We start from the raw sequence: 72,089 nt of genomic DNA, 5'->3' as shown, positions 1-72,089 counted from the left end.
TGGCCAGAATTAAGGAAGAAGCTGCCAAACTCCTAGCAATAAGGAGATACAATACAAAGGTTCAACCATGAGCCTTTCAACCTAGTGACCTCGTATGGCGAGTTCGAGGTGAGGTCAGACAAGATCCCCAAGTGGGAAAGCTTGTCCCAATTGGGAAGGCCCATTCAGGGTCACAGCAAGCCTAGACAACATAACATACATACTACAAGAACTGGATGGCAAAGCAATTCCAAGGACATGGAATGCCACCCACCTGAAGTTCTACTTTAGTTGACCTAATGCAGGTTCTACTTCAATTGTCAGGGGAAAATTCTACACCCCTTCATTTTTATAATTTTCTTGTCAGGACAGGTACATCCATGGTCGTAGCTCCATAGGCTCTTCAAACCCAAGGAGGACCACCCTTGGTGAGCCCTCCTTCTAGCACCAAGTCTTCAGTGCATGCCACCTCACAAGTGACTTGTATGCAAGAACACCACATCTCCAGTACGTGTCACATCACGAGTGTCATGTAAGCAAGAGCACCAAGTCTCTAGTACGTGTCACTTCACAACTGCCATGTATGCAAGAGCATCAAGTCTTCAATGCATGCCACCTCATGAGTGACACATATGCAAGAGCACACCACCATGTCTCCAGTATGTACCACTCCATGAATTACACGTATGCAAGAGCATGCCACCATGTCTCTAGTATGTACCACTCTATGAGTCACACATATGCAAGAGCACACCACCATGTCTCCAGTATGTTCCACTCCATAAGTGACATGTATGCAAAAGCACACCACCATGTCTCTAGTACATACCACTCCATGGTGACATGTATGCAAGAACACGCCACCACGTTTCCAGTATGTGCCATTCCACAAGTGACACGTATGCAAGAGCATGGCACTACGACTCCAGTACATGTCTCTCCACCAGCGACATGTATGCAAGAGTACGACCCGAGCACTACACACACCAGGCTCATTAAACCCAAGGTCCTCCCTTGGTGAGTCTTGGCAAAATCCAAGATGGACGACTCTCTAGTCGATTCTCCAAAGGCTCACCAAACCCAATGTCTACCCTTAGTGAGTTTCACAAGTTCACAAAACCCAAGGTCCTGTCCTTAGTAAGCCTCAATACAGCTTTACAGCCTGTCAAAACCCTGGGCAAACACGTCCCCAGTCCAATGCTTGTTAAACCCAAGGTTCACCCTTGTTAAGTCCTCTTTTTGCTAAGTTCCATCTCTACAAGAACTTAAGGTACACAAGGTTTACCCTTGACAATCTTTCATATTCTTAACTCTTACCTATGCAGGGAAATTAGTCTTCCTATGTATCAGAAACCCAAGGTTTGCCCTTGGTACAAGAACCCAAGGTCTACCCTTAGCACATCAAAAACCCAAGGTCCACCCTTGGTACACACTCTTGTGAAACCCAAGGTCCACCCTTGGTAAGCACTCGTTCAAAACCCAAGGCACCCACCTTGGTCTACTAACTCGCAACAACTACGACGACCAAAGTCAAAGGTCCAGGTTCCACAAGATGAACTACCACCAAACTGGTTGGCAATGTAGAAGCAAAGACTTTGACTTTGATTTTTTGATGATGCCATATGATCATGATGTTTTGATGCCTTATGAAAATGCGCTTCTCAAGTTTAATTCAAGACAAAAATCCAAGAATACAAGATACAACATCAAGAACATCTCTAGTGATTTAGGATGGGAATTCCAAATTGAAACAGCAAAAGGTTTGGCCAAGAAATTTAAACTAAAATGTCTTTTTCAAGAGATTTACTCTCTGGTAATCGATTACCAGAGGATGTAATCGATTACCAGTGGCCAAAATGATTTATAACAGCTATTAGAAATTTGAATTCAAATTTTACACTGTGTAATCGATTACACATGGATGGTAATCGATTACCAGCAGTTATTGAACGTTTTGATTCAAATTTTAAAGCCTGTAATCGATTACACAAGTCTTGTAATCAATTACTAGAGGAGATTTTCAGAAAATTATTTCCAAGGGTCACATCTGTTCAAATGGTTTTTACATGGCCATCAAAGGTCTATTTATATGTGACTTGGAACACGTATTTGCTTAGAGTTTTTCAGAACAAAAAAAAGGTTTTATCCTCTCAAAAAGCAAAATCATCTTATCCTCTTAAAAATTCCTTGGCCAATACACTTGCAATTCAATAAGGAATTATTTGAGTGCTCAATTGTTCAATCTATCTCTTTCAAGAGAGATTTCTTCTTCTCTTCATTCTATTTCTCAAAAGGGATTAAGAGACCGAGGGTCTCTTGTAGTAAAGAAATCTAAACACAAAGGAAGGGTTGTCCTTGTGTGGTTCAGAACTTGTAAAGGGATTTTGCAAGATAGTGGAACTCTCAAGCAGATTGCTTGGGGACTGGATGTAGGCACAAGGGTGTGGCCGAACCAGTATAAATTTGAGTTTGCAATCTTTCTTCCCTTAAACTCTTTTATTGTTTATTGCTTATTGCTTATTGTGTCTATTTAGTAAGATTAATTTGCATAATTATTTAGGAGTTCATTTTTTGAAAGAAATCTTGGGATTTGGGTTAAAATCAAAATAGAATTTTAATTTAGAAAAGATTGTGATATCTTAATTCAACCCCCCTTTCTTAAGATATCTGAGGCCAGTTGTCTAACAAGTGGTATCAGAGCTTCATTCTTGTATAAAGTTTAGAAGCTTCAAGAATAATGGCCTTAGTAAACTTCTTATTCCCAGAAGGAAACTCAATAAATAGGCCTCCTATTTTTAATGGAGAGGGTTACCACTACTGGAAAACCCGAATGCAAATTTTCAGTGAGGCAATAGACTTAAACATTTGGGAAGCCATAGAAGTTGGACCTTATGTACCCACCATGGTGGCTGGAAATACAGGAATAGAGAAATCTAGAGAAGAGTGGTCTAAAGATGAAAGAAGATTAGTGCAATACAATTTAAAGGCTAAAAACATCATTACTTCGGCCCTAGGAATGGATGAATATTTTAGGGTTTCAAATTGTAAGAGTGCTAAGGATATGTAAGACACTCTACAAGTTACACATGAGGGAACAACTGATGTTAAACGATCTAGGATAAATACTTTAACTCATGAGTATAAATTATTTAGGATGAAGACAAATGAAAGTATACAAGACATGCAGAAAAGATTCACACATATAGTTAATCATCTTGCATCATTAGGAAGAATTTTTCCAAACGAGGATCTCATAAATAAAGTGTTAAGATGTCTAAGTAGAGAGTGGCAACCAAAGGTAACAACCATCACAGAATCTAGAGATTTGTTTATAATGTCTCTTGCTACACTATTTGGAAAATTACAGGAACATGAGATGGAGTTGCAAAGACTAAATCAATATGAAGAAAATGATAAGAAGAAGAAGAAGGGAATTTCTCTTAAAGCCTCATCTTCAATCCAAGAGGAAAGTGACATAGAAGATTCAATTGACTTAGATGAAGATGAAGATCTTAGTCTCTTTGTCAAAAGATTCAACAAATTTATTAGAATGAGAGGAAGTCAAAGAAGACAAAACTTCAAACCTAAAAGAAGGACTGAAGAGTCATCTCAAATCCCAAAATGCTTTGAGTGCAATCAACCCGGACATATGAGGGCTGATTGTCCAATCTTTAAGAGAAAGATAGAGAAGTCTGAAAAGAAGACTATTGGAGATAAGAAGGCAAAGAAGGCCTATATCACATGGGATGATAACGACTTAGAATCGTTTGATGATTCTGAAAAAGAAATGGTTAATCTATGTCCAATGGGAAAAAATTATGAAAGCAATGAAGAGGTAACATCTTCTAACAAATCTATTTCTTTTGATGAGTTACAAGATGCATTTGCTGAATTACATAGTGAATCAATTAAACTAGCAAAACTTGTCTCTTCATCTAAGAAAATAATTTCAGATTTAGAGAAAGAAATTTCAAAATTAAACAAAGAAATAGATATTCTTAAAATTGAAGTTTCAATCTCTAAATCTAGTGATAAAGTTCATGTTTCTACTATGACTAATGAAAAAGTAAATTCTTGTAAATGTTGTAGCAAATATGTAGAAGAAATTAAAAATTTGAAAAACTCACTTGCAAAATTTTCTATTGGCAAGAATAACCTAAATGTTATATTAGGAAATCAAAGATGTATTTTTGATAAAGCAAGAATTAGATACAAACAAGAAAAACAAGAAAACTTTCTTTTCTTTCTCACAAAAATACAATTCTCCTTTCATTACATGTTTTTATTGTGGAAGAAAAGGGCATGGCACATCTACATGTTATTTTAAGAAAAATTGCAACAATATCAAAATGATATGGGTCCCAAAAGGATCTTTAGTCAATACTAACACACAAGGACCCAATAAAGTTTGGGTACCTAAGTCATAAACTTGATCATGTAGGTATCTTTGAAGAAGAAATGGTACATAGATAGCGGTTTTTCAAAGCATATGATGGGAGATTCATCAAAGTTCACACATATCTCTCCCAAGAAAAGTGGGCATGTTACTTATGGTGATAACAACAAAGGTAGAATTCTTGGAGTTGGAAAAATAGGTACGAATTCTTCAAACTCCATTGAAAATGTTCTACTTGTTGAAGGCCTTAAGCACAGCTTGCTTAGTGTTAGTCAATTATGTGATAAGGGCTATCTAGTATCATTTGATTCTCAAAAATGTCTTATTGAACATAAACATGATACAAATATAAAGCATATAGGGTATAGAGTTAACAATGTTTATATGATAGATTTAAGCCAAAAACTAGATAATAATAAATGTTTTCTTAGCAAAGATGATCCATGGCTATGGCATAAACATATTGCTCACATAAACATGGAACACTTAAATAAATTGATTTCAAAGGATTTAGTTGTTGATTTGCCAAAACTAAAATTTGAAAAATATAGACTATGTGATGCATGTCAAAAAGGAAAACAAACTAGAGTTTCATTCAAATCCAAAAACATTGTTTCAACTACTCAACCTTTACAATTACTACACATGGATTTGTTTAGCCCTTCTAGAATCATGAGTCTCGGAGGAAGTTACTATGCCCTTGTTATAGTTGATGACTATTCTAGATACACTTGGACACTATTTATCACTCATAAGAATGATTCATTTCAAGCATTTAAGAAACTTACAAAAGTTATTCAAAATAAGAAAAATCTCAAAATTATATCTATTAGGAGTGATCATGGGGGTGTGTTTGAAAATAAAGAATTTGATTTGTTTTGTGAAAAGCATGGCATTGAACATAATTTTTCTGCACCTAGAACCCCTCAACAAAATGGAGTTGTTGAAAGGAAAAATAGGTTTTTGGAAGAAATTGCTAGAACCTTATTGAATGATACTCCTCTTCCAAAATATTTTTGGGCTGAAGCCGTTAATACTGCATGTTATATCATGAATAAGGCTTTAATAAGACCCATCTTAAAGAAAACTCCATATGAACTGTTCAATGGTAGGAAACCAAACATCTCACATCTTCATGTCTTTGGTTGCAAGTGTTTTGTATTAAACAATGGAAAAGAAAACTTAGGAAAATTTGATGCTAAGTCAGATGAAGGAATTTTCCTTGGTTATTCTTTGCATAGTAAAGCTTATAGAATTTATAATAAGAGAACAATGACAATTGAAGAATCAATTCATGTTTCCTTTGATGAGTCTAATGTTATTTCTCCAAGAAAGGATATTTTAGATGATATTACAGAATCTTTAGAACAAATGCACATTCATGGAAAAGATTCTAAAGGAAAAGGAAAAGGAAGCAATAAAGATCCTCCAGTAGAAGTCAAAGCAAATAATGATCTTCCAAAAGAGTGGAAAGCTTCAAGAGATCATCCCCTTGACAACATTCTTGGTGACATCTCAAAAGGGGTAACAACTAGACATTCTCTTAAAGATTTATGCAATAATATGGCTTTTGTGTCTATGGTTGAACCTAAAAATATAAATGAAGCCATAATAGATTATCATTGGATAGTTTCTATGCAAGAAGAACCAAATCAGTTTGAAAGAAACAATGTGTGGGAACTAGTAGAGAAACCTAAAAACTACCCCATCATAGGAACAAAATAGGCATTTAGGAATAAGTTAGATGAACATGGCATAATCATTAGGAATAAGGCTAGATTAGTTGCAAAAGGATACAATCAAGAAGAAGGTATAGATTATGAAGAAACATATGCTCCAGTTGCAAGATTAGAAGCCATTAAAATGCTTTTAGCTTATGCATCCATAATGAATTTTAAGCTTTATCAAATGGATGTTAAAAGTGCTTTTCTAAATGGCTTAATTCAAGAAGAAGTATATGTTGAACAACCCCCAGGTTTTGAAATGTCAGATAAGCCAAATCATGTTTATAAATTGAAAAAGGCTTTATATGGTTTGAAACAAGCCCCTAGGGCTTGGTATGAGCGTCTGTGTAAGTTCCTTTTAGAAAAGAACTTCTCTAGAGAAAAAGTAGATACTACTCTTTTTATAAAGAGAAAATCACATGATATTTTATTGGTTCAAATTTATGTTGATGATATTATTTTTGGATCTACTAATGAATTATTGTGCAAAGAATTCTCTCATGACATGCAAAGTGAGTTTGAAATGTCAATGATGGGAGAACTCAATTTCTTTCTTGAATTACAAATTAAACAAACCAAGGATGGTATCTTTGTAAATTAATCCAAGTACTACAAAGAGTTAATCCACAAATTCAACATGGAAAATGCTAAGCACATGGCTACACCAATGAGCACTGCTTGCTATTTAGATAAAGATGAAACCGTCCAGTCAATAGATGTTAAGCAATATCAAGGTATGATCGGATCCTTTCTTTATTTATCTGCTAGCAGACCTGATATAATGTTTAGTGTGTGTATGTGTGCTAGATTTCAATCAAATCCCAAACAATCACATCTTAGTGCTGTTAAAAGAATCATAAGATATTTAGTAGGCACTATGAATATAGGTTTATCGTATCCTAGAAATTCCACATGCACCTTAATAGGATACTCTGATTCAAACTTTTCCGGTTCTAAAACAGATAGAAAGAGCACAAGTGGAACTTGTCAGTTCATTGGATCTACTCTAGTCTCTTGGCATAGTAAGAAACAAAATAGTGTTGCTTTATCCACTGCAGAAGCGAAATATATTTCTGCTGGCAGTTGTTGGGCACAAATTTTATGGATGAAGCAACAACTGTCTAATTATGGAATTCTTCTTGACCATATACCTATTAGGTGTGATAATACAAGCGCAATCAATCTTTCCAAAAATACAGTTCAACATTCTAAAACCAAACATATAGAAATTAGGCACCATTTTCTAAGAGATCATGTTCTGAAGGGAGATTGCGTGTTAGAGTTTGTTGATACAAAGAATCAGCTTGCTGATATTTCCACAAAACCTCTCCCCAAAGAAACATTCTTTTCCGTTAGAAGAGAATTAGGTCTCTTAGATATTAGTGATTTGGATAATTAAGGATTGATTGGTTGATTGAAATATTAATATTTCATGATTGATTGATTTGTTATTCTAAGATGTTGATTATGTTTGATTGGTGTGTTAATAGTGTGATTAATACTTGTTTGATTGAAATAAATGAGTATTAGTATTGATAATTGATAGATAGATGTTTTTAGCATAAAAATAGATATTCTTTGATGAAATAGCCTAGATATTGTTCTGGTAATCGATTACCATTACGTGTAATCGATTACATAAGAACAAATAGCCTGTAATCGATTACCAGAAGGCTAAATGCTCCTGTAATCGATTACCAAACCTTGTAATCGATTACATAACGCCATCTTCTATAAATACTCACGTAAACCAGAAGCATTGCGCAGCCACACTCCCCTCGACGTGCCTCTTCTTCCCTAATCTTCAAACCTTCATATCTCCCTCAATTCTTAACCAAATCACATCCCACAAAGCCCAATCTTCATCATTTTCACTCCTTTTTCGATTCCACCGATTGAAATTCGTTAAAACTTCATTAAATGGTAGAATCATCGAAGAAGCAAAAGGGAATGTCCTCCACCACCGCTGCTGCTAGCCATTGCCGCCACGGACCATCTGAAGCACCCACAGCACCAATTCATCCTCCCTTATCATCTCCATGATCATCTACTCTATTTTCTTCAGATGATCAATGTCTACGGTACAATTCTCAATTCTCTTCTAGGATCATTCTAGACCCTAAGTACCTAGACACAAATTTCTTTAATGATGAGACATTTGACTATTATCAAGTGTTTCAAAACTCTATATTAGTTGATTTTATGTCCTTAAAATTGCCTTACTATCCTGAACTCATTAAAGTCTTTTACAGTAATTTAAAAATTCAGGATGGTATCATTCACTCTGAGGTGCATGGCATTTTTATGATCATTGATCAATCTCTGCTCTTTTCATTAACTAAATTACCCAGTCAAGGTGCACCTTTTGAGGGCACCATTGTTGATGACGGGAAATTCGACTATTCTAGCCATTATGCTCACCGTATGGTTTGTAATGACCAGGCTGAAATGACCGGTAGATTGCTGGCCGGATCATTAACCTTTGATTGTCGCATCATGCACTATATTATCATTAGAATTTTGCTTCCCCGTTCTTCTAATTTGGCTCAAGCCTCTGAGGAGGACTTGATTTTGATGTGTGCTTTCCTTACCGGTCGTCAGATCGACTGAGCTCACTTGGTTAGGTACTGAATGCATAAGGCATTATGGGCCAATGCACCTCTTCCATATCATCAATTGATCACCCTTTTTCTCCGTCATTTACAAATTCCTCTTAATGATGAACCTTTTGTTCAAGTAAAGAGATCCTTTGCTATAGGTGTTGGTGCAGCAACTTCATTTGGTTACCGTAAGGATCGTGATGGACAATGGCTGAAGAAGGACGCGCTACCTCCACAAGACGAGCGTACTCCCTCTCCTCCTCCTCAACGAGATGATTCCTCAGCCCTTATGAATGAAGTTCTTTTAGAGTTACGGGGCCTCCGCACCTATGTTGGTGAACGATTCGATTCCTTGGATGGTCGCTTTGAAGGCATGGATACCCGCATCACCCAGCTTGAAGAGGATGTGACTTATCTTCGTCGGTGCTTCGACCTTCCACCACCTTCTTAGTTTTAGATTATTATTATTGTTTATTATAAGTCGTGTATTTGGCTATGTTTTCTAAGTTATCATTTTCTGAACTTTCATTATCTTTCGGTATTTGGCACTTGGTATTTTATGATTGGATTATATTTGGTTGGATTATATTTGGTTTTGACTTATGAATGATTCTATGAAATTTAATTATATTGGATTATATGAATGCTCTTGTGTTGTTTACCACGTACTTTGGCTTTTTAATGTTGCCAATGGGGGAGAGAAACGGGGTGGTTTAGAAGCATTTAGAAGCTTAGAAATCAAGTGATCAAGTGATCATTAATTCCAAAACATAGGGGGAGTATGAAATGAGTGAACGTAACATTATATCTTGCATATACTTTGCTTGTATCTTGATTTCAGGAATTAAATTGTCATCATCAAAAAGGGAGAGATTGTAGAAGCAAAGACTTTGACTTTGATGTTTTGATGATGCCATATGATCATGATGTTTTGATGCCTTATGAAAATGCGCTTCTCAAGTTTAATTCAAGACAAAAATCCAAGAATACAAGATACAACATCAAGAACATCTCTAGTGATTTAGGAAGGGAATTCCAAATTGAAACAGCAAAAGGTTTGGCCAAGAAATTTAAACTAAAATGTCTTTTTCAAGAGATTTACTCTCTGGTAACCGATTACTAGAGGATGTAATCGATTACCAGTGGCCAAAATGATTTATAACAGCTATTAGAAATTTGAATTCAAATTTTATACTGTGTAATCGATTACACATGGATGGTAATTGATTACCAGCAGTTATTGAACGTTTTGATTCAAATTTTAAAGCCTGTAATCAATTACACAAGTCTTGTAATCGATTATCAGAGGAGATTTTCAAAAAATTATTTCCAAGGGTCACATCTGTTCAAATGGTTTTTACATGGCCATCAAAGGTCTATTTATATGTGACTTGGAACACGAATTTGCTTAGAGTTTTTTAGAATAATAAAAAAAGTCTTATCCTCTCAAAAAGAAAAATCATCTTATCCTCTTAAAAATTCCTTGGCCAATACACTTGCAATTCAATAAGGAATTATTTGAGTGCTCAATTGTTCAATCTATCTCTTTCAAGAGAGATTTCTTCTTCTCTGTGGCGTCCCTAAATTAATGACTGGTTTAATAGAAATAATTTAAATAACAAAAACCATGGTGAATTTTTTTTTTCTTTTTTTTTTCTTTTTCATTTCTTTCTCTTTTCACCATAACTAGGTTTAGAAGGAAAATCCTCACTATAAAGTCCTGAATGGCCAGTTCACAACTCTATTCGGAGTCATTTCTTTCTTACCGCTCATAATTCTCTAAATTATTTTGTTGTTTCAAGAGGAAGAATGTACCAGCCATTATTTTAGGTCGTCACATGAAAATAAAAGAATAAAATACGGTCGATAAACTCTTTTACAAATAAAGTTGCTAATGCTTTCTTTTCAAATAACAAGATCGATTATAAATGCATTCATCGTTTTAAAGCTGTCCAAAATATGGGAGTTTTACAAAATACATAGTGTCATCCAGAGCAAAGGTGTCCATAGTGGTGGCTTCAGCCACATGTATACAATCATCAAGTGCCTATACATCAGGTCTACCCATACAAAAACAAAAGAGTAAACCTAACAGTTAGTCCTAGATACACCCACCCTAAAAAAGCATACAAAACTAATCCAAAAAAAAAGCTGTCCACTAGGATGAAGAGCCTCCGCTGATCGCCATCTCCCTCGGGCCACTATCCTCCGTAGAGTCTGCCTCAGATGCCGACATGACTTCCTCGGGAGAATCCACCTCAAGAAGTGGATCCTCATCACCCTCTAGAAAGTCAAGGGCATCCACAGCAGGCTCAGGAGGTAGCTCCTCCAGGTCCTCCTCAGGGTCTTCCTCGGATGACGTTACCTCGATCACTTGAACGGGCTCCACTAGACGATATGGTGTAGGCGTGGGTAGTATCCACTCCACAGTGCGCTGAAGCGTCCATGCACGTTCATCTGGATGCACCAAAGAAGTAGCCGTGAATTGAATGGTGCCCCGAAATCGGCACCTCGTGTTGCCTTCGAGGGTCTCCCAAGCTCCCTCTAGGCACTCCATCTCTACTCGATCACGGATTAGCTGCGCCGCCATCACGATCTACAAGAAAGAAGAGAAAGGGGTAGACTCTTTCACAAGAATCTAACTGTGCTGCACACGATGCGTCTCATAAACACTACATGCAATAAAAAGGGGTATTTTAAGGCTTTCCATCTCTGGTAATCGATTACACAGCCTTGGTAATCGATTACCAGAGGCTAAACTTGAATTACACAGCCTCAGAACATGAAATATGCCATAAAGCACTGTGTAATCGATTACACATGCCTGGTAATCGATTACCAGTGACCCATCCCTCTGTGTAATCGATTACACAGGCTGGTAATCGATTACCAGAGGCTCCCTTAGCTTCCTGACTTCGTTTTCAAGCCTGGTAATCGATTACACCCCTTGGTAATCGATTACCAGAGACCATCTTAGCCTCCTGTCTTCATTTTTAAGCCTTGTAATCGATTACCCACCCTTGGTAATCGATTACCAGAGACCATATCTCACATATCAGTCAAGTTTCACAGCTGGCCAGCTACCACAAGCCTCCTTGCTTTGTGGTCTTTGTTCCTTTTATCTGTTGACTGCCAGGAGCTCGCCTGCTTAGGTACATCACAGGTTCTCACTGACCGACTATGCCCGGGTTGGGTCGGGATTGGTCAAGCTTGGTTTTGGGCAATAGCACCCCACCTGACGTCCCCAAGGTCTCCTGACCCCCGCGACATATCTCCAGGTACCACTCTGTGGTCAACAATAAAAGCAGGAAGTTTCACCCTTCGACACTTCCTCATCTCAAGCTTGTAGGATTATGGGGTACCCATCACATGTGGTACTAGGTGGCAGTCGGGCGATGGTGCACAACAAGTTTTCCACATCCACAATGCGCGCATAAACCCACCATCCCCTGTTGCCCACCTCCAACTGAGCTCACGTACTCCCACGTAGCCCATATCCTCGTTTCTCTCAACACCGGGTCCCCATCAATCCTCCCAAGCTTCCACAGCATCCAAGCAAAACAACATTCAAACAGCACAAGCTATCATAGCCAAGCAAAACAGAGCAAAGGCAGAAAACTCTGCTCAACACATCAACCAAAATCACAGCTTTTCTCACTTAAAGACCATAGTAACAATTCCTTCGATCCAATTCGTTAACCGTTGGATCGACTCCAAAATTTTATTGGAAGTCTATAGTGCATAAGCCTACATTTTGACCGTTGGGATCTACTAGCAAACATCCAGAACTCATTCTGTACTACTCTTTCCACAACCAACCACACACAAGCATTTTCTGCACCAAGCTAAAATCCTGCTGCACCTATTTTGACAGCAAAATTCTGCATAAGTGTAGATTTCGAAAATCACACTTCCTCTCATCCAATCTTGCCCAAATCAATTCCTACAAGTCCCAAATCATGTATCAATCATGCCTAAACCAAATTCAAGCTTTAAAGCACAGCAACACAGAATCTAGGTGTCCAACACCCCTCCATTCAATGGCTTTTCTAGGTTTGAAAGGTGAAATTTAGAATGAGGTAAATTTGAAGCAAACTCTCACCTCACACAAGTCCATAACATCAATCTAAACTTGCCCAAACTGGATTTACACCTAAAATTCCACCAAATCAAAATTTGACTCTTCAACACCCAATTTTGCCCTAGAAATGGCTCTTGGTTCACTTTGGTCATTTGTTTTTCTCTCTAGCTCAGCCTAACCTTTCTCACATGTCCTAAATGACATTTCAAGCTAGTATTAACTCACTTTAACCTCCATTTACCACAGAATTCAGACTTAGCCTTCCAACTCTCAAAGTCTCACTCTTTTTCCACTCATAACATCACATTCTCACTTTCTAACCCTAGGTTAGTTCTACCCTTCATCTCTAACAGTTTTCCATCAGCAATTTCAGCATATAAACATCACAAACATCATCACAAAAACCCTAAAACAGAATGAGTATGTCTAACTCATCCAAACATGGCAATTTCAACAAGTTTTCAGCAAATGCCTTCACAAATAATCATCACACAGCAAAAAACTAACAAAACCACCCATCATATCTCCCAAAACCCCATACCCACGAAATTTAAGAGAGAAAGAAGTCCACCCAAACCTGGATTTTCGAAGTCCCACTCGTAGTCACGCACTTCACGACCCCGAAAATGCTCTCCTTTCACGATTTGGGGCAGAAATGATGGCCAAAGGTTGAAGCTTTGTGTGGAGCTTCAATGGAGAATGAGGGAGAAGAAAGGCAACGTGAGGGAGAGGGAGAGAGAAGGCTTCTGCAATGTTTTCTGCTGAGTGAAGAGAGAGAGAGTTGCTTTTTGGTTTTTAAAAGGCTTTTTCCTCTTTTCTTATTATTTTATTCAAGCTCTGCCACATGTCCCTATTTGATTGGAGCAAAAAGGGCCCACTTTCTCTTTTTGACTGTGACCCATACTCAGTCACAAAAGTGAGAAAAATCTGACCTTTGAAACGCTAAAATCCTGCCTCGGTTTGCGTGCCGTTTCTCTGGTTCCAGTTTCTCGTGTTTCTCTGCGTCCGTCGGGGCCAGTTTTCGAAAGCAAGCAATATGTATATCAAAACGCTCAGAATAAAACCCCGAGCGTGGTTCAGAGGTTGGTTTCATTAAATTCTAAGTCGCACGCAAAACGATGATTTTTAACTAGTTAATTAGGAATTAACCCATAACCTCCCAGTTATGGATTTCTCTCCCTTAATTAGTCCAACCCGCATATCTTGCCCCCACTATTCCTATTTCTACCAAGAACATATCTATACATATACACTGAATAATACTTATATATATATATATATATATATATATATATATATATATATAATCATTCAAAATACATCGTTTTCAAAAATTCCGGGTAGAATTTCCAGGATGTTACATTCTCTTCATTCTATTTCTCAAAAGGGATTAAGAGACCGAGGGTCTCTTGTTGTAAAGAAATCTGAACACAAATGAAGGGTTGTCCTTGTGTGGTTCAAAACTTGTAAAGGGATTTTGCAAGATAGTGGAACTCTCAAGCGGGTTGCTTGGGGACTGGACGTAGGCACAAGGGTGTGGCCGAACCAGTATAAATCAGAGTTTGCAATCTTTCTTCCCTTAAACTCTTTTATTGTTTATTGCTTATTGCTTATTGCTTATTGTGTCTATTCAGTAAGATTAATTTGCACAATTATTTAGGAGTTCATTTTTTGAAAGAAATCTTGGGATTTGGGTTAAAATCAAAATAGAATTTTAATTTAGAAAAGATTGTGATATCTTAATTCAACCCCCTCTTCTTAAGATATCTGAGGCCACTTGTCTAATAGGCAAGACCTTCAACCAGGTGGAAGTCATACTAACTCCTCACAACTATCAAGGTCAAAATGACCTATCACTAGACGGATTGATAAGACCTTCAACCAAGTGCCAATCACACTAACTGCTCACAAGTATCCAAGGAAAAACTTTGCATAGTGAAAAAGAAGCACTACTACTTGAGTGATAAGACATTTAATCAGGTTGAAATCAAACTTGAGATGATTTCATGTCATCTACTTTTCTATTTCACAAGACCATGAAAGTCTTACCTCCATATCGACAAGGTCTTGCTTGACAAAGCCAATTCATACTACCACAAGTAACAAAGCATTGCATAAACAAAGCCAAACACATAAGACATACATACTGTGCAAAATTCGTCAACAAAGGAAAAACATGTGCATTGAAGAGAAATAATAATTGTCATCATTACAAGGCCTATGCGGCCAAAATCCAACAACGTAGAAAAGAAGGCAACCTAAACTTGGGCGTCATTGCCTTGCTCCTCAGCACCCTTCTCCTCATCAGTAGTCTCCTCCTTCGTAGAAATTTCTTCCTCGTCAAGCAAAACACCGTCATTCACTTCCTTGAATAGGTCAAAAAGACCCAAGTCAAGGTCCTTGGCAAAGAACCCAGCCTGCCTGACGGCCTTTTGAAAGCCCTTTTCATGCTGCTCCATAACCTCCTTCTTATACATTGTCAGCTCCTCTTCAAGCTCTTTGTAGACCTCCCTCTTCTTGGCCACCCATAGCTCGAACTCCTCCAGCCTAGACTCTGACTCTTTCACTAGGGCCTCTAAATCAGCAACCACCTTGGCAAGCTCGTCCCTCTCTGTCGCAATGTGTTCCACCTTGCCAGCCAAATCCGTTTTCTCTTCTTGCAACCCCTTGTGGCGTGCAAACAGTTCATCACCATCCAACCTTATGCATAGCAACTTGGCCAAGACTCTACCTACTTTGGAAGACAATTGGTGGTTTGACCTCTCAGCTTCAGCAAAGGCAACGATGGCATTAGCTACCTTGGGGCGCTCCTATCTCCAAACCGTGCGAGCAGTAGCCCTCCACTTGGCAGCCTCTACTTCCTAGGACACCACCTTGCACATAGTCTCTTGGTATCGATGTTTGTTCTCCTCCAAAATCATCAAACTTCTCTGAAGGAAGACTTTGGTGAAGTCCATAGCATTTTGCACCCCAGCTAACTGAATAAGGTTTTTATCAAAGGCTGACACAAAGCCAACAGGGGTCTTTTGCTTTGGTTTGTGATTTGCACCCTGTCATACCCTAATTTCGTCCGGGGACCTTTGCTTGATGACATGCGACCTTTCTTTGGTCCTTGTGAGGTGCTTGACATCCATCATTGGGCAATTTGTGAAATTCCAGGACATGCCGAAAAACCAAAAAAAATACATTGATGCACAATCCGTAAGTTTCCGTGACATACCGGAAATCAAATGGAAGCATCGTTGCATAATTAAGTGAGATTCCGTAACATTCCGTAAGTCAAAAAGGGGATGATTATGTAATCCGCAAGGTTCCGTAACATTACGGAAAGAAAACAAGTATCGTTACGAGATTCGTAAGTTTCCGTAACTTTACGAAAAAAGAATCACCAAAAAAGGTAAGAGGGGTGAACTTATCAAGATAGGGGTGTAAATAGCAATTCAAATCTAGGCCCTTCTAGAACATTTTGGAAGTTGGGTTGCTTAAGGAGGAAGCAACTGGGCGGCAAGCTCCTCCACGTTTTTGAAAAATGGTTTTCGGGGCTTCCGCGGCTTCCGTAATACTTCCGTAAAATTTCCGAAAACCTTGGGTAAGCATATTCCACTTAACATTGGTAAAAGGGAAAAGAAAAAAGATGAAAATCAAATTCGAAAACAGTTCCGTAAGGCTTCCGTAACTTTTCCGTAAAATACGAAAAGGGGGGTGAACTTAGTAATTCGGGTGCGCTTAGAAATCTTCTTCATTAAGTCTTTGGGCGGCAAGCACCTCCCTTTTTTTCTATAAATAGGGGAGGGGGGAGCTGTTTCAAAATGTTTAGCCCCTTTGGCACTTCTCTCTCTTTCGAATTTGCTTGGAAAAATCGTTTCCGTGAAGAAAATCTAAGCCGAGGCGCTTCCGAAACGCTTCCGTAAGCGATTCTGTGGAAATTCTTCATCGTTCTTCACCGTTCTTCATCCGTTCTTCGTTCGTTCTTCGTTCTTCAACGGGTAAGTTTTCGAATTCGAGACTTTCAATTCATTTCTTGTTTTGTCTACTTTCACTTTAATTTCGTTTACTTTCAGTTTTCTTTTCTTCCGTTTTTAACGTGCTTTAACCATTTATTTAAGCCGTTTTCTCGTCTAATAAATGATAAAATGAATTTCAACCGATCATTTGTGTTGTAATCTCGTTTAATCACTGTTAAAACGAAATCTAACCGATCGTTCACACTATAACCTCGGTTAAACCAAAAAAAGTAAAATAATAATAAAATAATCAAAATATCTTGAAAAATAATAATAAAATAATCAAAATATCTTTGAATAAAATAAATTAAAAAAATCAATCGGACGTTTTTCTTTGGAAGTTTCCTTGAATGAATTGATTAATAACCAAAGTGAAACTAAGACTAAAATAGACTCACAAATCAAGTTTTGTCCGAAAATCACTAAAAACCGTTTTAAGGTCCAACGCCTTAAACGGTCCTCTTTGCTTTTATCGGTTAACATGGACCGTTCAAAAGCATAAAATCAACATGTGACTTTACCGCTTTTGCAAGAACTACGTAGGTCTGATTTCCTCATCGCAATTGAGGATACGTAGGAGCAAAAGCCCCGCTTTTGTCGATCACCCCGAGAGATCGTTAATGGTCCAACACCTTAACGTTTCTCTCCTTTCAAAATCAAAAGATCATTTAATGGTCCAACACCTTAAATGACCTTTTTGTTCAATCAAAATATATCTTGCAAAAAGATAATAAATGACCTTTTGTTCAATAAAAACATATTTTGCAAAAAAGACAAAAACAACTTAACCAAACACTTTGTTCCGAAAGAACTACGTAGGTCTGATTTCCTCATCGCAAATTGAGGAATACGTAGGAGCAAAGGGAAACACCCTTGTCGACCACAAAAAGAGAAAAAATATAAAAAGGGTATAAAGGATATAAGGACATAAAAGGGAACGTAAAAATCAAAGTCATGTTTGCACATTCGATTAAAGGCTGTCGTCCCTTGTGACGGACGTGTGGGGTGCTAATACCTTCCCCGCGCGTAAATACAACTCCCGAACCTTTCACTTAAAAGTTCGTAGATCGCGTCTTTTCCGGTTTTTCCGACGTTTTCCTCAAATAAACGTTGGTGGCGACTCCGCGCGTATTCCTTTCGTGGAACACGCATCCCGCGAGTCACGCGTCGCCCTCCCGCCGAAGGGTAGGTTGCGACAGTTGGCGACTCCACTGGGGACTGTTTTTAGAGAGTTAGGCCATTTAATCTTGTGCAATGTTTTACCGTGACTTATCCCTTTGTTGGTTTTCCTTCATTATGTTCTTGTATATATAACTCTTTGATGCTTTTAGTGCATTTTTTTTGTATGCATGAGGTAAATATTTATTCATTTGATGCACACAAACACTAACACTATTTGCACACACGGTGAGTTGAAAAAGGGCCCTATACCCGGGTTCGTGGGAACATAAGGAGTGGAGGTGAATCCGTGATCATGCTAGGTCTCCGACTTGCTTGATTACAGTGAACCCTCATCTAGAGTTTTTCTCTTTGAAAACATATTGTTGCTAGTAGTCCCTACTGCTGCAGTATGTTCTTCGAAGGGGATGATACCTCTAGAAACCATCAAGAGAGATATGACTACCTTGGGGGTTATCACTAAAAGCCTAGTTAGCTCTCTCCCTTATAGGTCCCTTTAAATAGGGGCACGGAGCAAACACGCTGCGTGCCATTTTTTTCACTGCCATGCATAAGTATCATATACCCTTTTGCTTATATTTGTTTGTGAATATTGTCGTACTATGTACATCCCCGTGTTGTGCCTTTCGCATATGCATCATGCGTGGGTTTCGTCTTTGATCCCCTCACTTTAGCAAACCGACGGAGGGTCCGTGTCGCCTTCTTAAAAAACATACGTTGGGTGCCATGCTGCCCAAACGTTGTATCCAAGAAGGAAACAATTTCTCGAGCTCCCGTATTCGTAAATTGCATCTGTGTCATATGCATTTCTTCATGCATTCATCCATTCCACCCATGATAGATGTAGGAGTTTTGTTTCGCACTGGATTTTATTTCACTTTAGTAAAACATGGGATCAAGTCAAAAGCCTTCGCTTAAAAAGAGGTTCTATCAAGTCAAAATCAAGAGCTTAGAGGTCACCAGTTTACGAAAGTTGGGGCAATTAATGGGTCAACTTCAACGGCAAGCCTTTCGCAAAGCCTATGGTAAGATTTGGGACCTAGCTAGGGTAGAAGTCTCCATGGAACCGATTGCATCCCTTTCCCAGTATTATGACCAGCCCCTAAGGTGCTTCACATTTGAGGACTTCCAGCTAGTGCCGACTGTGAAAGAGTTGGAAGAAATCCTGGGATGCCAACTGGGAGGAAGGAAGCCATATCTTTTCTTTGGGTTCTATCCCTCCACGACAAGAGTTGCCAAGGTAGTGAAAATCTCAGCACAAGAGTTGGAACGTCTAAAGCAAAACAGAAATGGAGTAGTCGGAGTACCAAGGAAGTGTTTGGAGGAAAGGGCAAAGGCCTTGGAAAATCAAGGCGAATGGGCTTTCTTTTATTGACATCTTGGCATTTTTTATCTTTGGAGTTGTCCTCTTTCCGAATATGGAAGGGTTAGTGGACCTAGCAGCGATTGACGCTTTCCTCGCCTTTCATCATGGCAAGGAAAGCCCGGTCGTCGCCATTTTGGCCATGTATGACACGTTTGACCGGGGATGTAAAAAGAGCAGTGCAAGAATTGTTTGTTGGGCACTGGCTCTCTATGTGTGGCTGGTTTCACACCTTTTTTCTCCAAGAAGGTAGGCCCGTCTATCCGCTACAAGGTCACCGCTCGTGCGTCGAAAAGGGAAAGGGTAATTGATTCATTGCACCAAGAGGCAACAATGTGGACGGACTGATTTGCTCTTACTTTGAACAGGAGTCAAGAACTTCCCCGATTGCTAGCCAAGGCCAAAGCAGTGGCGGACACCTACTCCGCCCCCGAGGAGATCCACGGACTTCTCAACTATTGTCAGCATATGATAGACTTAATGGACCATATGATTAGAAACCGCTAGGAAGTTTGTATTGTCGCTCAGATCTTGACTAGTTATAACTTTTTGAAAAAAATGAGTTTATCCCACGTTTTTACTCCAAAAATCAGTGCGAATCAAGTCACTCCCACATTTTATCTCTATCATGCATTGTATGTTGGTCTCGTCCTTTGTCACGGGAAGCCGAAAGGTCCATATCACCTTCTTAATTGTACATATGGGGCACTGCGCCCCCAAATGCGCAAGTAAGAAGAGATAATTTTCCGGGCTCTCGTGTCCGTAAAATGCATTCATATCATGCATCGCATAAGCATCTCTTCATAATATCATAATGAACATATCGTTCCTGCATTTGTCCGTTATCATATTCCAGCCTCACATTTTGCATGAGTCATTGCATCATCATATGCGTTCAACATACTTTTTGTTTGCTCATACATGATCCTTGTATTTTCCTCTACAAACAAAAACAAAAAAAAAGGGAAGTACGAAAATTCACGCTGCATTCTTAGTTGCATATATTCGGTACCATGAGCCAACCATGTTGGGATCATAAACCCATTTCACTTAAAAACAAAATGATTGAACATGGTACCTAATGCATGTTTAACTAAGAAAGGATGTTTCTTCGGGCATCTCAATTTCATAATTACATTTTCCATGCATAGCTTAAAGTATGCCCGAGTCATTCATCCCTATGAGATGTTGTTGAAGTATTGGCGATCAGAATTGCCATTCCTTGGATTATAGGGTTGAACCAAGCTCATGCTTTTATAAAAAGGTTCATCAAGTCAAAATATGGAAGTAACCGTCTTGCAAAATTAGGGCAAAAGATGAATCGAGTCACATCACTGCTTCGTCTACTGCCAAACATATTTAGGATTGTTGATGTCCTTGTTACTTCCATTTTCACCTTGACAAAGATGTCATGGACCATGTTGAAAATCTAAATTGATTCAACCCCATATCTTGCGTAAAAATTCGCAATCTTCAACTGTACATCATTCGCATACATCCATGTTTTTCATTGGTTGCATTGCTCATTGCATTCTTTCCTTGAAAAATAAAATAAAATAAAATAAAATGAACTTAATCATTGTTATAAAAAAAAAACATGCTTTACGGCGTCCTCACCGAACTTGTGCTAGAGCTAGAGTAATGGGTGAAGTAGAGGAGATACAAGAGAAGATGAAGGCCGACATGGAGGCCATTAAAGAGCAAATGGCCACAATGATGGAGGCCATGATGAGCGTGAAGAAGATAATGGAAGCCAATGTGGTTGCAATTGCCGCTACCAGCGTTGTTGCTAAGGTGAACCTGATGTCCCCATCCGGCATCAACCAAATGAATCATCCAACCTCAGATATGGTAGGCAAAGATTTAGGAAGTACGGGCAGCCCCCATAATGTACAAATTCAAAACGAGCACGCCTTCCCGCCATATGGCTTGCCTCTCAACTATACGCCACCCAAAGTGGCGTACACTCCCAATAAGAATGTCAATAACTCCACTCCTATACCCATTGAGAGCCAACAACCCCAAACTGATCATGCACATGTCTCTTAAACCGTGGGGGGGACACATGAAATTCCCCACCACAATCTAGCCGACTTCGAGCCTTGCCTCGGATATGCCACGGAAGGGCAAGCAGTTGGTGGTATACCCCTACAAAACCCTTTGGAAGGCCCTCAGTATCACCCACAACTACACCTCTTGCATTCCACGACAAGTAAAAACCCTCATGCTATGGCAGAAATGGGAAAGTTGGATCATCTAGAGGAAAGGCTCAAGGCCATTGAAGGAGGTGAAGATTATGCCTTTGCTAACCTAAAAGAGTTGTTCCTAGAACCCAATATCATCACCCCTCCCAAGTTCAAGGTGCTGGACCTTGACAAGTACAAGGGGACTACTTGTCCCAAGAACCATCTAAAGATGTATTGTCAGAAGATGGGGGAATACGCAAAAGATGAGGAATTGCTAATACATTCCTTCCAAGAAAGTCTTACTGGGGTAGCTGTTACCTGGTACACTAACTTGGAATCTTCCCGAGTCCATTCTTGGAAGGACCTAATGGTTGCCTTTGTTAGGCAGTATCAGTACAATTTTGATATGGTTCCGGATAGGATGCAACTACAGAACATTTGCAAAAAGGGGGACGGATCTTTCAAAGAACACGCCCAAAAGGTGGAGGGATCTGGCGGCCCAGGTGGTACCCCCAATGATGGAAAGGGAGACGATGATCGTGATGGTAAACACATTATCGATACTCTACTATGAAAAGATGGTGGGCTACGCACCCTCAAAGCTTTGCGGATTTGGTCTTCGCCAGTGAAAGGATCGATGTGGGTCCGAAAAGAGGCAAATTTGATCATCCTACTAGGACGACTAAGAAAACTGGGGCAAATGAAGAGGGTGAGAAAGAGGGAGAAACCCATGCTGTGACTGCCATTCCTATACGGCCAAGTTTCCCACCAAACCCAACAATGTCATTACTCAGTCAATAACAAACCTCCTCCTTACCCCACCACCCAGTTATCCACAAAGGCCATCCCTAAATCAACCACAAAGTCTATCTACCGCACTTCCAATGACGAAGACCACCTTTAGCACAAACCAAAAAAAAAAAACACCAACAAAAAGGAATTTTGTAGCAAAAAGCCTGTAGGGTTCACCCCAAATTCCGTTGTCATATGCTAAACTTGATCCCATATCTACTTGATAATTCAATGGTAGCCATAACCCTAGCCAAGGTTCATCAACCTCCATTTCTCTGAGAATACGACTCAAACGCAACGTGTGCTTGTCACGGAGAAGCCCCAGGGCGTTCCATTGAGCATGGTAGGGCTCTGAAGCGTAAGGTGCAATGTCTAATTGATGCGGGCTGGCTGAAATTTGAGGAGAATTGCGTGTAAATCCTGACATTGACAAGAGATGCCACACATGGGGCAATTTTGAAAGCTGTTGTTAGGTGTCCCTAATGACTCATCAGGGTTTCCAAGTTTATGCCATTATTGTAAACCACAGCTACAATGTTAAATGAAATGGATAAAGTTGATATCTTTGTCCCTCATCCTCTCACAAACGCATGTTTGCTTATTCAACTTTCACCGGAATGTGGGTGTAAGCCATTGGTCTGTTTGCTCAAGCAACCTGCGCTCCTGAGTGTTGACTTCCAAGACCGTTCAATCAGAGATTACTCATCTTGCACGTTGGTGGGGGTGCCGTAAAACAACGAGTAAAGTTCAAAACAAATAAGTTTCAAAATAAAAAAATAAGTTTCAAAATAAAAAAAAAATAAAAAGGCATTTGATTGACTGTGTTTTCAAGTAAAAATATAGACGTTCATGTGACTTCATTTTATCATTCCAGAAAGTTTGTCTTCTTAGAGAAGCGAGTTGTCAAGAATAGGATGTTGGACAAATGGCCTCAGTTACCTTAATAAAAAGGGGGGTTGAATTAAGATGCAAAGACTATTCCCCAATTGAACTATCACTCTTTCTTTTTGGATTAACAATGCACCCTTAACATGAATTACTCAAAAGACAAATCAAAATAAACTTCTTTAAAGCAAAAGATAAATAGCAATAAAAGAAGTTTAAAGGAAGAGAGGAATGCAAACTTGATTTATACTGGTTCGGCCACTTCCCGCGCCTACGTCCAGTCCTCAAGAAACCCACTTGAGATTTTCCACTCTCTTTGTAAAACTCCTTTTACAAAGTCTGAACCACACAGGGACAACCCTTCCCTTGTGTTCAAGAATCCTCTACAATAAGAGACTCTCAGTCTCTTAATCCCTTTTCAGAAGTAAGAAGAAGAGAAGAAGAATTCTCTCTTAAAAGGGATAGATTGTACAATGAAGACCAATCAAAATTCCTTATTGAATATGCAAGTGGTGGACCAAGGAATCTTTTTGAGAGGATAAGACAGTTCAGTTCAGAAAAACTCTTAATCTTTTGAGAGGATAAACTTTGTGGGCAATGAAAAATCTCTTTAAATTCGTGTTTCCAAGTCACCTTTGATGGCCTTTCATAAACCATTTGAATAGATGTGACTCTTGGAAATTATTTTCTGAAAATCTCCTCTGGTAATCGATTACAAGACTTGTGTAATAGATCACAGGCTTTAAAATTTGAATAAATTGCTGGTAATCAATTACCATCCATGTGTAATCGATTACACATTATAAATTTTGAATTCAAATTTCTAGTGACTATTATAAACATTTTCAGCTGCTGGTAATCGATTACCGGAGAGCAAATCTCAATTTGAAATGATAGAATTCTTTGGTCAAACCTTTTGTTTTTTCAATTTGGAAACTTCTTCCAAAAGATTCTAGAAATCAACTTGATCATATATCTTGACTTTCTTGGATTCTTGTCTTGAATAAAACTTAGACGCACTTGATCCTTTAGCATCATCAAGACATCAAAACATCTTGCTTCTACATAGGAGCCATTTGACTTAATCCATCAAAAAATCCTTCAACTATTTCTCGTCCTTGGGAAATTCTTTTTGCAAGAATCAACTGCTTCTTTCATTCTTCCTCACTACGAGGCTATGAAAACAAGACAACGATTGGTACCTCAAAGCCTTACACTGGGGCAATGAGGGGCATCGTGCATGAGCCTCAAGTGAACCTAGGGGCAGATTAGAAGTTCTCACCCAATAGGTTCCCTCCTACAAGGTCATGACGAAAGACAACGATTGGTACCTCAAAGCCTTACACTGGGGCAATGAGGGGCACCGTGCATGAGCCTCAAGTGAACATAGGGGCCGATCAAAAGTTCTCACCCATCGATGTTTTTAACAAAAAAAAAAGGGACAAACCCTAGGATTTCAATGGATTGATTAAACATCAAACGACTCCATTGCCGTCACTCCAAAATGGTCAAGTGACTAAATCAAAAAGAACATACACTCTGAGGGAGTTCCCGAAGAGATTTGCAAAAAGATAGGATGAGGTTGCATGAATTATCACCTTTTTCAAAAGGGCAGTCAATCTGTGTTTTCCAAAAAAAAAAAAAAAAAAATCAAATCAAAATCAAAATCACAAAATAGGGAAAGAATGCCATGAACATTGTACAACTTTCCATTACATTGCATTGTTTCATACAAAGTCCGCATTTACCCAAATTTCACAACAAAGGTTGCATGCATTTGCATCCCTCAAAATCATGTTAACTACATAGATTCCCTACATCTAAATGTCCAAATCTTTTGAATTTGGGATGACCGGCTCTCTCGATGAGTCGATCTCTTGCTTTCTCATAAGGATGGGCCCTCGGGTACTAGTACCCTGGTCTTCAGAGGACTACACGTCCTCGCCAACGTAGGGCTACACGCCCTCACCTTTAGAGGACTACACGTCCTCGCCTTTAGAGGACTCCATGTCCTCACCATCAGAGGGCTGCACGCCCTCACCTCCAGAGGACTACACGTCCTCGCCTTGAGAGGGCTACACGCCCTCACCTTGGGTACTAGTTACCCTCACCGTTGAGAGGACTACACGTCCTCGCCTTGAGAGGACTACACGTCCTCGCCAACAGAGGGCGACACGCCTTCACCTTTAGAGGACTACACGTCCTCGCCAACAGAGGGCTGCACGCCCTCACCTTGAGAGGACTACACGCCCTCACCTCCAGAGGACTATACATCCTCGCCTTGAGAGGGTTGCACGCCCTCACCTTTAGAGGGCTACGTGTCCTCATTTTCAGTGTGCTCCACATCCGCACCTTAAGAGAATTTAAGGTCCTCTATCCTTAAATGCTTAACCGAGACTTTCACTCCCGGTTAAGGGGCCAGTAGTTTCCTTTTAACGGTTCCTAGGCCACCCCCTGATATTGGAGGAGGGCCAACTGTGCAAGCACAACCAGAAAGGGAGGCTATCACACAACTACTATGCATACCGAGGCAAGATTTCACCCGTGCCGCTGCAAAGAGACGAGTGCGGATCATGCGCACCAACATGACCACTCTTACACAGATGTAGATGACATTACTACTTAGCAACATTCTGCCCAGCGACCGCATTGCCAATCTCCCCCTGCAAAAGTATCAGTTGGTTTGTGTCGTCCCGACGTGGGTAAGTATGCATATGGTTCAACTGATTTCTGATACCATCTATTGTTTGCAGGGATTGCACCCACAAAGACACCCAGTGGACCCGAAAAAGTCAAACAGGGCCCTGGGGTTTCCAGCTCTGGTTACGGGCCTCTATCAGTCCTACAGGGTGCCCGTACCCCCCCGGCAAGGTCACGTCATCATAGGTAAGTATGCACATCGCTCAACTGATTTCTGATTTCATCTATTGTTTGCAGGGATCGCGCCTGCAAGACACCCAGTGGACCCGAAGAAGTCCAACAGGGTCTTGGAGTTGCCAGCTCTAAATACGGGTCTCTGTCAGTTCTAGGGAGTGCCTGTCGCCCCCAGCAAGGTCATCAGGTCCCCCCTACCAATCGAGCTTTCATCAAGAAGTTCTGCGTTTCCAGGCAGGCGCAGGGCGAAACACCACAATAGCCTGGAGATGGCCGGCAGTGGGCAACAGACGCACCGCCATCACCTCTAGAGTTCACCTCTGCTCATCCACAAAAAGGTTTGAGTATTTCCTACACCACATGGCCGACCAATAGGCGAGCAAGTCCAAAGCCAAAGGTAAGCAAAGTACTAGGTCAGTGACCGACAAGTCATAAGGCGTCCAGCTAAAGACGTTAAAGAAGCGCTACTAGGAGGCAACCTAGTACCTTTTGAATCTATGCTTGTTATTTGATCACTTTTTATAGTAGGACGCACCTAGTTGCTCATGATCCTGGGGATTTAAATAAAACAAGCGCAAGCTCGGAAGGTAGTCATACCTCACAAAATATATATATGTATGTTTAGGTAGTGAAAATACCTTAGATATGCATGTATGTAAACAAAAAAAACACTTCACAAAATATATATATGTATGTTTAGGTAGAAAGATACCTTAGATATGCATGTATGTAAACAAAAAAATACTTCACAAAATATATATATGTATGTTTAGGTAGAGAGATACCTTAGATGTGCGTGTATGTAAACAAAAAAATACTTCACAAAATATATATTTGTATGTTTAGGTAGAAAAATACCTTAGATGTGTGTGTATGTAGCAAAAAAATACCTCACAAAACATATATATGTATGTTTAGGTGGCAAGATACCTTGGATATGCATGTATATAGCAAAAATACCTCACAAAAATATGCACATGTTTAGGTAGCAAAATACCTCAAAAAAAAAAAAAGAGAAAAAAAAACAAACAAGAAAAAGAAATAAACAAATGATAATGATAAAAAAAAAGAAGGAGAAAAAAGAAAAATAAGTTGTCTAGCTAAAAACCGACATGCTTTTGAAAAGAGACGATTTCCAACTTTTCTTTAAAAAAAAAAAAAAAAATTCATTCATTGATCATAACCGATTTTTGAAGAAAAAACGTGTCTACACCTGAAGGGTGAATGCTGTGAAATTTCCCCGGACGCCCGAAATGGACTCGGATGAATGCACAAATTGATAAAAGAACATATTTTGGAAACATTGGGTTGATTTAAAATAGAGGAAATGAATCCTGAGCCCTAGCATCACATGACCATAAAAATTTGACACTTGAGTGTCCGCATAGGTGCATGCATAACCAGTTTTGCATAAAATTTCCAAATCATCATTTTTGCATTTGTGTCATGGAAATAATGTGGGGCATCCCTTTTTATCCTTGAACCAAACCAAACCCTGACATGTATCATGTCTAGCCATTCTACAAGCCTTGAGCCAAAATCCTGACTCACCATAAACCTTACCCTCGGAAGCAAAAAAAAAGAGAAGGAAAGGAAATTTCCAATCAAAGAGAAAGCAAAAAAGGAAGTGGAAATTCCCAATCAAAGAGTGGGAGAAAGAGAAAAAAAAAGAAAGGAAATTCCCAATCAAAGAGTGGGAGAAAGAAAAAAGAAAAGAAAGAAAATTCCCAACCAAAGAATGGGAGAAAGTAAAAAAGAAGAAAGCTCCTGGTCAAAGAAACCAGAAGAAATGTGCTGAGAGGTCTTTGGACCGGACAATATCTGAACAATACAGAATTGTCACCAAATGAACAAAAAAAGAAGGAAAGGAAACCACGACCTAAAATGGTCTTCTCCCTTTGATTACCAACCAAAATCCCGTGCGCTAGCGACTTTTTTTTTCTCGCCCCGCACTAAACAAAAAAAAACGGAAAAAGAAAAAGCCAGAAAAATCAAAGGCCAAAAACACACAAAAGCCGAAAAAAAAAAAACCACCAAAAAAAAAACCATTCCCAAGGGAAGCCCTATTGATCCATGATCACGCATGTAATTTTTGATTTGATAGGAAATAATTTGCAAAGTCAAGTCATGACATATCTATGGTCCGGAATTAGGATGAAACACTTACCTGTGCGAGATTGATACACTTTGAGTGATTTTCTTCTATTTTTGTCGAACCCAGTGTTTCCTCTAAATGGTCATTTAGAAACGAAATGCTAAGATCCAAGATCTCATTTATGGTTATGGGAGATTTCATCAGCAGACTCTCCTTCCCCGGTAGACGCATTGTTTCTCACTCAAAAAAGCATATGTTGCTCTAAATCAGTTGGAATATTTGTCTCTTTGCTAAAGCATGTTTGCATTTTAGTGGAGAAAACACCGAGACTTTTTCAAGTCTCACAAGTTATCCAGAACTACGTAGGTCTGAGTTCCTCATTGGAGGATACGTAGGAGCAAGAGCCTCGCTTTTGTCGACCACACCGCCTTTTGTTGCCATGACTCAAGAGCTGGTAACCCGCGGAGACACCTTACGGTTATCCGCACCTCGTCATTCAGTCACCCCAAGTGTGATTGACGAGCAGAGGCCAATATGGTCATCTGCGCCCTTTCCGGAGATGTCAGCATCTTCCGATGGAGACTTTTCAAGTCTCACAAGTTATCTAGAACTACGTAGGTCTGAGTTCCTCATTGGAGGATACGTAGGAGCAAGAGCCTTGCTTTTGTCGGCCGCCCCATAATCTTTGTCATACTGACCCTGAGGTCATGTGACGTGCACCCTTGTATCATCCAGAGGCGGCGGGCCCGATGATACGCGGAGATACCTTACGGTTATCCGCACCCTTTTGTCATCCAGAGGCGGCGGGCCCGATGACAAGCAGAGACCAAGTTTGGTCATTCTGCACCCTTGTATCATCCAGAGGCGGCGGGCCCGATGATACGCGGAGATACCTTACGGTTATCCGCACCCTTTTGTCATCCAGAGGCGGCGGGCCCGATGACAAGCAGAGACCAAGTTTGGTCATTCTGCACCCTTGTATCATCCAGAGGCGGCGGGCCCGATGATACGCGGAGATACCTTACGGTTATCCGCACCCTTTTGTCATCCAGAGGCGGCGGGCCCGATGACAAGCAGAGACCAAGTTTGGTCATTCTGCACCCTTGTATCATCCAGAGGCGGCGGGCCCGATGATACGCGGAGATACCTTACGGTTATCCACACCCTTTTGTCATCCAGAGGCGGCGGGCCCGATGACAAGCAGAGACCAAGTTTGGTCATTCTGCACCCTTGTATCATCCAGAGGCGGCGGGCCCGATGATACGCGGAGATACCTTACGGTTATCCGCACCCTTTTGTCATCCAGAGGCGGCGGGCCCGATGACAAGCAGAGACCAAGTTTGGTCATTCTGCACCCTTGTATCATCCAGAGGCGGCGGGCCCAATGATACGCGGAAATACCCGAGTGGTTATCCGTATAAACATTCTTTTGCTATCTGTAAGACAGAACGCTTGATAGCATGCAGAGGCTGACATAGTCTTCTGCACCTTTTGTTCCTCCGGGAACAACAAGTCATTTACATGCGGAAATTTCATGGTCACCCGCGACTCTCGTCAACCGAGAGGAGCGAAATTAGTGTCATACACTAATTTTCGTCCGGGGACCTTTGCTTGATGACATGCGACCTTTCTTTGGTCCTTGTGAGGTGCTTGGCACCCATCATTAGGCAATTTGTGAAAATCCAGGAACGACAAGTCATGGTCACCCGCGACTCTCGTCAACCGAGAGGAGCGAAATTAGTGTCATACACTAATTTTCGTCCGGGGACCTTTGCTTGATGACATGCGACCTTTCTTTGGTCCTTGTGAGGTGCTTGGCACCCATCATTAGGCAATTTGTGAAAATCCGGGAACAACAAGTCATTTGCATGTGGAGATTTTATGGTCACCCGCGACTCTCGTCAAATCGAGAGGAACGAAATTAGTGTCTTGTCTTTACTTTCCTTTTATCTCCAATAAAAGACAAGTAAAGAGGGGCAACTGTCATACCCTAATTTCGTCCGGGGACCTTTGCTTGATGACATGCGACCTTTCTTTGGTCCTTGTGAGGTGCTTGACATCCATCATTGGGCAATTTGTGAAATTCCAGGACATGCCGAAAAACCAAAAAAAATACATTGATGCACAATCCGTAAGTTTCCGTGACATACCGGAAATCAAATGGAAGCATCGTTGCATAATTAAGTGAGATTCCGTAACATTCCGTAATTCAAAAAGGGGATGATTATGTAATCCGCAAGGTTCCGTAACATTACGGAAAGAAAACAAGTATCGTTACGAGATTCGTAAGTTTCCGTAACTTTACGAAAAAAGAATCACCAAAAAAGGTAAGGGGGGTGAACTTATCAAGATAGGGGTGTAAATAGCAATTCAAATCTAGGCCCTTCCAGAACATTTTGGAAGTTGGGTTGCTTAAGGAGGAAGCAACTGGGCGGCAAGCTCCTCCACGTTTTTGAAAAATGGTTTTCGGGGCTTCCGCAGCTTCCGTAATACTTCCGTAAAATTTCCGAAAACCTTGGGTAAGCATATTCCACTTAACATTGGTAAAAGGGAAAAGAAAAAAGATGAAAATCAAATTCGAAAACAGTTCCGTAAGGCTTCCGTAACTTTTCCGTAAAATACGAAAAGGGGGGTGAACTTAGTAATTCGGGTGCGCTTAGAAATCTTCTTCATTAAGTCTTTGGGCGGCAAGCACCTCCCTTTTTTTCTATAAATAGGGGAGGGGGGAGCTGTTTCAAAATGTTCAGCCCCTTTGGCACTTCTCTCTCTTTCGAATTTGCTTGGAAAAATCGTTTCCGTGAAGAAAATCTAAGCCGAGGCGCTTCTGAAACGCTTCCGTAAGCGATTCTGTGGAAATTCTTCATCGTTCTTCACCGTTCTTCATCCGTTCTTCGTTCGTTCTTCGTTCTTCAACGGGTAAGTTTTCGAATTCGAGACTTTCAATTCATTTCTTGTTTTGTCTACTTTCACTTTAATTTCGTTTACTTTCAGTTTTCTTTTCTTCCGTTTTTAACGTGCTTTAACCATTTATTTAAGTCGTTTTCTCGTCTAATAAATGATAAAATGAATTTCAACCGATCATTTGTGTTGTAATCTCGTTTAATCACTGTTAAAACGAAATCTAACCGATCATTCACGCTATAACCTCGGTTAAACCAAAAAAAGTAAAATAATAATAAAATAATCAAAATATCTTGAAAAATAATAATAAAATAATCAAAATATCTTTGAATAAAATAAATTAAAAAAATCAATCGGACGTTTTTCTTTGGAAGTTTCCTTGAATGAATTGATTAATAACCAAAGTGAAACTAAGACTAAAATAGACTCACAAATCAAGTTTTGTCCGAAAATCACTAAAAACCGTTTTAAGGTCCAACGCCTTAAACGGTCCTCTTTGCTTTTATCGGTTAACATGGACCGTTCAAAAGCATAAAATCAACATGTGACTTTACCGCTTTTGCAAGAACTACGTAGGTCTGATTTCCTCATCGCAATTGAGGATACGTAGGAGCAAAAGCCCCGCTTTTGTCGACCACCCCAAGAGATCGTTAATGGTCCAAATGCCTTAACGTTTCTCTCCTTTCAAAAACAAGAGATCGTTAATGGTCCAACGCTTTAACGTTTCTCTCCTTTCAAAATCAAAAGACCGTTTAATGGTCCAACACCTTAAATGACCTTTTGTTCAATAAAAACATATTTTGCAAAAAAGACAAAAACAACTTAACCAAACACTTTGTTCCGAAAGAACTACGTAGGTCTGATTTCCTCATCGCAAATTGAGGAATACGTAGGAGCAAAGGGAAACACCCTTGTCGACCACAAAAAGAGAAAAAATATAAAAAGGGTATAAAGGATATAAGGACATAAAAGGGAACGTAAAAATCAAAGTCATGTTTGCACATTCGATTAAAGGCTGTCGTCCCTTGTGACGGACGTGTGGGGTGCTAATACCTTCCCCGCGCGTAAATACAACTCCCGAACCTTTCACTTAAAAGTTCGTAGATCGCGTCTTTTCCGGTTTTTCCGACGTTTTCCTCAAATAAACGTTGGTGGCTACTCCGCGCGTATTCCTTTCGTGGAACACGCATCCCGCGAGTCACGCGTCGCCCTCCCGCCGAAGGGTAGGTTGCGACACACCCTACAGTGAATCATCATTGCTGGAAGTGTACAGGTGATCCAAAGAAACATGGGGACGAGAAGATGAGGAAGGCAATGATGTTGCCAACACAGCAAAGGGAAGAATCGGTGGAGCCAAAGAAGGGGTGGTGGCATCAAAGGAGCGCTAGTGGTCGCCACACCAACACTCAACAAAGGTGTGGCAACAATGGACGAAGATCCCGCAACAAAACCAGCTAAAGTAGTTGACTTATCAACTCCAGTTGTGGGAGTAACCTCTTGAACAGGTACAACAAAAAGAGGTGGAGGAGCAGGAGTAACAACAACAGTAGTAGGAGCAGGAGCCTCGATGATCAACGGAGCTGGAGGCATATCTTGCAAACTCGAAGGGTGACCCAAACCAAGCATCAACCCTGTAGCTTGCCTCACTGCATGAAGGCTTATAGGGGCACTCAACTTCTTGCAGCCCGACACCCAAAGTCGTCATCTCACTTTCTCTTAGCCAAAACAGAGGAAGAGGCATTGGGGCGACCTCAGCAACAATAGCAACAAAGCCAAACTCACTATCAGGTTAACCCCCTTCTCTAGCAATAAAGGGACAACAAATGGTGTCACGATCCCACCAGCAAGACTGACCTACTTCACCAGTGGCCTCCAAGAGAAATCACCCATAATTCCTATAAAACAAGGAACAATAACGTAATAGATGTCAACTTAAGTCACAACGTAGTTCTGACACAAAGAAGGAAGCAAGACAAGATAAAATGTTTACCGTCCAAGGAGTGAGAGGATCGCTCACCAAAGGAAGAGACAAGATGGCCTGTTCATCCAGCGAGGCCGACAGCTATTCCAAAATAGCTTTGTCGACCCTCTCCACAAGTGTCAACAGATCCCCATCAAATGACTTGAACCTGGTGGGGTCAAATTGCCAATAGAATGGGAAGTGGGGTTCCTCATCCCTGTTGAACATAAGTGGCAAACCATCAGCCACGACATCAGTAACCAGGACCATGAAGAAATGGTCCTTGAAGTAGTGAAAGACGTTTGAGTCAAACTCAAATAGCTTCTTGGACACACTGTTCAAGGAGACCCAACCAATCTTTTCAGTTAGCTACATTTGGAATAAAAACAAGAAGATCAGCACACTAGGCCAGATGTTGAAGAAGGGGCATAAAATTTCAAAGGTCCTCACCATGGCCCAACTTTTCGGTTGGAGTTAGGAAGGGGCCACACTTAAGTGCTCAAGAAGAACACGTTGAAAAGCAGTCAAGGGTAGAACGAGACCCAAGACCTCAAATAGACATTTGTACATGAAGAAGAAAGGTAGATTGCCCGATGCAGCCCTCAAGAAAGGGAAGTCATCACTCCCACAAGCCTAGACGACCATCTTGCAGGAGTCCTCAAGGTTTGTCAGTTACACCTGGCATTGTAGATCAACAACAATCGCCGCAAAGGTAAGGGAGGACTTGTACTTCAGAACATCATCTCTCACCCACTCATAGCTAGCAACGATAGGTGGGGACTATGGCGACCCAATGTTATAACTACGTCACACCCGGGGAGATGCCCTAACATCCCCACCGTTTCTCCTTGCTCCCAAAAAAGCAGAAGGGGGGAGACCCAACGTGATCAGGACAGGTTCCCTGGCCGAGGAAGCAGCGGAAGACCACGCCCTTTTGTGGAGGCGAGAGGTGCCTCCACCAGTACGGCACAAAGCCCTAAACCTCTCTAAGGAAGAGGATTTGTTGTCAAAGGCACCACAATGAGTATCCTTCAAGGAGGAACCGTCAATGGAAATAACCTCTCGGTCCATCACGGGTTGCAGAGTCAAACCCCTAAAATCACTGCCACCTATGCCAATGGTGGAGTCAGACAAAAATGAAGACATGATTAGAAAGAGAATACCTCGAAGGATCAAAGAAGGTGAATGAAGAAGAAAAGGAATCGTAAGCACAAAAGCAATGAAGATTCAGGAGGAAGGAAATCAAAGTGACAGTGACCCAAAATCAAACACCCCCTCCGTTTAAAGAGGAGACAGACTCTTCGGTAACTAGTGAGAGCTAAAGTGGTGCTCTCAGATTTCTCACCACGATGCAGCCCCACTCACCTATGCAGCATGACTAGTTTAGTAAGTACAATTTATTTCCAAGCATTTTATCCCTAAAAGGTGTCTTCGTTGGTTGAGTCAATTTGCCATTGTCATCGTTCGGTGGTTCATTCTATGAGCCAGTAGCACCCAAAGAACATGCAAAGAAAGAGAAACCCTGGTGGTCCATATATATAGGAATTGGTAATATATATTTACTAAAAGAATTGGAAGGTATTTATTAGCAATGAACACCTTTTTTATTTGACCAAAAAACTATTCTTTTTTAGTTAAATCAGTATTAATTAAGGGATAATTGTGAAATTTTAATAATTCAAAGTTCCTTTTTTTTTTCGTCCCCACAACAAGTCCTCATTTTTTTTGTGTGTGTAATTTCTCCCGATGTACTATATAATTTTTTTTTCAAATTTAATAGTCTCTAATTTCTTGTTTAAACTTTTTGTAAACAAGATAGTAAAAAAGAATAAAAGGCTAAAATTAATAATCTTTTTCTTTAAACTTAAAAAAAAAACAATTTTTTTCTCAATAATCTAAAAACTACTCCCTTTGTCCCTAATTATAAAATCATTTTAAAAAATTTGTTTGTACCTTTTTATAAGATCATTTTCTAATTTATGGATGCATTAATTATTTTTTTTCCTACATACCCTTACTTAATTATTCTTTCTCCAAACATTAATAAAAAATAATTAAGTGGATAAAAAAATAAAAAAAAGGTGATCTTCAAGTGATGGTACAAATAGTTGACAAACTTAATGCGATTAACTAAATTAACTATTTTTTAAGGAATATAAATTAGTTGAAAGAGTTTTGTAACTAGGGACTGAAGGAGTAATATTTTTAAAATGAAACAAAACCATTATATAAAAATCAAAATAGAAAAAAAAATATTAATTAAAATTAAGGATTAGTTTGTTTAAACTTAAAAAAAATAAATTTAAATTTTTTATATATGTATTTTTTAATAAAAAAACTATTTAATTTAAGTAAAATCAATTTAAACAAATATATAGGAATATCAAAAAACTATTTATTTCATTTAGGGTTAACTAATTTTTTAGTTCTTAAAATTTTTTATAATTTAATTTTTAATTTTTAAACTTTTGTTTGATTGGTCAAGATTGTTTAACTTTTTTCCATTAAGATTTTTAGTATATAAACTTATGTTTGACTGGTTAATGTTCCTTAACTTATTTTCATAAGATTTTTAGTCACTAAATTTTTGAAATATCATTAAATAAATAAAAACAATCAATTTAAAATTTTGTTCATTGACTAATAACTAAAATTTTTAAAATTTTAATTACCTTCAATAATTAAATAAAAATTTAGAGACTAAAAATCTTAATGAAAAAAAAAATCTTGATAAGTGAAATAAAAATTTAAAGACTAAAAATTAAATTTTTTAAAAAATTAATAACAAACAACTTAATTAACCCTTCTATCTTAAGAAAAACACACTTATTTTAAAGAATAAGCTCAAACAATTTAGTCATAAAACTATTTATTTAAGTACTTTTTTTTTTCTCTCTCTCTCATGCGCACAAACGGTGTCGTAGATGGGCATTTTCTTCCGTGTCTGGCAATCCTCGTTCGTTTGCGTTGGCGGAAAATAGAAAAGAGAGATCCTGAATTTTTCCCGCGCCATTTTCCTTCGATCCAAACAATGGCTCCAAAATCCGATAGCGCCGAAGGTACCCTCACCACTCTCTCTCTCTCTCTCTCTCTCTCTCTCATTTCGCTGTTTCTCTTTCAGAACCTAACTAACCTAACATGTCTCTCTTTCATTTCGCAGCGATCGTGTTGAACTTCGTCAACGAGGTAACTAGCAACTAACCCTTTTCCCAATCACGTGCCTCACGACTCACCTCCCGTGACACACCTTTGCTCCCTTTGCCATCAATTATCATGCATGCTAACTTCAATTCTGTACCACACCAGCAACAAAATTGAAATTAAACTTATAAATTCAAAACGCCCCAATTCTGAGTTGAATGGTTGTTTGTTTCAGTTTTGATTTTGAATTTTTTTTTTTCCAGCAAAATAGGCCGGTGAATGCGCAGAACGTGGCGGATGCATTGCAAAAGTTCAATCTTAAGAAAGCGGCGATTCAGAAAGCGTTGGACATACTCGCCGATGGAAAGCGGATTTCGTTCAAGGAGTTTGGGAAGCAGAAGATATACCTTGCGCGGCAAGACCAGTTTCAAATTCCCAACACTGAAGAGCTGAATCACATGAAGAAACAGAATGCTGACCTTCAAAAGCAGCTAGAGGATCAGAAAAAGGCTACTAGTGAGGTTGAAGCAGGTATATTATCAAACTTAAACAGAATTTGAGATTTGAGAAGTCTGTTGAAACGATTCCGATTAACTGACTGTGTGAGTGCGTGAAATTGCTTATAATAGCAAATTCAGATGCAATCTGGACGCTTAGGAAGTAATATTATGAGGTAGAATGATAAGGGTTTGTTTGACTAAAAAGAACATTTTCAGTTATAATTTTTGGTTTATACACGTAAAATGATGTAATTCCATTTTGATTGAGTGGCTGATCGTTGTCTAATGGTTTCAATTTGCTAATTGTACCGGCTATACGAATTCTTGACTATACCTAATCCAGGTCATTTGATGTGGTTATTGTGGATATTAGCTTTCGTGCATTAGGAACCGTTGAGAATTTTTATTGTGGACAAACCTCTTGATCTTGCTATTTATGGATGCAACTTGTTGGTGCAGAAATTAAGTCATTGCAATCAAATTTGACACTGGAACAGATCTTTGAAAGAGAAGTAAATCTTAGATTGGAGGTAACTGATGTGGATGCTTGTGTGCTTGTTTTAATTTCATGAAAGGGAATTGGTGGTTGTGCTGAGATAATTTGCGTCTTTATGTTCTGCTTCAGGTTCAAGAAATGGAGGATAAATTGACCAAGTTACGTGGAGGTGTTACTCTGGTGAAGCCAGAGGAACGCAAGGCTGTTGAGAATATGTTGTCAGAGATGATAGGTCAGTGGAGAAAGCGGAAAAGAATGTTCAAGGATTTATGGGATACCCTCACTGAGAACTCACCTAAGGATCCCAAAGAATTTCAGGTTTCTTTCTTGGCTTGTCACAACCATAGATCTTATTTAGTTATTTTTAATGTTTCTGTTATCATATTGACACTAGTTTGCACTTTGCAGGAGGAGCTTGGAATAGAATATGATGAAGAAGATGTTGGGGTGAGTTTGCAGTCATACAATGACCTGATTCAACAGGGTCAGAAGAGGCCTAGGGGGCAGTGATGTATTTATTGGAATCAACAAATTAGGAGTACAGATTGTTTGGTGTTCTGACCTCAGTGAAAATTACTGCAAATTACATATAGCCTTATGTATTAAGTTTTTACAATTCTGACTTAGTTTGGGTTTATTCCCTAAATTTACGAGCCTGGCTGGAGCATAGTCTCAATGCAATATTATTGTTAATATCTCTTTGGGCACAGGCATTGGTCCTCTTTGCATTGCATACTATTATAGTGCTCATGTTTCAAGGACACAAAACATTATTGTAATTCTTGAACTTCGTATCTCCTGAAGAATGATTATTGACATAAACAGATTCTAGGAAAAAAAAACTAACTCTAAGCAGAAAGCACTTATATTCCATGTTCTAGAACCCTGCATGCTCCCCCCCTCAAGAATCTTACCAATGCTTTTCCTGGTATATTCAAGTTTCGTATCTATTAGAATCTTACGATTTATGATTCAAATTATGCAAGTTGGTTAGCTATCAATTTGTATCATAAGATGAATATCAAACCACTTCGAATCTTATGATGCATGAATGAATAGGTGCAATCTTTTATTATTGATATAAATCACACAATTCAATTTGGTATTTTTTTTTTCTTTCTTTACTTTTCTTTCACCAATTTTCTTGAAAGAAATTGAAAATATAAGCTTAAATTGTTAAACAGAATTGAAAGAGCACTTTTGAACTTATTCTATTTGATTATTTCAATACTTTTTTGTCACTCATTCAATACATGCACTTTGTTTGGTTTCATTGTTGTTTTTAATTTTTTTTTAAATAGAGACTTTACAAACTCAAATATAGCTAGTAATTTTGTTTCATGAGACCTTATGCTTAAGTTGAATTTATTTATTTTTAGTTTTAAATTATTACATTGAACACTATGTATTATCTATAAAATAGATTTGAAGTTATTTTTATTGTCTCTAATCTTATGATTCAATACAAATGATTCACAATTCAAAAGTTAGCTTGGCAATTCATGATTCGAATCTCCATTATGTTTATTAAGGTTTCTTCTGCAGTCATATTTCTGTGTTTGATCAAATATCAATCTGTTTCCCATGTCCATGTCTGGAGGGTGCCTACTTTTATGTTGTGATTGCATAAAGAGGAGAATCCCTGACACTATTTTTACATCCAACTAATCCAATTAATCATTTAAATAATGAAAAAACATATTGACATTCTGATGGCAAATCCATAAGACAAAATTTAAAGAACCAAGCGAAACTTCGATAGATGCCACTCATACTCAGTGATTTTTCATTCATCTAGTCCTCACTGAAATAGGCCTCTTCTGCAAATCCAACTGAGGCGCATTCTGCATCTTGGATCCTGGCACTGTATTTACTACTATACCAGCACCATACCCTGAAGATGTCTGCTTAGAAGATTGATTTATATTCTGTTTATTATCATTCTCATCATCACTATCATCGAAAATCACTTCCTTTTCCAAAGGATCAGCCTCAATTTCACCATCCACCAAGGCAGTAGCCCCCTTCAAAACCTCATCAGTTGAATTGCAACTTATAATGTCTTTCGACTTTTTTAACTCATCTTCTCTTTGAGTTTCACTGAGGATTTCCTTTTCTTCCATTTGAGGTCTCACATCATGTCCTTCCTCCACTTTTCTTGGTTGGAGTCTTGTGCTATCATGATCATCGGGATCATGTGATTCAGATCGGGAGAGTTCCAGTGCTGCTCTTGCAGCAGCTGCAGCATATTCTGCTGACTCAAAAGCTGCTTGTGCTGCATCAGCTACGTCCTTGTACGTTTTTCTTCCCTTATAGGAATCAATTAACTTTTCATCTTTCCCCCTGCTAGGCAAAATGCTTACATTCTCTTCCTTCTTCTCAGGTTCATGTTGGTTTTGCTTTTCTACACTGGATTGTTCCTGAACAGTTTACAGCAGATCCCATAAGTAGTTGGTTTTCAAATATAAATATAAACAAGAAATTGCAAATTTTTCTGCCTCAGGTGTTATACCTCAACCGAAACAGAAGTTTCTTCGAGCTGCAGAACAATACCATTCTCAGAAGCAATGTCTTTGAGTACCTTCATTCTGCTTTCCAGGCTTGGCATCTTTGTTGACAATTTCTGTATCATCTATAAACAACCAGATAAAAATTATCATAAGACAGTTATCTGCTCTCTGCACACATTTTAGCTTGTAGATAAATCCTAGTTCTTAACTAGTCTAACAGGCAAAACAAAATACTGGGAAGGCAACAATATTAGACATAACAAAGATTGCTGAATCTCATATCAGATACATACCTGAGGATGGACTCCACAGTTGTTCCTCAACTCAATAGATCGAGCAGCAAACTCCTTGCCAAACCGTGATGTCAAAATTACACGAATCTGTTGAATCTCAGGAAAATCTCCACACCTTGAAGCTGCATAGAGCAATCCCGATGCTGCCTCCTTCAGTTCCTCGGGACATTCTCTGTAACAAGAATACCAAACCCATCATTTTAAAAAGAAAAACGAAAACCAATTCTTTCACCAAACAAAATTACAAGAGTAAACCAACCTCTCTTGCTCAATGAGGTGGACCCTTTCGATCAAGAGGTTGAAGTATCCTTCAATCCTGCCATACACATCCAACATGTTCTGATCCTTGATCACATGCTCAACCTGTCCAAAACAAACCAGTTTTCAGTTATTGTGTGATAAAAAAAAATAAGAATATAGTCTATGCAAAAGACTCATCCAATTACAAATTTATATATAATATGTTTGTTTACTTTTTTAATAAATATGTTAAAAGTCGTACAGCTATATGATTTCTGATTGATTGCTAGTATAATTTTGTTTACACCATCAGTGAACATAAATTAAATTTTAAAAATTGTCTTTGAGAGACAAGACAACAAACATGTATAATATCTTACTCGAAGTGAAGCACGTTCTTGGTGGCCAAGTTGGAGGAGTTCAAGGACATCAGAACGGGCATGTCTAAGGCGAGCCTGGCGCTGGTTCTTGAGAACAGCTAGGCGTGAGATGGCAAGGTTAACAATAGCCTTGAACTTTGATACCTTGAAGGTTCTACCAAGGAGAGCATCAAGCTTCTTACCCATTTGTACGTACCTTAATTACTTCTCAACGATAAAAACAAAACAACACACCCTTGTGTCAATAGCAGCAATGTAAGGTACGAACCTAGGGAACAAAGAAGCAGGCACAAGCTTGTAATAAGATTGAGAATATGAGAACTCTTATATGATACTATGAGAGAGAGAGAGAGAGAGGGACAGAGAGAATGGAGGTTTTATATGGTAATATTTGAGAACGCAGACCAGTTGGCAATTGACTAATATGTCCTTTGCAAAAGAGATTTTTTGGTTTTAATACTTTTCATTTTTGGGTGTTGTTGATTGATGCAAAGAGTTTGCTTGGAAGAGAAGAATCTAGTTGAGTGGGGCATGTTAAGAGGAGCCGAGTCTAGCTTCAACGCGGTTGGCGTGTGAAGTTTTGAAGACGAATAGGAATAGTGGCTTCTCAGTTGCCACCTTCTCAGAAAATACGTGAACGAAGACTTAGAGGAATACGAAAATACAAATCATTGTTTTGTTGTGACTATTTGGTTAGATGCATGAGACGGAAATCCAATAGTCAGCGTCCGTCCGTTCTCTTGTCAATTACTACATTTGTTACCTGTTGGTAATTATACTATATATTTATATTTTATTAAAATATAAAAGGTATAGGTATTAATAATAAAATTATATTATACATGTATGTATCATCAATTACCAATTTTGTGCCACACCGCGTAAATTTAATAGTCAGATTTTTATTTATAAAGTCATATTTTAGTTTATAGATAATTGTAGAAATTTGAAACTAGTTGGTAATATCAATAGTCACAGACATTAGTATAACAAAGTACTTTTTTTTTACTGTTATAACAAAGTACTCATAAAATGATGATTTACACTAAAATATTCTACAATATTATAACATAACACTTATTGCGATAGATATACAACTTTTAAAATTAAAAGAAAAGTGAGTATAAAGTATCTTTCAAAAAAGAAAGAAAAAAGAACTCTAATAAAATGCTACTAAAATGAAAATATATATGAAAGTCATTTTCAAGCTATAGGCATAGTTTTCCTTCCTACATTAACCTTTTGTCAAAATCAAGTGCACAACAAGCCAGAGAGGCAGAAAGAGACACTATGAATGGGTCGGGACCTACGAATTTAATAGTCTTTGGGAGGAGCTTCATTGTCAATATTCTGTACACACTATGAAGAAACCAAGCAATTCGTAGGTAAATGTAGTCCATTAATCTTGATAGATTCTTTTCTTCTCTTTTTTTTAGCTCTTTACATGTAGACATATTCTTTTAGCAGTTGTTGATACAATTGGTTTCTAGGTGTTACTTAATTAAAGTCCTGTAAAAATAGAGATTTAAGGAATTAAATTCTTTTACAGTTTTAGTAAAATTGACAACTATTGAAAAATGTTATATATTGAAGATTGGACATTGGATTTACATTCGTTAATATATTTTTTGTTTAATAGAAATTTAGTAAAAAGAAAAATCAAAGTACGTAAATCAATTAAATTTTCTTTTAACCGGAGTAATTTAAACCAGGATTAATTAATAGAAATTATATTATATAAAAAAGTTAATATTATTTTTTTATGACTATGATATTGTTACGAAATAGTCCCCACCAGATGTAGTAATTAAATCTTTATCGAAAATCATAAACACAAGTCAAAGTGAGTATTCTTCTCCTAATACGATTTATTATTTAATATCCAAAGGTCAATCATGACTCAAACCGTGGATTATTTGATTAAGGGACAAGCCACTATCACTTTATATTAATTATTGTTTGTAAAAAAGTAAAGATAATATTGTACCACATATTATCCCGCATCCGCACATTATAATGTTAGTATAATGTTGTTATTAAAGAATATTAATGACACTCTTAACACTATAATTAACTAGAATTTATTAGAAATTATCAATTTTAATTATTATATTTTTTGCAACATGTAGAAAATATATTTAATTGTAATTTATTATAAATTATTTATTACAAGTAATATCTTTAAGATAATGCATATTTGCTTTTATGTTAAGATTAATTGTAATTTATTATAAATGGTTTATTGCAAGTAATATTTTAAGATAATGTATGCTTGTATTTTTAAGATGATTTATGTTTGTATTAATCATGTGTGTAACAACCTCGGATTTCATTATATGAAATGCTAAGGCTTTAATGCAGAAAGATTTACTTTAGTCCTTTTAAAACTCTTGAATTAGTATAATTAATAAAAATATTTATAATTTTTTTTCAAATACAAGCATGTCATATAAATATCATGTATAAAAGGGTCTTCCAATTATAAAACATAAGGTACTTGTGTCCTATGGCACTACATCATTAAAACATCATAAAAAAATCTCCAAACTCAACACATATGGTTTCATTAAGGGAATAAATACAACATAGATCCATGAAATATCTAAACCCTAAGGCGGTCCCTGCTAAGACAAAATATAAATAAAAGACCAAGGATCAAATCTCATCCTTAAATTAAGCACCACCAAGTCCACATCAATCATAAGTGACATGCTCATCAGAAACTACATCAAAATTTGTTCCCTTTCAAAGATACAATCATCACGATTCAATAGAAAATGCAAGGGTAAGCTCATTTTAAAAGAAACATCATGTAATTGAAAACAATGTAAGATCACCATTTTAAAAGAGATATACAAATCCTTCACTTTTCCAACAATCACATACCATTGCAACTCATAAAGTAACACATCATTAAGTCACAATTATCAATGCACTTGTTAACTATCATATTATGACATGCTGACTCTTTACTCTCGAAAGATTTCACCTTAAGCAATTAACTAAAATACATCCCATAACATAGTCACACCTTGACGATTCAGAGAGACTCAAATTAACCTTGTGGTGGAAGTGTGATTTTATTGAAAATGAATGAGCATGGGTAGTGGCTTACCTCTAGTAAGGCTTGCAATGATCTTAACCTATTTAGTGATTCCCCCACCCATCCATTCTATTTGCCCTTTTACCATTAGCCACCACTACCATCCTCCGACATTAGGTTGAGGGCCTTCTTAGCACCCCCAACTGATGCGCTTACTCAAATGCAATGTCATTCATCAATACATGTATGTTATGATCATACAAATCCAAAATCAAATCACATCATTAATAAATTTGTCCACCCTCATCAATATAATTTATTTCATCATCAATTTAACTCATTGCACATAATTCAATTCATTATGCATATGTCATTCAACTCATCATCAACTCATCATTCACATCTTGTTCAATTCTGCATCAATTCATCATTCATATCATTCTCACCAATCATGAACTCTCACATAGCTTACCTAAGCATCATGAGACTTTTCAAATAAGTTTTCATAATCAAACACCAAATCTCAACACATGTATGTGAATTTCATGATAAATAACAAGAAATCACCTCAATCAATTTCATTTAAGATTCACCAGCATATCAATGCATTTAAGATTGAACACTAGATTGAATCTCAGCAAAAGGGTGCCCTTGTCTCCCCCGTTTAAGCGTAGGTTTTACAAAAGCATCAGCCTCTAACAATAATGTTTCCCCTATTGCACTTAAGCGCCACAAGTTTGCATAATCACGATTTTTTTGCATATTTTGTCCCTTTAATGAGTCTCAATCCATTTCCAACCATGAACATCGAATTAAAACACATTCTAACAACTAAAAATAATGATTAAACCCATAAAACTTAAGATTAAAGATGGTTTAAGCTTCCCTTACCTATCAAACTCGTGAAACTTGCTTTTAGATGAAGAAAGGAAGCAAGGAAGGGACTTTGGGTCCAAGATGCAATCTTTCTCCCACTCTTACAGTAGTTTTATTTCATTCACACCACCCTAGACCTCAAAACCAACATAAAATACATTAAAACCTTGAAAATGAACACTTTTATGAAGCTTTGAAAAGTGTTTATGGAGGAAAATGAAAGTGGAGGATGAGAGGGGAAAGAGAAAGGTCTCTTATTACTGAATTCAGTCCACAACTCAGAGGAAGCACACTTACAAGGTTCCTTGGGCAAGGAGAATCAAAGCCTCAAGCTCTACAATGAAGGGTTTTCTTGGAGAGAAAGAAGATAGTGAAATAAGAGTATTTTGTACTACAGTTTAGTTTTCAGTTAATAAAATGGAATATATGACTTTTCTTCTTTTTTCTATTCACACCCATCGCTTCCTAAGCTCACCCACTCTTTTTCTTATCCCTCAAAGTCCACACGTGTCAGTCATAAAAAATAATTACAAAAAGCATAATGTTACAATGTGACACTCCATTAACTTGTCATGTCATGACTTAACAGATTTTGACCAACGACATATACTAAAATCAAACATATAAAAATTCCGGATGGTAAAATCAAAAGAAATATGAAATTTAGATAATAAAATCAAAATATGATATATTAGAGGTATATGAAAACTATATTTAAACCTTTAACTTGATATTTTATCTAGACACTTATAACTAATAATGTCTTTGAATGAACCAATAATGACCTCAAATTCAATCTTTTTATAAACAAGCAAGTTTGGCCCATGTATATTTTAACTAAATGTTGAGTAATAACTATTTTCTTTTAACGAAAAAACCTTTCAAAAGTTGGAGATTTAATATCTACCTATTGAAAATAATAATGATACAATATATGTTTTTTTTATTTATATAAACCAAGAAACAAGAGTAGCTTCTTCTACTGAAAGTAATATTGTTCGAATGAGATGAGATCATTGTAGGTGAAAAACTCTCTTTGAATATTTACTGCAACTATATACCTAAGGCTCAAACTTGAAGCCTTTGATTAAGTTGAGACAATTACGTCATTTGATTCACATGCTAGATGGTAATGATTATATATATATATATATATATATATATATATATATATATATATATATATATATATATATATATATATTATTGATCAAATAATATTAATTAATATGATTAAGCAATATATCAAATAAATAATATAATTAATATGTTATTGGTCAGTCAATTTGTTATAATATATCAGTTATATTTTTTATTCAATATAATATACAATCAAATTAATGATATAATTAAATATTTATAAATATAACTCAAATGATGTTCATTACATATTATATTTATTAATTATTTTAAATGTAAAATTTAATTAGCTATGTTGAACAGAGACGACAATAATTAATACAATATGAATATATATTTAATAAACATATATTATATATTCGTTATATTTAATAAATATAATATTTATTAAAATAATATAATTTAATTGTATATTATATTCAATAAATACTAATATACTATAACTTTGTTAAGAATAAATATTATAACTAACAAGTAAAACTGGATTCCCTTAAAAAAATATAAGTAAAATTGGCTGCCCAGTAAATTTTAAATTTAAATATCTCAACATTAAATGCTTCATTAATCCTTGTTCTCAAAATAGTTTATACTACTTTTTTTGTGAGTAAATAGTTTATAGATATTATTAGCCCAAATCACAATATCTATACTAATTAATTTATTTTTATTAAATAATATTGTATTAATAGAGATAATGAAATGGTTTAATATTTTTATTAGTATATTACATTTTTATACCAAATATATGGCATTTTCTAATGCTATTAAAATATAGTAATCTATCTCGGTATTGCCCTATACACGTATCGTTATGTATGACCATATAATGAAAAATTATTAATTATTTAATAATTACTTTAAAAGTTACATATAAAATAATTTTTAATGTATTGATATAGATAGTGCATCAAAGTTAATCTCTTTTTAATCTAATAATTAAAATATATTAATAATAATGTAGATATTTTTACATTACCATCTACTTGCTATTTAATTAAAAAATTAATTTTATAATAATTATTTTAAAATTTATTTTTGGAATATTTCTAATCATTAAACATTATAAAAGTGTCACTAACATCCAAATTAAACTCTTTTTAATAATATTTAAATAGAATGTATTTACAATGTAATAGTTATTTATACTGTCACTAGTAATGAATTATGAAATGTAATATCTTTTTTATAATAATTACTTTTAAAAATTATATTTAAAATAATTTTTAATTGGTAAAAAAATATAACAATACTAATGTATGAAAATTAAAGTCTGTTCTACTATTGGATAAGTTTGTTTATAAGTGGTTCTTATAAGAGCAAAAACAGTTTTATGTTTGGTTACAATTATGAAAAGTGCTTTACGACAAAAAATAGGATGAGAGTTTAAGGGATGATGAGGCAGATTTAAAATGAAAATAAAAAAAAAACAACTAATTCAACATTTTCTCCCAACAACAATAAAGACTGAATCGTAAACTCAAATAATAACAAGAAGAAGAGAGCATCAGTAGAAATCGAACAATTAATAGAGAAATAAGAAATATTAGCAAACTTGAACCGAAGAGAAAACCACCATTGGGATCGAAGAAGATGCAAAGAAGAGAAGCACCAACGTTGTTAGGTCATGAGTGAAAGATTTCTCTCTGTGGTTCAAGTCCAGGGGTATTGGGTGACATCTAAAACTTAACCATAAACAATTTTATCAAAAAATTTCATAAAAACCACACCTCTGTGTTTTTTATTTCCGCTTCAACAGTTGCTAATTATTTTGAGAAACAACTCCAAGTAACTTCTCAGCAACCTTTAGCTTATTTTTCACTTCTGCTTGTTTTTAAAAGTTTACCCAAACATCTAAAAAGTTACCATAAATGCTTTTTTAGTTAAAATAAGTGTTTTTCCTTTAAAATTTCATAAAATAAGTACCCAAACGTCAATTATTAATTGAAGTTAATTTTCACTATCAAACTAGCATCCTTTTTTTTTTTTAAGAAACCTAAACTGGAGCATCACTTTGACACAACCGATCACCAGTAAATAATTTTTACTGATAAAGAAACAATAATAGAACCCCTAATACCCAAACCCACGTGAAGAAGTAAGTAAACCAAAGAAATCAAAAGACGTCAGCATTGTTTCGTGAATTCTGATGACTGATGACCATTAAGAATAATTAAAGAAAGACCATTTTCAATTTCTAAAGCATGAAAGACTCCATGTGGTCATCCAGGGTGCTTTATTGAAAGCTTACCTAATGCAGCTATTACATTATTATTAATATGCCAGGAATAAACCACCGAGAGCGTACATAAATTGACATTGGTTGTTCCAATAAGTGTTGTCTCATAATATTTAGTTTGAACAAACTTACCTCCTATAAAAATAAATACACGTGATTTCTGTTTTATAAAAATAAATACATGTGATTTTAAAAAAAATATAAATAAAAATACACGTTATATCTTAAAAAAATGAAGGTTTAGCTATGTTTTTTAAATCCTCAAATTATACCTGTTTTTTTAATCATCCAAATAAATATTATTGATTTTAGTTTCTCAAATTAGAATTTTTTAATCCTTTTTGTTAGAATTTGAAGGACTAAAAAGATTTTTTTAAAAATTTACTGAAATAAAAGATGCAAATTTTATTTGAGAGACTAAAAAAATAAACATCCTAATGTGAAAAAAAAATTATGTCCTCCCAGATGGAAAAGGCCAGAGCATAATTGGGCAGTCTAAGAACAAAAGAGCTTCAATTACACGACAACGTTTGTTTCAAATCCTGCGTTTAGAAACATAAAATTATTTGCAATATCATAACATATAACATTTACATAAATTTTTAATAGATAAACTTTAGGTGATGAAGCTGTTTTCATGTTCTGTAGTTTTAGTGTGATGTGTGAATGCAGTTTTGCCGACTCCATGCAGTTTTTGTGTTTGGAGATTCCATGCCCATTAGTCCATTATCATCCTATTTCTTTAAAATTACTTTTATTTTATTTTATTTCTACAGCGTGATGTACTTGACTCATAGTAGGAATTTTTTCCATCCACAAGTTTCATGTTTGAGATTTTATTTAAAAGGTATCAAGCATGTACCACTTCAACCAATTACCCCTTCGAGAAACCATACCAAGAACATGACAAAGTTATACAAAGAACATAGTTTATTTAGGATTCTTCTTAGGGTTAATTGAAGAACACAGCCTCTAAAATCATGTGAAAAACGTGACAAAGTTATGTCTAGTATTTGATTTTGTATTTTTATGAGTTGTTTATAACTTTTTGTGAAAATTTATATGTTCATTTGAGATATATATCCTACTGGAAGTTTTATTTTGGTGATTCATTTCTGATATGAGTTGATTGAATGAGAATCTATGATAGTTGAAAGCAAAAAAAAAAAAATGTTGTCTGGTACGTTTTTGTCCGAACATGTGTTAGTATTTTTGTGATGACTTTGTCTGAGGTGAATGAAATTAAATTCCATTTGTGGAGACGCAAAGAAAACACATGGGGATATAGTTTTGAGACAAGAAACACTTAAAAAGGTTGAGGATCAAAGGAGTTATGCTTGTCCAAAGTTTCATGTGTTGTTAGGAGAAACCTGACTGAACATAGTATCTTTTTTTTTTTCAATTATGTAAAAATGGTGTTCAAAAATAGATTACATGGTTAAAAAGTATACAACAACAACAACAACGCCTTATCCCATTAGGTGGGGTCGGCTACATGGATCAACTTCCGCCATAATGTTCTATCAAGTACCATACTTCTATCCAAATCATTAAGTTCGAGATCCTTTTTGATAACCTCTCTTATAGTCTTTTTGGGTTTTCCTCTGCCTCAAATTGTTTGCCTTCTCTCCATCTGGTCTACTCTCCTCACTACAGAGTCTACCGGTCTTCTCTCTACATGCCCAAACCACCTAAGTCTATTTTCCACCATCTTCTCTACAATAGGCGCTACTCCAACCCTCTCTCTAATAGCTTCGTTTCTAATTTTATCCTGTCGAGTCTTACCACACATCCACCGCAACATCCTCATCTCCGCTACACCTACTTTATTCTCATGTTGGCTCTTGACCGCCCAACATTCTGTTCCGTACAAAATCGCCGGTCTTACCGCAGTCCGATAAAACTTTCCCTTTAGCTTGATCGGTACCTTTGCATCACATAACACCCCCGATGCTTTTCTCCATTTCATCCATCCTGCTTGAATGCGATGATTCACATCCCCTTCAATTTCTCCATCATCCTGTATTACAGACCCAAGATATTTAAACCGTGTGACTTGAGGGATAATATGGTCTCCTATTTTCACCTCTGAGTTAGAAACCCTCCTTCTTTTGTTGAACTTACATTCCATATACTCCGATTTGTTTCTGCTTAGGCGAAAGCCATGTGTTTCTAGAGCTCGTCTCCAAGTTTCCAACCTCTCATTCAACTCCTCCCTCGACTCTCCAAGGAGGACTATGTCATCTGCAAAAAGCATGCATCTCGGCGCTATCTCTTGGATTTGTTCCGTGAGGACATCCAGAATTAAGGTAAAAAGGTAGGGGCTAAGGGTTGACCCTTGATGCAAACCAATTGTGATGGGAAAATCGTCTGACTCTCCACCCTGTGTCCTAACACTCTTTCCCATAATTTCATGGTATGACTCATGAGCTTGATTCCCCTATAATTTGCACAATTTTGTATATCCCCCTTGTTCTTATAGATTGGCACTAACGTGCTTCTCCTCCATTCCTCCAGCATGCGTTTTGACCTCATAATTTCATTAAAGAGTTTGGTGAGCCACTCAAGACCTCTATCTCCAAGAGTTTTCCACACTTCAATAGGTATGTTGTTTGGCCCCACCGCCTTACCGTTACTCATTCTTTTCAACGCTTCCTTTACTTCCTGTTTCTGAATCCGGCGATAGTACTTATAGTTCCGGTCCTCTTCTCTTGTGTCTAGACTGCTAGAGTCATATCCATATCCATCATTAAATAAGTTGTGGAAATACGCCTTCCACCTTTCCTTGATATCTTTTTCATGCACTAAGACTTTGCCTTCTTCATCCTTAACACACTTTACTTGATCCAGATCTCTAGTCTTCCTCTCTCTACCCTTAGCAAGCCTATATATAGATCTTTCTCCGTCCCTGGTTCCTAGAGCTTGGTATAGTCCGTCAAAAGCTTGGGCTCTTGCCTCACTCACCGCCTTTTTGGTTTCATTTCTAGCTATCTTATACTTATCCCAAGTTTCAGAATTTCTACACCTAGACCACTCCTTGAAACACTCTTTTTTTACTCTAACTTTGCTCTGAACACTTTCATTCCACCACCACGATTCTTTACCCCTAGGTCCAAAACCTCTAGATTCACCCAACGTCTCTTTAGCCACTTTAATAATCTCTTGGGACATCTTGTTCCACAGATCATTTGCACTTCCTTGTGATTGTCCACACCATCCCTCCCATATCTTTTGTTGGAAGATTCCTTGTTTCTCACCCTTCAAGTGCCACCATTTGATCCTTGGTGCTACCATAGGACTTCTTCTCTTTGCCCTATCTCTAATTCTTACATCCATAACCAAAACTCTATGTTGGGTAGTCAAGCTCTATCCTGGGATAACTTTACAGTTCAAGCAATACTTCCTATCAGACTTCCTGATAAGGAAGAAATCTATCTGAGAACATGTCCCTCCACTTTTGTAAGTGATAAGATGTTCCTCTCTTTTCTTAAACCATGTATTGGCTATAGAAAGATCCAAAGCCTCCGAAAACTCCAAGATGGATTTACCCTCCCCATTCATCTCCCCTAGGCCAAAACCCCCATGCACCCCCTCAAAACCTCTAGCCACGCTACCTACATGTCCATTGAGATCCCCTCCTAGGAAAACTTTCTCACCTTGGGGTATATCCTGAAGTACCCCTTCTAGATCCTCCCAAAATTTTACCTTAAAGTGTTATGCTAACCCAACCTGAGGTGCGTACCCACTAATAACATTAAAGGTGTCCTGTCCCACTACCAATTTTAAGGCTATGATACAATCTCCTACTCTTCTTACATCCACGACATCCTTCTTCCACTCCTTGTCCACAATAATCCCTACCCCATTTCTTGATCTGATTTTTCCCGTATACCACAGCTTAAATCCCGAGTTGTCTAATTCTTTCGCTTTTTCACCTGTCCACTTAGTTTCTTGTAGGCACATAAAATTGATCTTCCTCCTCACCATAACATCCACTATTTCCATAGATTTTCCAGTAAGTGTGCCTATATTCCATGTACCAAAGCGAATCCTCCTGTCATGAACTAGCTTCTTTACCCACACCCGTTCACGAAAATGTGGGAACCCTTGCATACTTTTCACTACATCCGGGCGGCGATGCAGCGGCCCTTGCTCTTTTGACACTGTACTCGAGCCATACAGCGCGTTGCTTCCGGACAACGACCTAGCATTCACATTATTACGTAATTGATCTATGTCATAGAGATTCGACAAAGTTTTACGTTGGCTGTCGAAAGCCTAACACAACCCTCTCCTTTTATCCGGGCTTGGGACCGGCTAAGAATAGCAAAGCTAACCTAGGCAGGATAAGCTAACCTAGGCAGGATACATTTAATATTTTTAGCGATGTATGGAATGTACCAATTCACCGTATTTCAATTTCAAAAGTTTTCTTAAATTTGACCCATGTGCAATGGAGAAAATTGTTTTTATTGATACCTTATATGCCTTAAAAAAGTGGTTCCCTTCATACAAAATGAGTTTGAAAAGTATTATTTACATTCTTCAAACTAGATTGTCAGTAGGTTACAACATGAGATCAAACTTTTCTACAATACATTGGAAATGGGTTATTATTTGCAATGTCGTCCTCGCCATTAGAGTACGTAGTTGCATGCTTCTTCCCATTGATCCTCATAATCCGACTCCAACATGTCCTCATCTATGGGTTGATCGACATCATCACTTGTGGTTCCTTGAGAACAAATTCGGTCATCCATGTTGGGGGGTGTCAAGATCCATACATGATCTTGACCGTCTCGGGTGAGGTCTATGGCTCTCAGTTGGTCCATGTGACTAGGATTGCAAATTGGCCTTGTTCCCCATACACTTTCGCCAATCCATTCCATCTTAGGAGGAATTTCTAGGACAATCAAGTTTGTTGAAGTATTGCTTTCTCCTTCACTCATGATGGAACAAATTTCCCTTTCAAAAGAAAAAGAATCACTATTAGGAGCATGATTTTCATTATATGAATGAAATTGTTGAGCAACTTCCACATGCTCTTCACAACTTCTCGGGTTGCGTCGACACCTATCTCACTCAGCCAAGTCAGCTTGAAGCTCCAGAAATTCCTCCTTAGAAAGAGTAACGCGTCTTCTTTTGTTTGTGTCATCTGGGCAATTTTTAGTGGAAGGAAATTCCATGTATTATGGAAAATCCATCGTGCTCTGTGCTACTTCCTACACCTTTTCAGGACTAAGGTCCACCCCAATTTCTATAAGATGATCCCTATAGAATTTAAGCAACTTCTTCTTTCCCACAAATTTAGAACATGACAAGCAGGGGACCCTCGACATAGCCTGACCTATTTGATTTCTTCCTCTTCTTTCCTAAAGTAGCCTTACGTACAAGTTGAGGCCTAACTTTGGGACTAAAACGAAGGTCAGACTAAGAAGAATGAAACCACCTATAGTGGGCAACGCTACTGCCCACGGGGGGAAGACCCCTGACATTACCAAACTGTGGCACCCCAAACGTTTATGGGGCCACCGGCGGCGGAAGATTGAGAACCACTATCTCTTTGCCTCCTATCAACAGTGGTTTTAACACAAACCATATGAAACTAAGATAGGAGGAGTATGGAAAAGGAAAAAAAGGATGTATCTTTGAAGGATGAAAACTTTGATAATGCGGAAAATTGGAGTTTTAGCCCACCAGAATGACACTTGTTGCAATCAGAATAGGGAAGTCAAAGGAAGGAGAAAAGGTTTAAAGAGGAGGAAAGAATGATCAGAAGTTCAATAGGCGAAAAAGGAAAAGAAATGGGTGACAAGGACTTAAATAGCTCTGTGATGCGGGTACCTGCCATGACACATGGGCGAACAAGAAGGGAAACATGCTTATTCAAATTTCAAATTATAAAAACCACCTCGAGCCTAACAATAACCATCAGGTAGCTGAAAATGAAAAGAATTTACGCAGTTGATTAAAAGGGTAAACTTTGTGACATCTTGCAAAGATGAATATGTCAAAGTCGACAACAACAAGTAAATGCAAAAATATTGATGCTATAAGAACCTTCTTTGATAAGGCACATAAGTCGGCAACTTCTACAAAGAAGCCAACTATTTTGGGAGAGTAATCCCAATAAGCAAGTGAATCAGGATACTCGCATGACCTGGATCACCAGAGATGAATCTTATAAGTCAATAACTTCTACAAAGAAACCACCGACTTGGGGACAACTATTCTTGGAGGGTAATCTCAATGAGCAAGTGGATCAAGATACTTGCATGACCCAAATCACCAAAGATGAATCTCATTAGTTAATAACTTCTACAAAGAAGCTACTGACTCGGAGAAAACTGTTATGGAAATGTAATCTTGGTATACTATGAGCAGAGTCAAGTAAGTTAATTGAGTCATATTGACACACCATATAAGTTAGCAGCTTCTACAAAGAAGTCATCAACTTGGGGGCAACTATTCTGGAAGTGGAATCCCGGTATCATGTGAACCAAGATACTCACATAACTCGAATCATGGAGGTCGTGCATTCGACCACATCTTGATCATGTACCCTGAGAGCTATATAACTCAGTCTAGAGTGACAACCCTCACAATAGACTAGGATGTTGAAATATAAACTTGATTTGGGCCTAAATTAATTATTTGGTTCCTTGGACTTAGTTATTTTGGGCTTAAGTAATTATGGGTCATGTTTCTAGAGAATTCTTGTAGTGTTTGGAGTGTCTAGATATTTCTTATGGTTTTAATATTCTCTAGAATACTCTTTGGATCTCTAGAGTTGAGAACTCTCTAGAATTAGTGTGTCTAGAGTTCTCCTTAGAGTAGTATAAATAGAGATGTAATCCTACATATTTGTATCAAGCAAAAATACAAAGTTCTCTCCTCCATAAAGAATTCTCCTTCCTATCAAGTTTCTATTCAAAGTCTCCAATATTCCTAAACACTTTTCCTAAACATAAAAAGCCTTATTTCCAACAAAGTGGTATCAGAGCTTCAAGATCCTCAAAAGATGGCGAATGGAAGTTTTCCTTTCCAAATGCCGATGCTCACAAAGAACAACTATGATAATTGGAGTATCAAGATGAAGGCGCTACTAGGAGCTCTAGATGTGTGGGATATCGTAGAGAATGGCTTCGAGGAGCAAGATGAAGCCTCGCTAAGCCAAGGTGTAAAGGAGACGTTGAAGGAGTCAAGAAAGAGAGACAAGAAAGCTCTCTTTCTCATTTATCAATCAATGGATGAAGATACATTTGAGAAGATATCCAACGCAACGACGGCCAAAGAAGCATGGGATAAGCTTCAAACTTGCAACAAAGGAGTTGAGCAGGTAAAAAAGATTCGTCTTCAAACTCTTAGAGGTGACTTTGAGCGTTTGTTTGTGGAGGAGTCCGAGTCAATTTCTGATTATTTTTCTCGAGTATTGGCCGTAGTCAATCAACTTAAAAGAAATGGTGAAGATGTTGATGAGGTGAAGGTCATGGAAAAAATACTTCGAACTTTAAATCCAAGTTTTGACTTCATTGTTACCAACATTGAAGAAAACAAGGATTTAAAGACCATGACTATTGAGCAACTCATGGGTTCCTTACAAGCATACGAAGAAAAACAAAAGAGAAAAATTAAACAAAAGGAGGCTACGGAGCAACTACTACAACTCAACGTGAAGGAAGCAAACTATGCAAATTACAAGAGCCAAAGAAGACGAGGTCGCGGCCAAGATCGTGGACGTGGACGAGGACATGGAGGAGAAGGAAGAGGTGGTTACAACAACCACTCCAACAAATTCAACAATGGAGAAAGAAGTTGGAATCCACAAGTAACAAGAGGTCGTGGAAGAGGAAATTCATGGTCGAGGTATGACAAATCACAAATCAAGTGCTTCAATTGCAACAAGATTGGTCACTACGCATCCGAGTGTAGATTCTCGAAGAAGGTTGAAGAGAAAGCTAACTTTGTAGAAGAAAAAGGCGGAGAAGAAGAAACTTTGCTACTCGCGTGCCAAAACAAATTTGAAGAGAAAAGAAACAAGTGGTACCTCGACACCGGCGCAAGCAACCACATGTGCGGCGATAAAAGCATGTTCGTGGAGATCAATGAAGCGGCAACTGGAGATGTCTCATTTGGAGACGACTCAAAGATACCAGTCAAAGGCAAAGGTAAAATTCTCATACGTTTGAAGAATGGGAGTCATCAATTCATATCCAATGTCTACTATGTGCCTAACATGAAGAATAATATTTTGAGCTTGGGACAATTATTAGAGAAAGGCTATGACATCCATTTGAAAGAACATAGTCTTTTCTTAAGAGATTGTAGACATAACTTGATTGCTAAGGTGCCTATGTCAAAGAATAGAATGTTCCTCTTGAACATTCAAAATGATGTGGCAAAGTGTCTCAAGGCTTGCTATACCGACTCTTCGTGGCTATGGCATCTACGGTTCGGGCACCTCAACTTCGACGGTCTAGAACGTTTAGCGAAGAAGGAGATGGTGAGAGGCTTGCCTAGCATCAACCACCCAGACCAACTTTGCGAAGGATGTCTAATTGGGAAGCAATTTCATAAAAGTTTTCCAAAGGAATCAACAACAAGAGCAACAAAGCCGCTAGAGCTCATACACACCGATGTCTGTGGACCAATCAAACCCAACTCATTTGGTAAGAATAAGTACTTTCTCCTCTTTATTGATGATTATTCCAGAAAAACCTGGGTTTATTTCTTGAAGGAGAAATCAGAAGTGTTTGAAAACTTTAAGAAGTTCAAAGCCCTCGTGGAGAAAGAAAGTGGTCTTTCCATCAAGGCCATGAGATCTGATCGAGGAGGAGAGTTCACTTCAAATAAGTTCAACAAATATTGTGAAGACCATGGAATCCGTTGCCCACTGACAGTGCCAAGATCGCCACAACAAAATGGAGTAGCAGAGAGAAAGAACCGGACCATACTTAACATGGTGCGAAGCATGCTCAAGAGCAAGAAGATGCCGAAGGAGTTTTGGGCTGAAGCAGTGGCATGTGCAGTTTACCTAACAAACCGTTCCCCAACAAAAAGCGTGCATGAGAAGACACCACAAGAAGCATGGAGTGGAAGGAAGCCCAGGATCTCTCACCTCAAAGTGTTTGGAAGCATTGCCTATACCCATGTTCCAGACGAAAAGAGGACAAAGCTCGATGATAAAAGTGAGAAGTACGTGTTTGTGGGTTACGACTCAAGATCCAAGGGATACAAGCTCTATAATCCAAATAGTAGAAAGATCGTCATAAGTCGCGACGTGGAGTTCGACGAAGAAGATTGTTGGGATTGGAGTGTTCAAGAAGATAAGTATGATTTTCTTCCTTATTTTGAAGAAGATGATGAAATTGAACAACCAATCATAGAGGAACATATTACACCACCTGCCTCACCGACACCAAGGCTGGATGAAACAAGTTCAAGTGAGAGGACACCGCGACTAAGGAGCATTGAAGAGATTTATGAGGTAACCACAAACCTAAACAACATTAACCTCTTTTGTCTTTTTGGTGATTGTGAGCCTCTAAGCTATCAAGAAGCAGCGGAAAACATAAAGTGGAAAGACGCCATGGACGAAGAAATCAAGTCAATCACGAAGAATGATACGTGGGAACTTACTACACTTCCACGAGGACACAAAGCAATTGGAGTAAGATGGGTGTACAAGGCAAAGAAGAATGCTAAAGGAGAAGTGGAGAGATACAAAGCAAGATTGGTGGCTAAAGGCTACAGTCAAAGACAAGGAATTGACTATGATGAGGTATTTGCTCCTGTCGCTCGTCTTGAAACTATTAGACTGATCATTTCTTTTGCAGCCCAAAATAAATGGAAGATCTATCAAATGGATGTGAAGTCAGCCTTCTTGAATGGTTTTCTCAAAGAAGAAGTCTATATTAAGCAACCACTGGGCTATGAAGTAAAAGGGCAAGAAGAAAAAGTCTTGAAGTTGAAGAAGGCATTGTACGGTCTCAAGCAAGCACCGAGAGCTTGGAATGTTCGAATCGACAAGTACTTTCAAGACAAGAATTTCATCAAGTGTCCATATGAGCATGCACTCTATATCAAAGCGCAAAGTAGAGATATTTTGATTGTGTGTTTGTATGTAGATGACTTGATCTTTACAGGGAACAATCCAAGCATGTTCGAAGAGTTCAAGAAAGATATGTTAAATGAATTTGAGATGACGGATATGGGGCTCATGGCATATTATCTTGGCATCGAAGTAAATCAAGAAGACAAAGGAATTTTCATCACCCAAGAAGGCTATGCCAAAGAAATCCTTAAGAAGTTCAAGATGGAAGACGCCAATCCATTTGGCACCCCGATGGAATGTGGCAGCAAGTTGAGCAAGCATGAAAAAGGAAAGAATATGGATCCAACTCTTTACAAAAGTTTGGTTGGAAGTTTACGTTACTTGACATGTACAAGGCCGGATATTCTCTATGTTGTAGGAGTAGTAAGTCGCTACATGGAAGCTCCAACCACAACTCACTTCAAGGCGGCAAAGAGAATCCTTCGATACATCAAAGGTACAACAAACTTTGGCTTGCACTATTACTCTTCTGACAATTATAACATTGTTGGCTATAGTGATAGCGATTGGAGTGGAGACTTGGATGATAGAAAGAGCACTACTGGTTTTGTGTTCTTTATGGGAGATACTGCTTTCACTTGGATGTCAAAGAAGCAACCAATAGTCACACTATCAACTTGTGAAGCTGAGTATGTCGCTGCCACATCATGTGTTTGTCATGCAATTTGGCTAAGGAACTTGTTGAAAGAGTTAAAAATGCCACAAGAAGAACCTATGGAAATAGGTGTTGACAATAAATCAGCACTCGCTTTGGCAAAGAATCCAGTCTTTCATGAAAGAAGTAAGCACATCGACACTCGTTACCACTTCATAAGAGAATGCATTGAGAAGAAGGAGGTAAAGTTGAAGTATGTGATGTCTCAAGATCAAGCTGCCGACATTTTCACAAAGACACTCAAGTTGGAAACTTTCGTGAAGCTAAGGAGTATGCTTGGAGTCACAAATCAAGTTTAAGGGGGGATGTTGAAATATAAACTTGATTTGGGCCTAAATTAATTATTTGGTTCCTTGGACTTAGTTATTTTGGGCTTAAGTAATTATGGGTCATGTTTCTAGAGAATTCTTGTAGTGTTTGGAGTGTCTAGATATTTCTTATGGTTTTAATATTCTCTAGAATACTCTTTGGATCTCTAGAGTTGAGAACTCTCTAGAATTAGTGTGTCTATAGTTCTCCTTAGAGTAGTATAAATAGAGATGTAATCCTACACATTTGTATCAAGCAAAAATACAAAGTTCTCTCCTCCATAAAGAATTCTCCTTCCTATCAAGTTTCTATTCAAAGTCTCCAATATTCCTAAACACTTTTCATAAACATAAAAAGCCTTATTTCCAACATAGGAAGGCACTCACATTTGACGTGTGACACCCCACGTAGGAGCACGCATTCCACACGATGACTACTAGATAATTGATTTTCTTGCCATAAACATGATATAAAACATTCCAAAACAATGATATGTACTAACTCCAATTTCATTCTCACTCCACCTAAATCTATTGCTGACTTGAGCGTTAGATTATATGTTCTCGCGTCAAATATCTATCACTCTTTCGTAACAACACTTCTCTAAATGGCTCTTTGCCAAACTGTCTACTACTTAACAACAACTCCCTTCATTGAATATGGAGCAAATTCGTTGGCTACCACCACCAAATGGCTCACTCAAATGTAACCTTGATGTTTCGATCTTCAAAGACTCCTAAACTTCAGGTGTCGGCATATGAATTCGTGGACCAAATGCTGATTTTCTTAGTGCTCTGAAAACCTTCTTGAACAAGATCCCTTCTCCGTCAGAGGCAAAAGTCTGGGCCCTCTACCAAGCAACTAAATGGTAACTCTTGGCATCCAGCAAGTTATTTTTGAATCTGTTAGCAAGACAATTGTTGATAGTTGTTTAAGGGTAAATATGAACCTCAGGTAAATATAAACCTCACACGTCATGAATACGTGGAGTGCAACCTAATACATGGCAAACAACTTAAAGACTATAAGTAGGATATAAATCCAAGCAGTCGACCGAAGCAAGAGGCACCCTAACTAGTGGGAAACCACTTTGGACAAGCTCGATGTAACCTTCAAAATAGGATATTTAATGCAAATAGCAGTGATAAGCCACATGACTGAAAACTATGAAGCATGGGGACACCTGTTAGGTGGTCTTCCCCATTTTTGGTACTGCACGAGGACAGGACGAGTACAGCCAGGGGACGTCCTTGACTTATTGGGTACGGCTGACCAAGACGGGGATGGTGGCTTCATTTTGTGGGGACAACAGCGGCTACACGCGCATCCCCACAATCCAAGGGGAAGGTTTCTTTGAAGACAGTGTTGGAGAGGTTGAGGTAGCAGAGGCTAGAGAGGGTGGAGAGAGAAGGAACAATAGGGTAGAAGACCTTGTTTGCAGCGAGGGAGAGGTTGGAGAGGAATGGGAGGTGGGCGATGTCGGCAAAGAGCGTGCGGAAGAGGTCCAGGCTGATGAGGTTGAGGGCGGTGACATGGCGACGATTGTCATAGATGACACCGAGCTAGGAGTAGTAAGGGATGAAGGTGTTCCACGAAGAAAGAATGGGTGGTGAGGAGTCGGTAATGGCTGAACGGAGAGAGCAGGGCATTGTACTCTAAGATTAGGGTAGAAAGGGTTTCAGCGAAATGAAAATGGAAAAACAAAAAAAGAAAGAGGACATGCATTTTGGGCATGGAAGAGAAAATGGTGGGTGAAGGGTAGAGAAAAAGAACAAGTGAGGCCCCCAAACGGAAACCAAAAGTGCATCCTCGTCTTTTATCTTAAAGGAGAGGGAATTTTCTGAATATATGAATTCTTATTCATTGGTCTGTTCAACTCTTTTTGCTTTTTGAAAAACTGGGGAAAAAAGAAAAATAGAATTTTACCAATCAATCATTGACCCATGGCTATGGTGATTGTTCAAGCTTGATAAGTTTGGTGCAAAAGCGGTGGATGTAGATCCACCCCCATACCAACTCTATTTTTTAATGAACCACTCATAATACATACATAATTACATCAAATAATAATGGAGATTTATTTATCGTATGTGTAATTTATGATGCTATCTATATTTTTTTAGGCTAGACGATGCTCATGTGTGTTGTTATAGTAGTTATTATGCAACTTAAAAATTTCATTAATAAAAGAATGTTATGTGTGTTGTTGGTTATTGAGAGGGTAGTCGCAAACTCAAGCATTACTTATGATTGTGATAGGAAAGACATAAATATGTCTTGCTTCTTTAATTATATATATGCAAATAATATGGTCTTTTATCGTCATTCATCAAACAAGTATTAAGAAACTATATTACAGCTATTGTTATATTTATAATAAAAAAATGGTGTACATAATTTAATGAGCTTTATAAAATAGGTTTCAAAGTTTAAAATAGATCGTTAACAAATAATTTACTGTTAAATTAATAGCAAATAAATGAACTTCTTTAAAAAAGGCAAATAAATGAAAAATGTTTAAATAGAATTTTCAATAACAATACGTGAAATTTTGTTGTTTCTTAGCCATACCCTATCTTGGGATTTCTAGATTTGTCATTTCCCGTCCCCGTCCTCGTATCCATATATGTCCCCATCCCCATTTTGGTGCATCCTAAGCTGATAACGTCATGTAGGCAAACACTATAAATTAAATAGACATTTTGTAATCACAATATCATAATACAAATCAATACTACGAGACTTAAAAGATCTCTCTCTCTCTCTCTCTCTAAATTTTCTCTCAACCTACTTCACGCTGCACAAGCTAAATCACACATCATGTTTTACCCCATAACAATGATGTCATCTCTGAGAATCGTTGATTCTAGATCTCTAGGATGAAAGGATCCATAGTTCGTGGATCTTTCGTGAAACAAAAAAGCTTCAGCAGTAGGAGCACACTCTTCACCTGTGATGGAAGCCATGAACTCTCCAAGGATGGAGGAGAAACATAGCGTTCACAAGTGCACAATTAGCTGAGCTCGTAGAGATGCTGAGACAACAAAAAACAATGCTGGAAGAACATCAAAAATTGATCATAAATCTGTGAACAAAAAAGGATGATGAACAAAATGAACATTCAAAGGCAGTAGAAGATGAAGGAGACATGCTGGTGAAGAAAAACATATGGAGAACGAGTTGAGCATATTGAAATCGCAGATTCCACTAAAATCTAGAAAGAGAGAATCTTTGATCATTATTGCCACAAATGTGTGGGAAGGGTGGATTCTGATAAAGTTATCCCTTTCAACATGCCATTTTCAAAATACTTAGTGGAGCTCTAGGCCCTGAAATAGTTGAGACAACTTTCGGCTATGGAATTATATGACAAATTGTTTGATCCAAATGATCACTTGTCAGCATTGGAATCGACATTGTCGTACAAAGGAGCTTCAGAATCAATAATGTTAAGTGAATTCCCATTGTTGCTAAAATCTACGACATTGAAGTGATGTCAATCTCTTTCATCAAGATCCATCAATTCATGGCTCGATTTGAGGGAGAAATTTAGACCCGCCTTTGAAACTAGCAGAGAAAGACTAAAGGAGACCGACTTAAAATTATTCTGACAAGGGCTAGAGGAACCGCTCAAAGGATACATCTCATGATTTAATAAAGAAGTGAGAGTTGTGGACAACCTACAGGTAGGAGTCATATTGATGCTAGCTAAGGACGGTGTGAGGTAAGGATCTCCTTTCTTCATATCCATTTCAAAAATGCTACCTAACACCTTGTAAGAGTTCCTGAAAAATGTATAAAAGTACATCAACTATGAAAACATCAGAGAGGTCGGAAAATTAAAAATTGCAGAAAATAAGAATGCACAAAAAGGTGCGATGCAGACGAAAAGTGTTTAACAAGTTAAGCCAGATGATAAACTTACAAAGTCAAGTCAAAATACGACAAGTACACTCCCTTGAATGCATCTCGAGGAAGAATATTGAACGAAATCGTGAATGTGGAATTGAAGGATGTCGGTCTTGACATTCCTAAACCATAGAGAGTCAGAAATGAAAAAAAAAGATTAGTCAAGGATAGGGAGGTAGCTTCTGGTCTCGATATGAGTGATGAGAAACTAAAAAGGTCAAGAAATCTTGATCAAAACCAAAGGAAAGGACATTCTAGAGAATGATCTCCGAGGTATCGTCATAGGACACTGAAGAAAAGTGGAAAATCATGTGCAAACTATGCATCGTGATGGATCTGAGTTAAGGCATAAGCTCGATTCTCATGAGAGAAGGCCAAATTCCCTGTAGCAAGAGCACAAGGTGATATATGTCATAGTAAGAGGATTCTCTGAGGGGGTCCTTTGAACAATGCTCAGAAAAGACACGTGAGATAAGTCTTAACCACCACACATGGCAGAAGAAATTACAAGTTGGTTAAAAGAAGGCATTTTCATAGACATGGACATGTCAATCATTCCAAATCATGATGGTCCCCTACTAGTTAAAGGCTTTATAAACAACAAGGAGGTACATTGGTTACTGGTGTTAGACATTGGATGATCTATCAGTGGACGACCCAAACATCTCTTAAGATTTTGATGAAAACAAATATATAAATTTATGTTAACCATTTTGTTTCATGTAAGTCAACAAATTTGATAATTGGAAGCAACACTAGGTGAGACTTATCCATTAGTGGATTCCTCGTCTACTAGAAGCAGGAAGTACTTGTCTGGTCCATCCAGACACGGATTGAATTGAGCATTTTATTTTAATTATTCATTTATGCCAGTTTATATGATTCTATTTAAAAGGAATATATCTATGAATCAATCTTATATTTCCTTTTGTGAGTTTAATAGTCATATTGATTTATGAATAACAAATATGGAAAGTTCTGATCATACCAGACAAAAACACACAGAATTTGCTTATTCCAAGAAACAAGATCAATCTGCTTAACGATCATATTATTCAATTTCGAAGATACTTAAGAGCTTCTCTCAACCTATAAATATGACATCAAGGATTGGAGAAAAGAAGATGAACACATATAGGAAAACAAGAAGTTGTGAATCAAGAAACAAGAAAATCATTTGTTAAGAAATACGCTGAGCTTAAGATAGTCCATCCTTTATGATATACAAAGTATTTGTGAGAGATTAAAACTTCATTGTAAGTTCACTCTTTGAGTGTTGTAAAGAATCTTTGATTCTATATCAAATTTTTGTTTGTGAAAGTCAAGAGTGGCTTAGTGACAAAACAATACTTAGGTGTTCTTAGATTCAGGGGGAGTCTAAGGGTTGTGCTAGTAGTAGCCTTGAGAATACTTGTAAGCCAGAATTGCCAGAAAAGAATACTTGTTGTAGTAAAGTTTGATTAGTGGAACCCATTACTGGTTTGTAACGAAGAGCTGAACGTAGATCAAGTTGAGTGAACCTGTGTAAAATAAAGTATTTTTAATGCTCTTTTTTAGCTTGTCAAAGTATTTCAAAGTCCATTGTTGATACATTCCTCTCACAAGGTTTTCACTGAAAAATAAGTTTTATACATCATTGCATGACAATCCACTTTTAGTCACTGGACAAGGGTTTTATAAACTTGTTTATTATAAACATCTCTCATTTCAAAAAGGTTTTAATATTTTGACTAACACATTATTCACCCCCTCCTCCCTTCTAGTGTGATTTATTGTATTTCAACTGGTAGACATAAGCAACTCTACAGATATAATGTTTTTATGATTTCTTTAGGAATCTCAGAATCTCACCATTGGAGTTGCTTCCTTAAAACTAGGATCTCATAGGTTTCTTTGGTCACCACATAACTCTATCAGGATACGTGAAGTAACACATAACCTTTGGAAATGCACCAGTAACTAGAACGATTGTCGTCTGATTCATTATGGTAAAGCTACAATCATCCTACAACGCCATATTGGGAAGTCCAGCCTTGAATGCATCAAGAGCGGTGATTTCAATGGTTCATTTGGCCATGAAATTCCTCAAAATTATGAAATGAAGGTCATAACATTGAAAGGAGACCATAAGAAATCTCATGAATGTTATTAAGAGTCACTAAGGTATAAAAGAAAAAGTAAGTTTGAGGAAATGAATTATGAACCCAAAACCAAAACTCAGTAATGCTCATTGAGTTGGATTGCATAGAAGATATCAGGAAAGGGAAATGAGCACCCAGGCCAAAACCAGGAGGGATTTGTCAGAATCTCCAAGGTCAGAAAAAGAGAAGAACAAATGTTATCCATTGGAGCGAACTTGGATAGTGAAACCATGGAAACCTTATCCACTTTTCTAAATGAAAATGCCATTATATTTGCTAGGAAATAGATAGATATGGAAGGCATGGACCTAAACTTCTTTTGTCACAAGCTTTTACTAAATCCATTAGTAAAACCTATGTGCTAGAGAAGGAGAAAAATAAACCCCGAACAACTAGAAGAGATTGAACAATAAGGAACTACAAGAAACGAGGTTCATCAGAGTGATCAGGCACATGAGTTGGCTAGCCAACGTCGTCCTAGTTAAAAAAAATAGATCGAGAATGGAGAAGTGTGTTGAATATATTGATTTGAACAAGCATTGTTTGAAGGATTCATACCTGCTTCCTGACATAGATAAACTAGTGGACGGATCCTCTGACTACCAATATCTAAGTTTCATGAATGCTTATTCAAGGTACAATCAAATACGATTGCACTCTAATGACCAGGAGAAAACAACCTTCATGATAGAAAAAGCAAACTATTGCTACAAGGTCATGTCCTTTGGATTAAAGAATGACGACACTACATACCAAAGGATGATGAACAAAGTTTTTGAAAAGCAGATAGGTCAGAACCTGGAGGTCTATGTAGATGACATGATAGTTAAAAGCAACACCAAGAACAACACATAACGGATTTGGCGGAAACCCTTGCTCAGCTGGGAAAGTATAACATGCCCTTGAATCCAAAAAAATTTCTTTTAGGGTGTTTGTAGGAAAGTTCTTGGGTTATATGCTATTAGAAAGAGAAATCAAGTTAAATCCTGAAAAATGTCGAGCTATACTGGAAATGCAAACCATGAACGTAGTTAAAGATATTCAAAAGTTGAATGGATGACTAGTGTCATTGACGAGATTCATGGCCAAGTCAGGCAAAAGAGCCTTGCCTTTCTTTAAAATTTTGAAAAAGGGTAGGAGGTTCAGTTGGACAAAGGAATGTGAAGTTGCGTTTCAAAAATTTAAAGAAACATTATCTGCTCCACTGACGTTGACAAATTCGGATCTTAGAGAAACATTGTACCTATACTTAGCCATAGCTGAAGAAGCAATCAGTGCAACACTGGTCAAAGATACAATAAGGTTTAGAAATCAATATACTTCATATGTTGAATGCTTTAGAATGCCGAGTTATAATACCCAAAGGTAGGGAAAGTCATACTAGCATTAGTACTTTCAGCTTAGAGATTATGTCCTTACTTTCAAGTGCATCCAATCATAGTAAAGACCAATCAACCGATCAGACATATACTGCACTTTCTCAACTTGGTAGGAAGAAGAGTGACATAGGCAATTGTGTTGTCAGAATATAGCTTACAATATCAACCGAGACAAGCACTCAAGGCCCAAGTTTTAGCAGACTTTAGAGTTGAAATGACATATACCAAAGATGAGAAAAAGCTAGAGGATTTACGTTGGACACTGTTTGTTGATAGATCATCCAGTGAGACAAGATATGGGGCAAGAATCCTATTAGAATCCCCACCAGGAGTTATGCTTGAACAAGCATTAACAATAGTGTTCCCACTCATAACCAACCAAGCAAAATGAGGCGTGCCTTGCAGGTCTAGAAATAAAAATGAGGAGCTAAAAGTGTTCGACAACTCCAAATTGATGGTCAATCATTTGAATGAAGAATACCAAGTTAAAGAAGCGATCCTGCAATGATATGTCGAAAAATTGGGGCAATCATTGGAAGATTCAAGAAACTTGAATTTGCCTATATCCTAAGAGAAGAAAATGTCGGAGCCGACTTATTGTCAAAAACTGTATAATATTAAGGAGCATGAGGGGATGGAGAATGTTGTTCGCCAAACAATACATGCTTCTAGATTTGTCATGATGATAGAAAGACAAAAAAAGTTGGATGGCACTTATCTTAGAATATATATAGAGTGGTATCAATCCAGAAGATCAAAAGGAAATGTAGAAATTGCAAAGACAGGCGACCAACACTATTAGAAAATATGTTTTTTACATCGATTATTTATGACTTTCTACATTGGTTTTTAATCGATGTTGAAAGTATTATCGTTAACATTGGTTTTTTAAAATCGATGTTAACGTAAAATTGACAACATCGGTTATTTAAATAACCGATGTTATATAATAAGAATTACACCAAAAAAAATGTATGAATGTTGACAGTTCACATCGATTTTTATACAGAACCGATGTTAACATATACCTTAACATCGATTTTCTTGAAAATTGATGTTAAGGTATATGTTAACATCAGTTCTATATAAAAATCGATGTTAAATTCCAAACATTAACATCAATTTAAGTAAAAAATCGATGTTTTTATTAGGAATTTTAAAAAAAAATACTATCTCTGTTTTTACAAAAATCCAAAATTTAACCTGTAAATTTAAAATCAGACCACACAGCACAACATATATAATTTGCATTCTGCTTTTAAAAAAGTTTTAGCAGAAAGCTAGCTAGTAAACTATCAATTGTAAAAAATCAATTGATAACTATGAATAAATAATTTATTAATAACTATCAACAAAGATTATTCAATGTTAAAATGAAACAGCAATTGTAAAAAATGTAATGCAAGCTAGTAAACTAATTAAGTAACCTAAAGTTACATAGTTCCCTAACATCTTAAGTTTGATTTCTAACTTTGAGATGATATTGTGCCCACTGGATGCGAAGCGCCTTCAATCTCTCTGCTTCCAATGGTCTAACATCATTAAAATACTGCATGATCAAATAAAACATAAGTTAATAATGTAATACCAATGATAAGAAAATCAACTTTGTTTGAAATAAACAATTACCGTTTCCCAATTATTCCTGAAAGTTTCTAAGATTATCATGGACATCCAGTGCATGACGTAATAGCCGCACTCAGTGCTTCCTTTTCGTCTATTACACTAAATAGATAATGAAATTTGGATATTAAACATTAACTACAATTAGTGTACACACACATAAAATATATATAAGTAGAAGTTTTATTTTAATCATGTACCTTAACAACAATCCACCTAGCACCAGCCTTGGATTTAGGTTGTGGAGTATCATCGAGTCCTTTCAAAGCACTGTTGAATACAAGGAACATTAAAATTTTGATGTTGTTGAGTTATGCTAATGCAAATGAATTGAAAAACAACATTGAATTGTTAATTATTCCTTTAAGGTAGTTGTTTGGCCTGTTATGCAAGGAACAAAACTAGACAACAAGATTTTCCTTAGGCAAAATGACGACCATTTGCCACTGTGCGTTGCAGTGGAGACCAATATGGGTTATTGTAGTATTATACATTATTTGAATTCAGTTGTTCAGTTTGACTTACCCATTCAGGTAGGCTCCAAGGTAGACATCATGTTTTGAACTCTGCATCCAACTCTTCATGTAACTTTCTGATTCAAATTGCGATTGCCCAGATCTCTGAATGGACTGTGGCTCGAGGAATCTATACACATCGAAATTCCCCGCTCGTATACTTGTCTCAGTCAGAAGCCTATTGTTGTTAAGACAAAGTTAATTATGTATGAATTTAAAACAATAACTTAGGTAATTAACAATAATCTAAATTGACTTACAGAGTCCACAACTGTATAACAGATATGCTGAGACATTGACCACCGTGTGCAATTTCAGAGAGATCTTCGTGCTTTATTTACAACGAGAAGTCTTCATTAAACACCCCGAACACGGTAGCATCCCACATAACCTGGAGAGACTTCAAAAAAAGCTGTGGGATGGTCAATGTCATCAAATATAGGGGATCATCGACCTTATGATCCAGCCTATCTGGAGGTTTTGCTGGAGACACAGCTGCCTGTTTATCCAACATAGTTAATTAACTTAATTTAATTACAGTGAATAATTCAATTTAAAAAAAGAAGCATATAGTGAGAGTAAAATACCTATTTTGATAAACGCTTCATGAGATGTGTCGGCCAAGCAAGAAAGGTGTTAAGTGTCTGCTCCACTAACTTAACCTCGTCAGTGGGTACAGGAATGGGAGCCTCTGCATCTTTAACCTCCTCAACACCAACTTTCACTTGGCCATGCAACAAAGGGATGTTGTGAATCGTTGTGGATCCCTCATAAACCCTTCCTAGGGCAACCAGGCGGGAATAATTTTCTATAATGTATAACTCGCATTTTTCTGAGTCACCCGTGTTTGGATCGGCCACTGAGGGATCAACACAACTCCCCTTTATGCTGACACGAGCAGCTGAAGGACCAACCTCAGACTTCGGATGCAGTGCAAGTCCCTGTGATTGGATCTGTGATTGCAACTGAGACTGCATCTGGCTGAAGGATAACATCAACTGCCAAGTCACTTTTTCTGTGATCGACTCCTCCAGCTGGTCCCTGATTTGTTGAGTTAGCTGCTCGAGTTCTTCGGGAGCCATGGAGGAAGAACTGTGGAGGTTCGTGGAGCCGATCTAAAGTATTGCTTTATGGTCACACCGGCTCCATTAGCACGCACACGACTAGGGTGTTCTGGTGACGCCTGCTCCTCCAAAGAATCCTATACAGAACACATATATTTGTTTAGTCATTCATAGAATAAACAAAGATAATTATAATTCTTAATTGAAAATGACTTACAATCTTCTCAGCAATTTCCTTTGCTGCCTCAGACGTCATCTTCCCAGTTTTCTTGGTGCGGGTCATCTTCCACTTCACATGTTGTCTGATGGGAGATGGATGGTCAATCATGCCGTTAGTGCTTACAGATTGAGTAGCTTCCTCCAGTTTTTTCTTTGTCTTCTCAACTATCAGCTTATGTTCTAAATATTCATAACCCCCACGAGACAACACGTGGAGGGTGGTGTTTTGCTTCTGGATGGCCTGTGCTTTTTTCTGCACATCCTGCAAAAATCGAACATTAATGAAAATGATTACTACAATGTATTATAAGAACTGAATTTTTAGTGGAAAACAATTAAAATGACAAAGTACATACCTGCCACGAGGGTTCTCTGCGGGTTTGACAAAACTGGGTCCATTTCTCCTTACTAATGCCGTATTTTTCACAAACAGTGTCGTCCACACTGTCCTTCTCGGCTACAAGTGCCCATTTCCTCGTCAAATCAGATTTAAACTGTCTCCACCGCTCACTGACAGTCTGAAGTACTTTCTTCTTTGTCCTACCATCAGAAGCTTCAGGGATATCAAATTCAGCCTGACAAACAATAAATTAGGTTTTATTGTTAGTAAATTATAAATTTTGGCTAATAAAGAAAATGAAAGATGAAAACTAAAATACCTGAATATCCTCCCATATCAAATCCTTCTGAGAAGCAAGGACTTCCTTCCAAGTCTTGTATGTCACGTCGACCTTATCACGAGCGACAATCCCCAAATATGTTCTTAATTTCTTCTTGTAGGGATCGTCGGCCTTCCTGGTTGCAGGATTGACGTGGACCACCGGTCTCTCTGCCCTTGGTGGTCTAGTGGCCAAGGATCGTAGCCGTGTGTCTTTGCTTGTCCACTTCAAGGTAGAAGAAGACGCTAATGCTACTGCAGGAGAAGGAGGAGGAGGAGGAGAAGGAGGAGGCGTGGCAGGTGGAGTAGCCTTGGGCCTGTAAAGAAAAAAACTTGAGTTAGTTAACATTAACAAAAAACCGAATCAGTTATGTAAATGAATGTACCGAAATGAAATACATAATTAGAAAATTACATTAGACGATGTTAATTAATTCTCCTTCATCATGATCATTATGATTAGCATGAACGTCGTTAGCTTCTTCTTCTCTGACGATGTTAGGAGTCATTTATGTGGACAAAGGACTAACATAAGTATCAATGTATGAATCATCATCTTCTACATTAACACCAATTGTTTTCCTTTGTAGAACCACGAACCACCTTTCATCACAAGGGTCGTGCACATAAAATACATGTTTAGCTTGTTCTGCCATGATGAAAGGGTCATTGTGGTAAGCTAGTTTCTTTAGGTCTACCAACGTAAATCGTACATCATCGATCCACACACTGGTGTTGCTGTCAACCCATTTACATTTGAAAACACAAATAGTAAATTTGACATAGTTAAGCTCCCAAATTTCATCAATGAACCCAAAGTAAGGGATGGAAGCTACATAGGGATTGTCATCATGTACACTTGCGAACTGTTGAGATTCAACCCTTAGGGTGACCCTGCTGTTTTGCATTGTACTTTTCTCGTCTTGTGCTTTTGTATAAAAGGAATACTTATTTATGTCGTATCCTTGCCAAGTTATAACATTTCTTTTAGGCCCATCTGTTAGCTTTCTTAATGTTTCAGAAGTATTTTCATCAGCAAAGATTGTATCTTTAAACCAATCAAAGAAAGTCTTGTTATGCTTTTTCAAGACCCAGTTCTTTGACATTTTTGGATTACTTTGTTTGACCTTCATGCTGAAGTATGTATGGCAAAACTTAATTACTGTTATTCAACATATACAAGTGAGCTTGTAACAAATCTTCTACACTTGAAGTGATAACATGCAGTCCTCTTGAACCCTTACCGCCCACTCTGTCGTCATGGCAAGACTCAGGAAGTCCAACATGTTTAGCCTTTTCAATGTACTTTAAACAAAATTCAATGGTTTCTTCTGCAATGTACCTTTCAACAATAGATGCTTCCGGACGATGTAAATTCTTGGTATACCCTTTTAAGATCTTCATGTATCGCTCAACCGGATACATCCACCGCAAATAAACAAAACCACAACATTTGATTTCTCTTACCAGATGAACAATTAAGTGAACCATGATATCAAAGAAAGCAGGAGGAAAATACATCTCCAACTGGCACAGTATAATTGCTGCCTCATTTTCCAGGTCATCAAACTTGACAGGATCAAGGACTTTGCTACATATGGCATCAAAGAAAAAGCACAAGCGAGTTAT

At 37.6% G+C, this 72,089-nt stretch overlaps 2 protein-coding genes across 2 annotated transcripts; one reads left to right on the top strand and one right to left on the bottom strand.

Moving 5' to 3' along the window:
* Window positions 1-35,939: 35,939 nt before the first annotated feature.
* LOC100813353 (homologous-pairing protein 2 homolog) lies at window positions 35,940-37,851 on the top strand. Its single transcript, XM_003516786.4, has 6 exons — window positions 35,940-36,078; window positions 36,180-36,205; window positions 36,424-36,691; window positions 37,120-37,190; window positions 37,286-37,474; window positions 37,565-37,851. Exons 1-6 carry the CDS (start codon window positions 36,051-36,053, stop codon window positions 37,664-37,666), a joined length of 684 nt encoding a protein of 227 aa, XP_003516834.1. The 5' UTR covers window positions 35,940-36,050; the 3' UTR covers window positions 37,667-37,851.
* An 808-nt stretch (window positions 37,852-38,659) lies between these two features.
* On the bottom strand, window positions 38,660-40,917 carry LOC100812818 (uncharacterized). Its single transcript, NM_001252794.2, has 5 exons — window positions 40,580-40,917; window positions 40,219-40,322; window positions 39,960-40,131; window positions 39,669-39,788; window positions 38,660-39,576 (listed from the first exon to the last, which is right to left on the bottom strand). Exons 1-5 carry the CDS (start codon window positions 40,763-40,765, stop codon window positions 38,947-38,949), a joined length of 1,212 nt encoding a protein of 403 aa, NP_001239723.1. The 5' UTR covers window positions 40,766-40,917; the 3' UTR covers window positions 38,660-38,946.
* Window positions 40,918-72,089: the final 31,172 nt, after the last annotated feature.

This window comes from Glycine max, chromosome 1 (assembly GCF_000004515.6).
Source record: "Glycine max cultivar Williams 82 chromosome 1, Glycine_max_v4.0, whole genome shotgun sequence".
Lineage (NCBI taxonomy): Eukaryota > Viridiplantae > Streptophyta > Magnoliopsida > Fabales > Fabaceae > Glycine > Glycine max.
Note: the sequence above shows the minus strand (reverse complement) of the source record. Positions and strands in the feature narration are given on the sequence as shown.

Excerpts from the sequence above, each read along its gene's own strand:
- LOC100813353 (XM_003516786.4), top strand. The coding sequence starts at position 36,051 with ATGGCTCCAAAATCCGATAGCGCCGAAG. Across the intron at positions 36,079-36,179 it reads AAAATCCGATAGCGCCGAAG|CGATCGTGTTGAACTTCGTC; the intron begins GTACCCTCACCA and ends TTCATTTCGCAG. Across the intron at positions 36,692-37,119 it reads TACTAGTGAGGTTGAAGCAG|AAATTAAGTCATTGCAATCA; the intron begins GTATATTATCAA and ends TTGTTGGTGCAG.
- LOC100812818 (NM_001252794.2), bottom strand. The coding sequence starts at position 40,765 with ATGGGTAAGAAGCTTGATGCTCTCCTTGGTAGAACCTTCAAGGTATCA. Across the intron at positions 40,323-40,579 it reads AAGAACGTGCTTCACTTCGA|GTTGAGCATGTGATCAAGGA; the intron begins GTAAGATATTAT and ends TGTTTTGGACAG. Across the intron at positions 39,577-39,668 it reads AAACTTCTGTTTCGGTTGAG|GAACAATCCAGTGTAGAAAA; the intron begins GTATAACACCTG and ends TAAACTGTTCAG.